The sequence below is a fragment of the Elephas maximus genome, chromosome 3 (genome assembly GCF_024166365.1).
Source record: "Elephas maximus indicus isolate mEleMax1 chromosome 3, mEleMax1 primary haplotype, whole genome shotgun sequence".
NCBI lineage: Eukaryota > Metazoa > Chordata > Mammalia > Proboscidea > Elephantidae > Elephas > Elephas maximus.
In genome coordinates this window covers 126722892-126794980 of record NC_064821.1, presented here as the reverse complement: position 1 = coordinate 126794980, position 72089 = coordinate 126722892, and the positions used below count along the sequence as shown (strand labels likewise).

Below are 72089 nucleotides of genomic sequence, written 5' to 3'. Positions count from 1 at the left end.
CCTGTTGTTGTTTTTTAACAGAATATTGGTACATATCTCAGGTTTTATTTTCAAATGAAAGTTAAAAACCATGATTTAAAAAAAAAAAAATACAGACTGAATGATTAAAAAACACGGAAGAAACTTTCTCCTGTTCTCCAGAGGCTTAACAATAGATTATTCTTAAAAAAAAAAAAAAAAATTTTTTTTTTTTTAAATAAGGAAGGAAATTGCACTGTATTCCTCAAACACTTCCAAAATGTAAGCATTTGACATGAAGAGTTTATATCAAAAACCAGAAAATATCAACTCTTGGGAATCATTGAGAAAAACCATTCTCCAACTCGGATGTTTTTAGTGACCTTTATTCTTTCTAGGTATCCAAAGTTTTGTTGTAAAACACAAGAACTCCTCACATTTTGGCACTAGCAGAAGGGCTGTCTGTGGGGCATTTTTATTAGGAGAGAAAGACATCTGCATAAGTCACTATATTTCAAACCAAAAATGCTGCAGCAAGAGAAGTAAAATCAAAGTGCTACAAAGTGCCATTGTAATATTTTATTTTAACTGGTAGTAAAATGAAAGTTAGATTGTGAACTAGCATTCATATTAAGTTTTGAACAATTTGTTGAATTATAACAGGAAAAACATAGATTTTGCATCTAAGCTGCCATGGTAGTATACAGAAAGTTTCAGAAGCATAAACGTTTATCTTGTGTTTGAGAATGGAAAAGTTCCTGGGTGTCACAGTTTGCACTTGCCTACTAACGAAAAGCTTGGTGGTTCAAAACCATCCAGGACTACCATGGTAGAAAGGCCTGGCAATCTACTTCCATAAAGATTACAGGCAAGAAAGTCCTAAGGAGGAGTTCTACTCTGTAACACATGGAGACATCATGAGTCAGAATCAACATGATGGCAACAGGTTTGAGTTTTTGTTTGTATTTCTTTCTTTTTTTCTTGGTTTTGGGAATGGAGAGACCAGAGTGGTTGGAAAGTAAGTTGTGGGTAAGAAAAGAGATTATAAAATGGCTAGCTGTACTTTTGACTCCAGATTCATTCCTCAGGCTTGTGTCCACTTCTAGCCAATTTCTTTTCTAAGCTCCCACCTCAACTGGTTTATTATTGTATTTGACCAATAGGAGATACTGGCAGATTGGAGGGCATGAGTAATGCAGATGTTAGGCTAGGTCTGCTCCTCTCTCACTCTCTCGGGCATGACCTCTAGCAGCAACTATGTCTTCTTCAGGGCTCCAGCTTCCATGGAGCAGACTCTTCCCTCTGTAGTCCTGGCCCTCACCAGCATACCCACTACAGTTATAATTTTCCTGAAAGAGTTTCCACTTCTTGGTTCTGGTAACACCACTTCATCACATTGATATTCTAGCCCTAAGGATGTAGCTGCTTCCTATTTTGGCTAACCTATTGGTTGCTTCTCACTCTTTCATGTGGCGTCTCCATTTTTGTAATGTAAACTTTCTGCATCAAATTGCATTGCTTAAAAGACCTAGAGCTGCTTCCAGTTTCTGTCTGGAATCTGATAAAGTCAGATGGTCATTAAGATTGACTAATGAAAGGCTCATGGCTTCAGCTCCAGCGCTCTTTGCCTTTTCCCTACACAAACCCTCTGCATTTAAAAATAGTCGTTTTTGTTGTTGTTCTCAATTGACTTTTAATGAAACAGATGCACATCCAATCAGCCTTCACATTTTTTCTGATCACTTCATTTAACCTCCCAAAACAATATTGAACATCTACTATTGTGCCAGAAGCTGTACTAATTGAACACCTGCCCCCTAAATGCAGTGTAGCCAAGTGAATGGCTGTGTAATGAAATAATTAACATGAAACGTGGTAGTGATTGAATGAGTATCTACAAAGAGTCAGCAGAATGCACATGACAAAGAAGTCAATTCTTGATTGGTACCTGGTGGAGGGGGTGGGGGGATATAACAGAATGAAGATCAGGGAAAGATAAATAATGGTAGTAAGCATTTATCCAGTGCTTACTGTTTTTCAGACTCTTTAAAAAGTATTTTTCATGTACTATCTCATTTAATCCTCAAAATGCTTTGAGGTAGGTACTATACCATTGCCATCGAGTCGATTCCAACTCCTAGACACCCTGTAGAACCGAGTAGAACTGCCCTATAGTGTTTCCAAGGCTGTAAATCTTAATGGAGGCAGACTCCACGTCTTTCTCCCCTGGAGCAAGTGGGTTCAAACACAAACTTTCAGTTAGCAGCCGAGCAATTAGCCACTGCACCTACTAGGACTCCCGTAGGTACTATAATTATCCTCATTTACAGATGAGAAAACAAAGCAAATAGAGAACAAGTAACTGCCCCAAACTGGAGCCAGACTTCAGATCATTCCGTAGTTTCATTCTAGCGTCCAAACTTTTAATGGTTTCTCTTTAATAACACAGACTTAACACACACATACACAGAGAGAGAGAGAGAGAAATTTAAATCTGGGCTTTGAAGTTGTGTGGAAGTTTAATAAACTGAATTGTGCATATCCAGATGACGAAAGCCTAGTATGACGTCCTAAGGAGTTTGAGCTTCATACTATGTAACGGAAAGGAGCCCATTATAAGTCTCTGTGGATAAAGTGTTCTCAAGGAAGTAGGGCATATTGTCATTCTTTTATGGCAACTTTCTATAATAATCAATTTCCAAACTCTTGGATCACATAGAATAATACTATATCAACTGTAAGTTAAAATTGAAGAAACGTGGCATAACGTTTCTCCTTTTCCATGTTCCTGTACAAATCGTTAAATCTGGGGATCATATACATGAAATGGAAACCCTGGTGCGTAGTGGTTAAGTGGTACGGATGCTAAAAAAGAGGTCGCCAGTTCGAATCTGCCAGGCGCTCCTTGGAAACTCTATCTGGCAGTTCTACTCTGTCCTATCGGGTCGAATCCACTCGACAGCAGTGGGTTTTGGTTTTTGGTTATATATGAAAAGCAAAAGGCAAAAGTACCCAGTTAATGTATTAGTTGAGCACCATAAACCTTGAGTATTATGCATTCAAATTTCTATTCTGCAGGTTGACAAACATGTTTAATGTTAGCTTAAAATGAAACTTTGCATAAATCATAGGTCTGGTACAAAGCCAGAAGTAGCAAATATATCACAGGCTGAAAAGCCATCACATAACACAAGGATCAAATTATTTTATATTTAAATATTATCTTTTTTTAAAAAAAATTTACAGATAAAAAAATCTGTTGTGTTAGCTTTCTGTAGAGAATTATAAGTCTTAGCAGGTTTTTGTTCAAGCTTCAGAATTCTATCTTCAGTATTCTTTTTTGTACAGCATTGGCCACTAGGGGGCAGACGTGACCAAGTCATTTAATAAGTTCTAATATTATTTTAAAATTTGAACTTATTTGTAATACAGTATACTCTTAAAGCCAAAGATTTGCTTACTTTAAAAGTACATACTCAGACAAGCAGGGGAAAAAAAAAATGCAACTCTCAGTCTCTGTCTTTTTTTTAAACTCCATTTATTATCTTTATTTCCTCTTCCAATAAAATTAAATGTACAATCAAGAGACAGTAAATACATGGTTTGTTACTATATACCAAACCAAAAACCAAACTGTTGCTGTCAAGTCGATTCGGACTTATAGCAACCACATAGTACAGAGTAAAACTGCCCCCTAGGGTTTCCAAGGAATAGCTGGTGGATTTGAACTGCTGACCATTTGGTTAGTAGCCTAGCTCTTAACCACTGTGCCATCTGGGCTATATGGGATTGGTAATTTCCATCAGCACCTAAATGTGTGCTTCTAACTGCAGACACTATGATAATACAATTATGTAACGTAATTCTTCCAACACACCTGTCAAGTAAGTACTATTATCATCCTCACCTTGTTGTTGCCATCGAGGTGGCTCTGACTCATGATGACCCCACGTAAACCAACCAAAAACCAAACTGGTTGCCAGTGAGTCGGTTCTGACTCATAGCACCCCAACATATAGCACAAAGTAGAACTGCCCTCATACGGTTTCCAAGGCTATAAATCTTTATGTAACAGACTGCCACATCTTCTTTTCCCAAGCAGCCTATCTCTTAACCACTGTGTCACCAGAGCTCCAAACTCATGTACAACAAAATGTTGCCATCTTCATGATCTCTGATATGCTTCAATCTATTTTTTTGGTCACTGTGTATTTTGCAATGTCTTCCTACCTAGGGAGCTCAGCTTACAACACTATATGAGATATTACTCTGTTGTGATCCATAGGTTTTTCACCAACTCATTTTTGGAAGTAGATCCCCAGGCCTTTCTTCCTAGTCTGTCTTAGTCTGGAATTTCTGCTGAAACCTGTCTATCATTGGCAACCCTGCTGCTACTTGAAATACCAGTGGCATAGCTTCCAACATCACAGCAACACACAAGCCACCCCAGTAGCACAAACTGACAGCGTCTGAAAAATCAGCCACCGAAAATCCTATTGAGGATAGTTCTACTCTGACACATATGGGGTCACCATGAGTTGGAGTCTACTGTACTGCAACCGGAACTGGTAAAACTATAAGATACACAGCGGAACTCCAGTAATTGCCAATGGTTTATAGCCGTGATTACTTAACTGGCTTTGAAACCTTGAAAGCCTACAGGAAGATTCCGAGTTTACTGTATTTAGGCTTGGAACAGGACTCTATTATGGGGCCAAACATGATATCTGATCAAAGAGAATTTGCTTATTGACTGCTGTTTTTCTGATCATTCCATTCGGAATGTGAATAGCCATAAAAGATAAGGCTGAATATCTGTGGATTACCTCAGTCCCATGGGGCCATCAACCCTGGGATATTTCTTTATACATAACTGGTCATGAAGCCCTTCAGTGTCTGAAGTAGCTGCATTTCATCAATACTGTCTCCTCATTATTCAGTAACATGGCCTTGATCTGCTTCAGAGTTCTTGAACAGGTTTTCATTTGTCTTGGGTCTTCGCAAAGAGCATTGACCATCTAGTTTCAGATGATCCTGAGACTAGAGAAAAGGCACAGTACTAGTTGTTAATCCTTCCCTTCCTGAATTTACTCAATATATCTTTGCTACATATTCCTAAGGTATTTTTCTTATAATTAAAAAACCAAACTCATTACCATTGAGTAAATTCTGACTAATATTAAAGCAACTTTAATGCTTAATCAACATACTTAATGAACAAAAACAGAAATATGAAAATGCTGGGGGCCACCAACATCTATATCATAAAATATGTATTTAAAATATTTACCATGAACATATATCTCACAAGTGTTTTGATATTACCTTACCAGGTGACTATTGTATGCCTCCTTTATTGCTTGCATATTTTTTTATTGGTATTGATAGTGGCATTCAATTTCTTCTATAACTTTTCCAAAGTAAAATTTACTTCTTCCTCAGGCCAATTAATTTCACAAGTAATTCATCAAATGGGGGTGATTTCATCCTGAAGGATCATTACCTGTGTCAGTTTTATTTTAATTTAGATCTATAAATGAACCTATATATCCTTTATTAACTATACAGCTGTGGTCACCAGATCAAACCAAACCCGTTGCCGTCAAGTCAATTCCAATACATAGAGACCGTATAGGACAGAGGTTACTACAGAACTGCCCCACAGGGTTTCCAAGGAACAGCTGGTGGATTCAAACTGTGGACCTTTTGGTTAGCAGCTGTAGGTCTTAACCACTGTACCATACAACTTAACCATGGCTCCATACAACTATGTTAGAGAGTTTTAAGTGATACTTAGCACTTCAATATCTGTGATGGTTAAGATTGTATGTCGCCTTGGCTGGGTCACGATTCTCAGTGTTTTGGCAGTTTTATAATGTGATTATTTCCCTTTTGAGATTTGATATGTGATCACCCCCATGGTAGGATCTGCTATGAGTAGCCAATCAATTGAAAGGGAGTTTCCTTGGACATGTGGCCTGTATCAAATATAAGCAGTCTTTCTGACAAGGCTCAGGGGCTTTTTGCTCACACTGGGTACTGCAGCTGGCTCCTGCTTGTCTGACCTTTGGTTCTTAGGACTTGAGCTAGCAGCTTACCTGTGGTCTTGCCTGTGGATCTTGGGATTCATTGATCTTCACAGCCTGTGAGCAAGAGCCCTGCTCTCTGATCTGCCGATCTTGGGTTTGCCAGCCCCTGCGGCTACGTGAATCTGGAGAAACCACTATCCTGACCCACAGACTTGGAATGTTCCAGCCTCTACAACCTTGTGAGCCATTTCCTGGATATAAATCTCTCTCTCTCTATCTCTCTCTCTATATATATTTATTTATACCCTTTACTGGTTTTGCTTCTTTAGAGAACCCAGCCTAAGATATTTGGATATCTAGAGTGGTTCTAGAGAAACAAAATTATAAGGATGAGTTTTCTAAATTGGTTCTGAAGTCTGATTAGTCTTAAAAATGTTGATGATTCTGCTTCCAGTAGTAAAGAGTGCATTACTAATCCATGGCATGAGATGGCAATACAAATATGCAAAATATCACCACCAGTAGATCAGGTACTGGTGAAAGGGGAGGCTCTGGATGACTGCATGTGTGATACCTTTCTACAATTTTGTCAGAATAAGAAGTATAAGGAAGCTGGTTGGTTGGTACTACTTTTGCTAGGCAAACTAATGAAAGAAAGAGATGCACTCAGGGCTTCAGAGTCAAAGCTCAAGTGCTGCATAAACGACCTCAAAATAGCCACTTGTGCTTTGAAAGAAAGCCTTATTTCTTGTAGTAACAGAGCCGATGTTGCCAAAAGCGACACCCACAGTCTTATTGTAAGGCGTGACCCAGGAGGAGGCACACTACACTCTAAAGAACTGCTTGACTTTTCTAACATGTACAGAAACCTGGGGAATATGTGTGGGAATGGCTATTAAGGATGTGGAATAATGGCGCGAAGAACATAAAGATGGATCAGTCTGAGTTTATTGGGATATGGACACACTAAGCACAGATTCTTCATTCAGTGTTTCAACTCGAGAAGTTAAGAAAGGATCTAATAGTTTATTCAGTTCAGTTGCTGAAGCATGGATTATGCTGTGGTCGACGTTAATCAAGGTGAAGTACTAGGCTTGCCTTGATATACTGTAGAAGAAGGTATCAAAAAGCTCAGGTAAATTGGCATGCTAGAGTGGATTTATCAGGCTAGGCCCGCAGACCCACACATGGGAGTGCCCAGAGAACACACCTTTTACTATAACAGTGAAGAACAAATTTGTGAAGGGAGCCCCAGCGTTCTTGAAGACTGCTGTGATTGCTATTTTATGTAAATCAGATCTGAGAGAGGGAACTGCCCTAACTGAATTAAAACACGTAACTAAAATGGGGTTGGCTGGACCTCGTGGTAGTAAGGGCCAAGTGGCTGCACTCAATCAACAAAGACAAGGTGTGCGTGGTTACAGTACTGGACAGTGGAGTCAAAGCAATAATCAGAATAGTCTGACTCATATGGACCTATGGCATTGGCTACTTAGTCATGCTGTCCCTAGGAGTAAAATAGGTAGGAAATCTACTAAATATTTATTTGATCTGTACAAGCGGATGAATTCTTGGTCAAGTGAACAGCAGTCTAACTCAAATTGCCAGAATAGAGAGCCATGGTCCCTCAATCAATTCCCAGACTTGAGCAAGTTTAAAGACCTACGACCCCTTGAATGAAGGAGAGGCCAGGTCCCCTTGAGGAAGAATTCCAATACACTGCCAAAAATGTGTACTGTTAATCTTTCTCCCAGCCTTCCCCAAAGGGATCTATGGCCTTTTACAGAGGTGACTTTCACTGGGGAAAAGGAAATAATCAGGCTTTTCAGGGATTACTTGATACTGGCTCTGAAATGACACTAATTCCAGGAGATCAAAACGTCATTGTAGCCCACCAGTCAGAGTGGGGGCATATGGAGATCAGATTATTAATGGAGCCTCAGCTCATGTCCATCTCACAGGAGGTCCGCTGGGTCTCCGAACCCATCCTGTAGTGATTTTCCCAGTTCCAGAATGCATAATCGGAATACATATAATCAGCAACTGGCAGAAGCCCCACATTGGATCCCTGACAAATGGAGTAAGGGCTATTACAGTAGGAAAAGCCAAGTGGAAACCTTAAGAACTGCCCTTACCTAGGAAAACAGTAAACCAAAAGCAATATCGCATTCCTGGAGGGATTGAGGAAATTACTGCCACCATCAAGGACTTGAAGAATGTAGAGGTGGTGATTCCCAACACATGCCCATTCAACTAGCTCATTTTGCCTGTGCAAAAAACAGGTGGATCTTGGAGAATGACAGTGGATCATCGAAAACTTAACCAGGTGGTGACTACAATTGCAGCTGCTGTTCCAGATGTAGTTTCACTGAGCAAATTAATACATCTCCTGGTACCTGGTATACAGTCATTGATCTGGCTAGTGCCTTTTTCTTCATACCTGTTTCGAAGGACAATCAGAAGCAATGTGCCTTCAGCTGGTAAGGCCAGCAATACAACTTCAGTTACCTATATCAGAGCTACATCAACTCTCCAGCCCTATGTCATAGTTAGTCTACCGGGACCTTGGTTGCCTTCCCCTTCTGAAAGATGTCACACTGGTCCATTACATTGATGACATTATGCTTACTGGACCTAGTAAGGAAGAAATGTCAATGTCTCTGGACTTACTGGTGAAACAATTGTCTGCTAGAGGGTGGGAAATTAATCCCACAGAAATTCAGGCACCTTTCACCTCAGTGAAATTTCTGAGGGTCTAATGGTGTGGGGCATGTCAAAATATTCCTTCTAAAGTGAAGGATACGTTATTCCATCTGGCTCCTCTGACAACTAAAAAGGAGGCAAAATGCCTACTAGGCATCTTTGGATTTTGGAGGCAACATATTCCTCATTTGGGTGTGCAACTCTGGACTATTTATCAAGTGACTCAAAAAGTTGCTAGTTTTGAGTGGGGCCCAGAACAAAAGAAGGCTCTACAACAGGTTCAGGCTGCTGTGCAAGCTGCTCTGCCACTTGGGCCATATGATCCAGCCGATCCAATTATGCTTGAAGTGTCCATGACAGATAGAGATGCTGTTTGGAGTTTTTGGCAGGCCCCATTGGTGAATCACAGTGCAGATCCTCAGGATTTTGGACTAAAGCCCTGCAATCCTCTGCAGATATCTATTCTCCTTTTGAGAAACAGCTTTTGACTTGTTACTGGATCTTAGTAGAGACTGAATGCTTAACCATGGGCCGCCAAGTCACCACGTGGCTGAGCTGCCCCTCATGAACTGGGTGTTGTCTGACCCACGAGTCATAAAGTTGGATGTGCACTCCATCATTAAATGGAAGTGGTATGCATGAGATCAGGCTGGAGCAGGACCGGAAGGCACAAGTAGGTTGCGTGACAAAGTGGCCTAAATGCCCATGGTCTCCCCTCCTGCCATATTACCTTCCATTTCTCAGATTGCACCTATGGCTTGATGGGTAGTTCCTTATGATCAGCTGACTGAAGAGGAGAAAACTCGTGCCTGGTTTACAGATGGTTCTGCATGATATACGGGCACCACTCAAAAGTGGGCAGCGGCAGCACTATGGCCCCTTTTTGGGACCACCCTGAGGGACAGCGGTAAAGGGAAATCCTACCAATGGGCAGAACTTTGAGCAGTGCACCTGGTTACTCACTTTACTTGGATGTAGAAATGCCCAGTTGTGTGATTGTATACTGATTCATGGGCTGTGACCAATGGTTTGGCTGTATGGTCAGGGACTTGAAAGGAACATGATTGGAAAATTGTAGACAATATTTATGGGGAAGAGGTATGTGGATAGACCTCTCTGAATAGGCCAAAGAAGTGAAGATATTTTGTCTCATATGAATGCTCACCAAAGGGTGACCTAAGCAGAGGAGAATTTTAACAATCAAGTGGATGGGATGATGCCTTCTGTGGAAACCAGTCATCATCTTTCCCCAGCTACTCCAGACATTGCTCAATGGGCTCACAAACAAAGTGGCCGTGGTGACAGGGAGGGAGGTTATGCATGGGCTCAGCAACATGGACTTCCACTTACCAAGGTTGACTTGGCAACAGTCACTGCTGAGTGCCTAATCTGCCAGCAGCAGAGACCAACACTGAGTCCCTGATATGCCACCATCCCTCGAGGTGATCAGCCAGCAATGTGGTGGCAAGTTGATACATTGGACCACTTCCATCATGAAAATGGCAGGGTTTTATTCTTACTGGAATAGACACTTACTCTGGGTATGGATTTGCCTTCCCTGCACACAATGCTTCTGCCAAAACTACCATCTGTGGACTTACAGAATGCCTTATCTTCCATCATGGTATCCCACACAGCATTACCTCAGATCAAGGGACTCACTTCACAGCAAATGAAGTGTGGAAATGGGCCCATTCTCATGGAATTCACTGGTCTTACCATGCTCCCCATCATCTTGAAGCAGTTGGCTTGATAGAATGATGGAATGGCCTTTTAAAGACATAACTATGGTGCCAGCTAGTTGGCAATACGTTGCAGGGTTGGGGCAATATTCTCCAGAGGGCTGTATATACTCTAAACCAGCATCCAATACATGGTGCTGTTTCTCCCATAGCAAGGATTCATGGGTCCAGGAATCAAGGGTGTAAATGGGAGTGGCACTGCTCATTATTACCCCTAGTGACTTACTTGCAAGATTTTTGCTTCCTGTCCCCACAACCTTATATTCTGCAGGTTTAGAGGTATTAGTTCCAAAGGGAGGAATGCTCCCACCTCGAGAGACATCACTGATTCCATTGAATTGGAAGCTAAGAATGCCACCTGACCACTTTGGCTCCTTATTCCTCTGAATCAACGGGCAAAGAAGGGAGTTACCATATTGGCTGGTGTGATTGATCCTGATTACCAAGAGGAAATCAAATTTATATTACATAATGGAGGCAAAGAAAAATATGTCTGGAATGCAGGAGATCCTATGGGGCTTCTCTTAGTGCTACCATGCCCTATGATTAGTCAATAGAAAACTGCAGCAAACCAATTCTGACACGACTACTAATGGTCCAGGCCCTTCAGGAATGAAAGTTTGGGTCATCCCACCACCAGAGAAACACAACCAGCTGAGGTGCTTTCTGAGGGCAAAGGGAACATGGAATGGGATGTGAAAGAAGGTAGTTTAAATACCAGTTACAACCACGTGACCAGTTGCAAAAATAAGGACTGTAACTGTGATGAGTATTTCTGCTTTGTATGTGTGAATCACTTATATTCTTCACTTATAAAATATAAGACACAAAGAGAGTTAGTGCATTTTCTATTGTATATGTGTTAGTTGTATCACGTTAGGTGCAAGTGTGACTTTATAATTGTCTTTATTCAGAGATTATGTATGGTTTGGGGAGATGTGTACAGATGCCAGATTGACAAGGGGCAAACTGTGATGGTTAAGATTGTATGTCAACTTGGCTGAGCCGTGATTCTCGGTGTTTTGTCAGTTGTATAATATTGTGATCACTTCCCTGTTGAGATTTGATATGTGATCACCCCCATGATAGGACCTTCTGTGAGTAGCCAATCAGCTGTAAAGGAGTTTCCTTGGGCGTGTGGGCTGCGTAGAATATAAGCAGACACTCTGGCAAGGCTCAGGGGCTTTTTGCTTGTGCTGGATCCTTCAGCTGAGTCCTGTTCATCCGACCTCTGATTCTTGGGACTTAAGCAACACCTTACCTGCAGTCTTAACTGTGGATCTTGGGATTCATTGATGTTCACAGCCTGTGAGAAGAACCCTGCTCTCTGACCTGCCAATCTTGGGTTCACCAGCCCCTGTGGCTACTTAAATCAGGAGAAGCCTCTATCCTGATCTATGCACTTGGGATGTTCCAGCCTTTAAAACTGTGTGAGCCATTCCCTGGATATAAATCTCTCTTTCTATATATATTTATATATTTATGTGCTTCACTGGCTTTGCTTCTTTAGAGAACCCAACCTAAGACAACATCCATGATACTACCGTGAAATTTTACTACTCTTCCCAGTAAAAATGCCATTACCCTGTATATCATATATTTTCCTTTAACCAGGCTAGCCACCAGAGGCCATTGCTAAATAAATTCTGGGCACCATCTGGTCTGGGGAGAAAACATACGATAGCTATCAAAGAATACATTTTTACTGTTAGAGGCTTCTAGGTAATGTCTGACTCTCATAAGGAAGAAATGGTCTTGATCCATAATCTGTCCAATCTCAGCCAATTTTATCATGGGGGAACATAACCTTCTCTTAAAATTATGATGCTCAGATTATGAGACACCAACAGTAAAGACTGCATTACCAGTGATGGCTTGCCATAAATAGGTCAGTCAGTTCTTCACTGCCCCTTCTTTCCTTTCTTCCCCTTCTTTTTTTCCCTCTAGCCTTCTCCTCCTCCTTCTCCTCCTCCTGTTTCTTCTTCTTCTCGCTCTCGCTATCTCCCTTCCTCACTCTCCCTCTCTTCTTTTTTAAATTTTAAATAGCTTCATCATCTTTCCAAGTGATCTACCTAGCACAGAAGATTTTCCTGAAAGTGAACTCCCTCTAGTATCCTTGTCTGAATTAAAATTTTATCCCAAAATGGTGACTAACCACCATTTAACAATACTGTTCGATAATTTCTGCATTTGGTTGGATCACCTTTATTTGGAATAGGTATAAATATAGATCTCTTCCAGTCGGTTGGCCAGGTAGTTGCCTTCCAAATTTCTTGGTATAGACAAGTGAGCACTTGCAGTGCTGCATCTGTTTATTGAAACATCTCAATTGGTGTTCTGTAAGCTCCTGGAGCCTTGCTTTTCGTCAGTGTCTTCAGTGAAACTTGGACTTCTTTCTTCAGTACCATTGGCTGTTAATCTTATGTTACCTGCTGGAATGACTGAACACCGACTGATTCTTTTTTGTACAGTGACTCTGTATATTCCTTCCATCTTCTTTTGATGCTTCCTTAATCGTTCAGTATTTTTCCTTAGAATCTCTTAGAATTCAAGCTTGAGGCTTGAATTTTTTTCTTCAGTACTTTCAGGCTGAGAAATATCCAGTGTCTTCTATAAACCTTTTGGTTTTATAACTCCAGATCTTTTCACCAAACCAAAATCCATTGTCGTTCAGTCTATTCTGACTCATAGTGACCCTATAGAACAGAGTAGAACTGCCCCACAGGGTTTCCAAGGACTGGCTGGTGAATTTGAACTACCTACCCTTTTTTGAATAGCAGACATAGCACACCATAGCTCTTAAGCACTGTGCCACCAGGGCTTTGGTCTTTGCACATGTCATTATAATACTTTGTCTTCTCAAGTCACCCTTCGAAATCTGCTGTTCAGCTTTTACTTCTTCATTTCTTCCATTTGCTTTAGAAATTCAACATTCAAAAAAAGTTTCAGAGTCTCTTCTGACATCCATTTTGGTCTTATCTTTCTTTCCTATCTTTTTAATCAACTCTTGCTTTCTTTATGTATGATGTCCTTGATGTCATTCCACAATTTGTCTGGTCTTCAGACATTAGTGTTCAATGCATCAAATCTGTTCCTGAGGTGGTCTCCAAATTCAGGTGGGATATTCTCAAGGTCGTACTTTGGCTCTCATGTACTTGTTCTCATATTCTTCAGCTTCAACTTGAGCTTACATATGAGCAATTGATGGTCTGTTCTGCAGTTGGCCCCTGGTCTTGTTCTGACTGATAATATTAAGCTTGTCCATTGTCTCTTTCCACAGATGTAGTCGATTTGATTCCTGTGTGTTCCATCTTCCTAGGTCCAAGTGTATAGTCACTGTTTATGTTGCTTTAAAAACATATTTGCAATGAAGAAATAGTTGGTCTTGCAAAATTCTATCATGCGATCTCTGACACTGCTTCTATCACCAAAGCCGTATTTTACAACTACCGATCCTTCTCCTTTGTTTCCAACTTTAGCATTCCAATCACCAGTGATTATCAATGCATCCTGATTGCATATTTGATCAATTTCAGACTGTAGAAGTTGGTAAAAAATTTCAATTTCTTCATCTTTGGCCTTAGTGGTTGGTGCATAAATTTGAATAATAGTCATATTTACCTGTGTTCCTTATAGGTGTATGTATATTATCCTATTACGGACACTGTTGTACTTCAGATTATATCTTGAAATGTTCTTTTTGATGATGAATGCAATGCCATTCCTCTTCAAGTTGTCATTCCTGGCATAGTAGATGATATGATTGTCTGATTCAAAAAAGGCCAATACCAGTCCATTTCAGCTCACTAATGCCTAGAATATTGATGGTGGTTTTTGACAGTTTCCAATTTTCCTATATTCGTACTTTGTACATTCCACTTTCTGATTATTAATGGATGTTTGCCACTGCTTCTTCTGATTTTGAGTCATGCCACATCAGTAAATGAAGGCCCTGAAAACTTGACTTCATCCATGTCATTAAGGTTGATTCTACTTTGAGGAGGCAGCTCTTACCTAGTCATCTTTTGAGTGCCTTCCAACCTGATGGGGTCAGCTTCTGGTGTTATATCAGACAGTGTTCTGCTGCTATTCATAAAGTTTTCACTGGCTAATTTTTTTTTCAGAAGTAGACCACCATGTCCTTCCTAGTCTATCTTAGTCTGGAAGCTCAGCTGAAACCTGTCTGACATGGGTTATACTGCTGGTATTTGAATAACAGTGGTATAGCTTCAAGCATCACAGCAACTCACAAGCCCTCACAGTACAACAAACTGACAACACATGGCGGACTACAAGTGTAGTTGCTAATAAGTGCTTGTGCTGTGAATGCTATTCAAGTATATAGTAGACATATAAAATATTGGTCCACCAGGAGATTTTCAGTTGAACATACTTGACTCCTAGATGCAGTTCCATTTAATATGCATAAGGTTTCTCACAATCATCCTTTTCAGTTTCGAAGGCAGATCTATCAGAGATATTTGATCATCATATTAGGCAACTATTCCCTCTCTTGGAAACTATTCTAATTTACTGAATGTCCTGTTCGTTTAAAATTCTTTCCACATTCTCATATCATTTAATAAAAAGAGCAAAGCAGACCTCAACCTAGTGGAAATGCAGTGGTGACAGATTTCCATTCATACCCATACCTGGCTGACAGTCACAATATATCCAGTCCAGTTCAAGAATATGATTTATATAAGGCAACAATAGAACCAGTATGACAAATGTAACCAACAAAATGTGACTTCAAATGAAAATTCCAACCAGCCAATATTGAGGTGAATCACCCAGTGGAATTGAATCACTTCTACAAATAACAAAACCAGAGTTCTTCAGTTGATCTTGTAATTTGACTTCAGTCCTATTCTCCTTCCCGGGGAGGGGGGCTTCAAAATATTCTCCCTAGTTGACCAATATATGACCCCATTTTGGGAAGAAACAGTTAGGAGTATTTTTCCTTTTAGCCTGAGACACTTTCTCAGAAAAAGAGTGATGCAATAATTCCCAACATCATCACACATTTTATGTGCTTTCTTCTCATCTGCCATCTCTTTGCTTTTCATTTTGTGCCTACTTATTATTATATATTAATTCCTGGGTTTGTTTCTGTCATGGGTTGAATTATGTCCCCCCAAAAATATGTGTCAACTTGGTTATGCTATGATTCTTAGTATTGTGTGGTTGTCCTCCAATTTGTGATTATAATTTTATGCTAAAGAGGATTAGGGTGAGATTGTAACACCACTCTTACTCAGGTCACCTCCTTGATCCAATGAAAAGGAGTTTCCCTGGGGTGTGGCCTGTACCACCTTTTATTTCTCAAGAGATAAAAGGAAAGAGAAGTAAGTGAAGAGCTGGGGACCTCATACCACCAAGAAAGCAGCACCAGAAGCACAGCACATCCTTTGGACATGGGGCCCCTGTGCCTGAGAAGCTCCTTGATCAGGGGAAGTTTGAAGACAAGGACCTTCCTCCAGAGCTGAAAGAGAGAGAAAGCCTTCCCCTGTAGCCAACACCCTGAATTTGGACTTGTAACCTACTAGACTGTGAGAAAATAAATTTCTCTTTGTTAAAGCCATCCACTTGTGGTATTTCAGTTATGGCAGCACTAGATGACTAAGACAGTCTCCATACTGCTCACCTGCAGGGCAGAGAGCAGAAATACCCAGACCAGAGCTTGCTCTTCTGTCCATTCCTGGGAAGAAGGAATAGAAATATAAGGGGTAATGGGATCACTCTACTTCTAGGCAGCAGAGCAGCACTTACAATCATCCGGTACTAGTTTTAGATCCTCAAGATGAGGTCACTATGAAGTCCATTGTTTCCTTATCAGTATGAAAGTTAAATTCAGAGGAATTTAAATAGTATCCCGACTGGCAATGGCTTCCTCTGCTGGAATATGCTATTATAGTCTCAGACCTGATAGAAATGTATCTGGCAATATAAAAGAAAATCTTTGTTGGAAAGATAGAGTTGTGTGATTCCATCACCACTCTCTCTCATTATTCCTACAACCATGTACAAGAAACCTTGCCAGTGGTTTTCTTCTATATACACCAACTCAAGCCCTTACCATGTCCACTTTTTATCAACAAATACCTTATTTTATTTACATATTTTTATTGTGCTTTAGTTGAAAGTTTACAGAGCAAACTAGTTTCTCGTTAAACAGTTAATACACAAATTGTTTTCTGACACTGGTTTCCAACCCCACAATGTTCCAATGCTCTCCTTTTCTCCACCCGTTTCCATGTTTCTATTAGTCCAGCTTTCCTGTCCCTTCCTGCCTCCTTGTCTTTGCTTTTGGACTGGTGTGTCTGTTAGTTTCATATATATAATTGAACTAAAAAGCATGTTCCTCACGTGTGTTATTGTTGACACTATAGACCTGTCTAATCTTTCGCTGAAAGGTGAACATCAGGAGTAACTTCAGTAATGAGTTAAAAGGGTGTCCCAGGGCCATAGTTTCAGGGTTTCGTCAGTCTCTATCAGACCAGTAAGCCTGATCTTTCTTTCTTTCTCTCTTTCTCTTTTGTATTTTGTGTGTGTGTGTGTGTGAATTTGAATTTTGTTCTACATTTTTCTTCGGCCCTATCTGGTCCCTCTATTATGATCCCTGCTAGAGCAGTCGGTGGTGGTAACAGGGCACCTTCTAGGTGTTCTGGGCTCAGCCTGGTGGAAATTGTAGTAGCTGTGGTGCATCAGTCCTTTGGACTAATCTTTCCCTTGTGTCTCATTCTCTTTTGCTCCAGCGGGATGGGACCAGTAGATGTATCTTAGATGGCCACTTGCAAGCTTTTTAGACCTCAGAGGCAACTCACCACAGTCAGATGTAGAACATCTTCTTTATAGACTATGTTATGTCAATTGAGCTAGCTGCCCCCCTAGACTGTGGTCACGAGCCCTCAGCTCAGTAGTGCAGTCCCTCATGGCATTCGGATGTCTCTGTGAAGCTTCTATGACTTTGTCCAAGTTGTGCTGACTTCCCCAGTATTCTGTACTGTCTTAACCTTCACCAAACTAAACACTTATCTACTGCCTAGTTAGTGCTTTACCCCTCCCTTCTCTCATAACCATCAAAGATTGTTTCTTTCTGTGTGGAAACATATGCGTGTGTTTTCATAATAACCGTCTCGTACAGTATTTGTCCTTTTGTGACTGACTTGTTTGACTCAGCGTAATGCCCTCCAGATTCATTCATGTTGTGAGATGTTTCCCAGATTCATCATCGTTCTTTATAGTTGAGCAATATTCCGTTGTGAGTATGTGCCATAACTTGTTTATCCATTCATCTGTTGATGGGCACTTACGTTTTTTCCATCTTTTTCGTATTGTGAATAATGCTGCAATGAACGTGGATGTGCATATATCTATCCTTGTGATGGCTTTTATATTCGTAGGATATATTCCTAGGAGCAGGATTGCTGGATCGTGTGGTATTTCTGTTTCTAGCTTTTTAAGGAAGTTCCATATGGTTTTCCAAAATGGTTGTACCATTTTGCATTCCAACCAGCAGTACTCTCGGCAAACTCTCCAACATTCTTTATTTTCTGTTTTTTTTTTTTTTTGATTCGTGCCAGTAATGTCAGGGTGAGATGGTATCTCACTGCAGTTTTGATTTGCATTTCTCTTAATGGCTAGTGATCATGAGTATTTCCTCACATGTCTGTTAACTGCCTGAATATCTTTGGTGAAATGTATGTTCAAATACTTTGTCCACTTTTTCATGGGGTTATTTGTCTTTTTATTGCAGAAGTGTTGGATTTTCCTATAGATTTTAGAGATTAGACCTTTGTTGGATACTACATAGCCAAATTTTTTTCCTAGTCTTTAGGTTCTCTTTTTACATTTTTTTGTGAAGTCTTTTGATGAGCATAATGTTTAGTTTTTAGAATACCCCATTTATCTGGCTTATCTTCTGGAGTTTGTGTACTGTTAATTATGGTTTGTATCCTGTTTATGCCATATATTAGCTCCCCTCGGGTTGACCTTATTTTTTTCTTTCATAGTCTTTATAGCTTTTGGTTTTTATATTAGGTCTTTGATCCATTTTGAATTAATTTCTATGTATGGTGTGAGGTACGAGGCCTGTTTCATTTTTTTGCAGATGGACATCCAGTTTTTCCGGCACCATTTGTTAAAAAGGCTATCTTAAACGGACTTTGAGCCTTTGTCAAAGTTAAAGTGGCTGTAGGTAGATGGATTTACATCTGAGTTCTCAATTGTGTTCCATGGTTCCATTGGTCAATGTGTCTGTAGTACCAGCACCAGGCTGTTTTGACTACTATAGCTGTATAGTAGGTTCTGAGGTCAGGTAGTGCAAGGCCTCCTACTTTGCTCTTCTTCTTCAATAATGCTTTACTTACCCAAGGCCTCTTTCCTTTCCATATAAAGTTAATGATTAGTTTTTCCATTTGGTTAAAGAATGTTCTTGGTATTTGGATCAGGATTGTATTGTATTTGGAGATTGCTTTGGGTAAAATTGACATTTCACAGTGTTGAGTCTACATATACATGAGCATGGTATATTTTTCCATTCATGTGGGTCTCTTTTGGTTTCTTGCAGCAGTGTTTTGTAGTTTTCTTTGTATAGGTCTTTTACATTTATTCCTAAGTTTTTTTTTTTTTTTTAGGGTTTATTATAAATGGTATTGTTTTCCTGATTTCCTTTTCATAGTTCTCTTTATTTGTGTATAAGAATCCAACTGATTTTTGTATGTTGGTCTTGTATCCTGCTGTTCAACTGGATCTTTCTATTAGTTCCAGCAGTTTTCTTGTGGAGCCTTTAGGGTTTTCTATGTACAGTATCCCCATGGTTTTGAAGGAATGAGTCCAAACTGCACTGAAGGCATTGATAAAAAACAAGGCTGCAGGAACTGATGAAATACCAATTGAGATGTTTCAACAAATGGATGCAGCAGTGGAAGTGCTCACTGGCCTATGCCAAGAAATTTGGAAGACGGCTACCTGGCCAACTGACTAGAAGAGATCCATATTTGTGCCTATTCCCAGGAGAGGTGATCCAACTGAATGCAGAAATTATCAAACAATATATCATTAATATCACACACAAGCAAAATTTTGATGAAGATCATGAAAAATCAGCTGCAGCAGTATATCTGCAGGGAACTGCCAGAAATTCAAGATGGGTTTAGAAGAGGACGTGGAACCAGGGATATTATTGCTAATGTCAGATGGATCCTGTCTGAAAGCAGAGAATACCAGAAAGATGTTTACCTGTATTTTATTGACTATGCAAAGGCATTCCACTGTGTGGATCGTAACAAATTATGGATAACATTGCAAAGAATGCAAATTCCAGAACACTTAATTGTGCTCATGAGGAATGTGTTCATGGATCTGGAAGCTGTTGATCGAACAGAAAAAGGGGATACTGCATAGTTTAAAGTCAGGAATGTGTGTGTCAGAATTGTATTTGTTCACCATACCCATTCAATCTGTATGCTGAGCAAATAATTCAAGAAGCTGGATTATATGAAGAAGAATGGGGCATCACGATTAGAGCAAGACTCATTAACAACCTGCAATATGCAGATGACACAACCTTGCTTGCTGAAAGTGAAGAGGATTTGAAGCACTTACTGATGAAGAACAAAGATCACAGTGTTCAGTATGGATTATACCTCAACATAAAGATAACCAAAATCCTCACAATTAGACCAATAAGCAACATCATGATAAACAGAGAAAAGACAGAAGTTATCAAAGATTTCATTTTACTTAGACCCACAATCAACGCCCATGGAAGCAGTAGTCAAGAAATCAAAAGATGCATTGCATTGGGCCAATCAGCTGCAAAAGACCTCTTTAAAGTGTTGAAAAGCAAAGATTGACCTTGAGGACTAAGGTGCGCCTGACCCAAGCCATGGTGTTTTCAATAACCTCATATGCATGCAAAAGCAGGACAATTAATAAAGAAGACCGAAAAAGAATTGCCGCCTTTGAATTGTGTTGGCAAAGGATATTGACTATATCGTGGACTGCCAAAAGAAAGAAAAAATCTGTCTTGGAAGAACTACAACCAGAATGTTCCTTAGAAGCAAGGATGGAGAGACTAGGTCTCACGTACTTTGGACATGTTATCAGGGAGGGATCAGCCCCTGGAGAAGGACATCATGCTTGGTAAAGCAGAGGGTCAACAAAAAAGAGGAAGACCCTCAACAAGATGGATTGACACAGTGGCTGCAACGATGGACTCAAGCATAGCAACAATTATGAGGATGGCATAGGACCGGAGAGTGTTTCGTTCTGTTGTGCATAGGATCACTATGAGTCAGAGCCAACTGATTGGGACTTAACAAGAACAAAAACATGTGTAGTATCATATCATCTGCAAATAGGGGCAGTTTTATTTCTTCCTTATCAATTTGGATGCTCTTTATTTCTTTTTCTTGCGTTATTGTTCTAGCTAGGACTCCCAGCACAGTGTTAAATAGGAGTGGTGATAAAGGGCATACTATTCTTGTTCCTGTTCTCAGGGGGAATGTTTTCAGCCTCTCTCCACTGAGAATGATGTTGGCTGTTGGTTTTGTATAGATGCCCTTTATTATGTTGAGGAATTTCTCTTCTTTTTCTATTTTATTGAGATTTCTTATCAGAAATGGGTGTTGGACTTTATCAAATGCCTTTTTTGCATTGATTGAGAGATCATGTGATTCTTTTGTTTTATTTATGTTTTGGATTATGTTGATTGGTTTTCTAATGTTGAATCATCCTTGCATACCTGGAAAGAATCCCACTTGGTCATGCTGTATTTTTTTTTTTTAATGTTGTTGAATTCTATTGGCCAGAATTTTGTTGAAAATTTTTATATCTGTATTCATGAGAGGTATTAGTCTGTAATTTCCTTTTTTGTGGTGTCTTTGCCTGGTTTTGGTATTAGGGTTATGACTTCCTAAAATGAATTCAGAAGTATCCCTTCCTTTTGTGTATTCTGAAATAGTACTAACTGGTGGGAGCTTTTCTCTGAATGTTTAGTAGAATTCTCCAGTGATGCCTTCTGGGACAGGACTCTTTTTTTGGTTTGGAGTTTTTTTTTTTTTTTTTTTTTTTACCTTTCAATCTCTTCTCTTGGTATAAGCTTGTTCAGATTTTCAAACTCAATTTGTTAGTTTAGGTAGTTAGTGTGTTCCTAGAAATTATTCCATTTCCTCTAGATTTTCTAATTTGTTGGAGTATAGTTTTTCATAGTATTCTATTATGATCCTTTTTATTTCAGATGGGTCTGTTGTGTCCCCCATTTCATTTCTCATTTTGGTTATTTGCATCCTCTCCTGTTTTTCTTCTGTCAATTTGACCAGTGGTTGTTTTTTTGTTGATTTTGTTGACCTTTTCAAAGAACCAACTTTTGATTTTGTTGATTCTATTGTTTTCTATTCTCTACTTCCTTTGTTTATGTTCCGATCTTTATTACTTCCTTTCTTCTGGTGGCTGTGGACTTCTTTTGCTGTTCTCTATTTGTTCAAGTTGTGTAGCTAATGTTTTGATTTGGCCCTTTCTTCTTTTTTGATGTGTACATCTATTGCTGTAAATTGACCTCTGAGCACTGCCTTTGCTATGTCTCAAAGGGTTTGATATGATGTGTTTTCATTTTAATTCTCATTTGATTCTAGGAATTTTTTTTTATTATTCCATCTTTGATTTCTTCTATTACCTAGTGGTTTTTAAGCAAAGTGTTGTTCAGGTTCTGTATTTTTTGTTTGTTTGTTTTCCCCCTTACTCTTCCTGTTATTAATTTCTACTCTTATGGCACTGTGATCAGAGAAGATTCTTTGTATTATCCCAGTGTTTTGAATTTTGTTGAAGGCTGCTTTGTGGCCTAAGATGTGGTCTATTCTGGAGAATATTCCATGTGTGTTGGAAAAGAATGTATATTTTGCTGCTGTTGGGTAGAGTATTCTATATACGTCTATGAGTTTGAGATGGTTAATGTGATCTTTAGACCTTCTATATCTTTGCTGAATTTCTTTCTAGATGCTCTGTCCTTTACTGAGAGGGATGTGTTGAAGTCTCTTACTATTACTGTGGAACTGTCAATATCTCTTTTCAGTGCTGTTAGAGTCTGTTTTATGTATTTTGGAACTCTCTCGTTGGGTGCATAGATACTTATCATGGTTATGTCACCACGGTGGATTGTCACCATAATGATTATGTAAATGTCCTCGTCTTTTATGGTGAATTTTGCCTTGAATTCTATTTTATCCGAGATTAGTTTGGCCACTCCTGCTCTTTTTTGGTTACTGTTTGCTCGATATATTTTTTTCCATCCTCTGATTTTTAATATAGTTATGCCTTTGTTTCTAAAGTGTGTCTTTTGTAGACAGCATATTTAAGGATCATTTTTCTTATCCATTCTGTCATTCTTTGTCTAAGGGTGCATTTAAGCCATTTACATCAAGCATGATTATCGATAGGTGTGAGTTTATTGATGTCATTTTGTAGTGTTTTGTGTGTGTGTGTGTGTTTGTGTGTTGCTGACATTTTCTTTGTTCCTCTTATTCTACTGTGCTGAGTTTTTTTGCTTGTGAAATTTCATTTCTTTTGTTATTGTAGATTTGTGTTTACTGAGAATTTATGTTTTTCTTCCTGATTTTGATGAATAGGTTTGTTAACTTTCTTTGCAGTTACCTTGAAATTTAACCTTATCTTCCTAAGCTTAAATCAGCCTTTTATTACTTGATATCACCTTAACTTTCTCTCCATTTGAAAGTTCTATACTTACACCATGTAGTCCCCCTTTTATTGTTCTTATGTTATCATCATTTACAGATTGACATCTCTTGTTCCCTGTTTTGAATCTTTTAGTTTTTTTGTTTTGTTTTGCTTTTAATCATTGAGAATACATTACCCTGGTCAGCATTTGGTTTATATTGACCTGTGTCCTAGATTCAGTTTGTTGTCTGATGTTGGTTCTCTAACTGAAGGGCTTCCTTCAATAATTCTTGTAAGTTTAATTTGGCTTTTACATATCCCCTTAATTTCTATTTATCTTGAAATGTGCTAATTTCATCATCATTTTTGGGAGGAAGTTTTGTAGGATATATTACTCTTGGTCAGCAATTTTTTTCTTTCTAGGTTTTATATGTATCAGCCCATTGCCTTCTTGTCTGCATGGTTTCTTCCTGAGTAATCAGAGCTTAGTCTTATTGTTTCCCATTTGTATGTGACTTTTTGTTTTTCTCCAGCTGCTCTCAGGATTTTTGACTTTGGTTTCTGGCAAGTGTGATTATGATATGTCTTGGTGATTTTCTTTTGGGGTCTATCCTATATGTGGCTCATCGAGCTTCTTGGATGGTCAGCTTTTCATCTTTTACAATATTAGAGAAGTTCTCTGTCAGAAAATCTTCAATGATCCTCTCTGTGCTTTCTGTTTTCTCCCCCAGTTCTGGAACCTGATCACGTGCAGATTTTTGCTCTTGATTTTATCCCACATTGTTCTCAGGCTTTCTTTATTTTTCTTCGTTCTTTTCTCTTATTTTTCCTTAAAGTGGTATCCAAGGATTTTTCTTCAGTTTCTCTGATCTTGTCTTCTGTTGTTTCAAATTTGCTCCTAAAACCTCCTATTACATTGTCCATTTCTGATATCCTGTTGTTTATCTTTTGGATTACTAATTGGTGTTTTTATATGAATTCTTGTTATTTATTTTGATATTTTGTTCCTGTGTTATTTTCCAGAATTCTTCCATTGCTTTAACTGTGTTTTCCCTAATTTTGTTTGTATTTTCCATGTTTTTGTCTATTTTTTCCTTATTTTTGTCTGTGTTTTCCTTCATCTCTATCCTAATTCCTTGGAGAGTCCTGAATATTAGACTTTTTAATTCCTTATTAGGTAGTTCCAGTGCTTTTTCTTCTGTCAGAATGTCAGCTGGTGCTTTACTCTGGTTGCTTACTGGAGCCATCTTTGCCCTGTTTTTTGTTTTGCTTTTTTTTTTTTTTTTAATGTTTTGATATTATCTGCTGTCTCCTAGACATTCAGGTATTATTTTCTTTATTTATTGATTGTAGGTTTGTTTGTTTTGTCCTGCTTTTTTGTTTTGTTTGGTTATGTCTGGGAGCGCTTGTTGGTTGCTCATCTATGGGCACAATTGTTCTCACCACCTTTTCCAAGTGTGCAGGGCCAGCTACTCAACTATGGAACAGGAAGGCAGGTCCAATGGGGGGAAGGGGCAGAGAAGGCCCATTTGTATGCAGCATGGTCTGGGCTGGGGACTGGAACAGGACCACAGCAGAAGGCAGGGGGTCACAAGTTGGGGGTGATGGGCTTGGGGTCTGGGCTGGGTCCCTTCAGGGCCATGCCATGTAGCAGTAGGAGTCAGAGACAGCAGGGAAAGGCCCAGGGTCCAGGCTGCTGTCCTCAGGCCACGGCAGATGGCAGGAGGTATTAGAAGCCAGTGGGGAGGGACTTGGGTTCTGGGCTGGGACCCCTCAGGGCCATGGTGGGAGAGGTCTAGAGCCGACAAGGAAGAGCCTTGGGTTGGGGCTATGGCCCCTCGGGGCTGTGGCAAGCAGTGGGAAGAATCCAGAGCCAATGGGGAGGGGCCAGTGGTCCAGGCCAGGCCCCCCTGGGCCATGGTTCGTGGGTCAGAGGAGAGAGGTAGGAGGGGGAATGAGGGCAGGGCAGAGGTGGCTAGATGGAGGAGGGCAATTGACTGGGTTAGTACTGTGGTTTCCAGCAATCAGTTTTGCTGGAATGGGCTAGTTATAACCACTATTCACCAGAGAGGTGAGGACTGTAAAAATGTGCTTCTGTGGCTACTGGGTGAGAGAGTCTTGGGGTCCTCCTTGAGTTGCAGCCAGCAAATGTGCCCTGGGTGTGTCCACAACCTACCTCTATCTCCTACTGGGCATTGCAGGGAGGTGACTTTCTCCATGAAGGGTTGTTGATTTTATTCCATGATGACCACCCTGAGTCATGCCATTTGGCCAGAAACCTCCGCTCCCTATCTCTATTCCTTTCCTGTTTTCTTCTTCTCCTCAGTGACTTCTGATCTAATACTTTATCCCTTCATTTAAAGTTCAGGGTTCCAGGATTGAAGTCTGTATCTGTTTTACTTGTTTTTTTTTTTTTTTTTGCCGGGGGGGCCTTTGTCGCAGCAGGATGGCTTTGTGTGTCTGACTAGTCCTAGTCCACCACCTTGGCTCTGCCCTTATCAATAAATATTTTAATCACCCATACCAGTTCTTAATCAAACTACTACTATATGACTAGTATGGAATTTTATAAGTCCATGTAAAGTCAGGCCTCTTAGCTGGTGTTTGTACATTGGCAACAGTGAAATAGATACCTTGGTCTGATGAAATATAAGCTAGGAGAGTGAGTTGACTCAGGCTGTCCCAAATCTTTGATACTGTCCTTAGCCATTTCTATGGACAAAGGACAAGTAAAATCAAAGACTAGTATGTATTTATCATACTCAATCAGGACTCAGTTGAAGCCACCTGGGGCTATCATTAAAGGTCTTGTGTAGTATACCTGGTGGCATAGTGGTTAAGTGCTATGGCAGCTAACCAAGAGGTCAGCAGCTCGAATCCACCAGGTACTCCTTGGAAATTCTATGGTGCAGTTCTACTCTGTCCTATATGGTCACTATGAGTCGGAATCGACTCAACGGCAGTGGGTTTGGTTCTGTTGGTTTTGTAGTATACCTGCCATTTCTTGCCCTTGAAGAATTTTTCCCAAAGCCATCATTAGGAGACTTTTTCCCTGTTACCATTCTGGATAGTGTGTTACCACATTATCAGTTTCAGTGAAGTAATATGTCATTGTTCCACCCAATGCTGTATAGCTTGAATAACACATGCCAGTTTATTTCATGTATCCAAATGGATACATTCAGGGAATAGACCAGTACATCAGCCTTTGTATACTAACCCCTTATGAGCCAGCAACCAGTTTTTTCTGGTGGTCATTTACATAGCCCATTTTTATTCTTCCACAGAATTCCCACAGCCATTTCCATAATTTCATTCTCTACACATGGATAGTCTTAATTGTACAATCATGTAGATTCCATTTGTACTAATTGCAAGGTCGTTGACCACAACATTAATCTCTAAATGTACAAACATTATTCAGGTGAGAATCTGAATTTTTTTGCCCTGTCAGATATGTTGTCCTTTTGTGTGGATTTACCATCTCCAGGAAGACAGAGACTAAAATCTGAACAAGCATCACATCCCTCAATTAGGAGACTTCCATCAGTAAACCAGGAAACTTACATTGTTTTAGTAGGAGGAAAATTATGTGGACAGACTTTTAAGAAATAGTTACTAGAAATTCTTCTAGTGCGTTGTCATCTGTCCCAAAGGCAAGGACACAAGTGGATACAATGTGTACTCCTAGAGCCACTACCAGTTACTGTTTCATTTCCATTTTATTAGTAAGCTTTACTGAGATAATCCATCATTATTGGAACATCTCCCTGATATTATCCATAACATAATAGGTATCCTGGGTCTCACATTTATTATACCCTTCAGTGAAAGGAGTTGTCTGCACCAAAGCCCAGTTTCAGGGCAACAATTTTCTCCTAGAACAACTATATCTAGCTGCTGCCATCAAGTGGTTTGTAAGTCCAAAAATCCCAATAGTCATCAAGTGCAGACTTCACCCAGAGTCTTCAGTCTGCATGTATCTGCATAATGGATATTTCCAAAATAATTTGTGCATCGTATTGCCTTAATTGTGCTACTCGAGCTATAGACCTTTTTTTGCAAATATCTCAAAGTCTATTTTGTTCCCAGTCCCATTCAAATTCAGATTTCCTTTTGGTCACTTTAGGTACAAAGGCTAACAATGTCTTGGGTACAATATATGCACCCTCCAAAATTAGAATAGCCTTACTAGTGTCTCTTACTAGTAGGGCCTGGAAAAGATACTAGCTTATTCTGTACTATCTGTGGAAAGTCTCTTATGACCTCAGCCCAAATTATTCCCCAAAATTGAGCTGAATGAGTTATTACAGTTCTAATTTCTCCACTGGGTACTTCTTCTGATAGGAAAACAATCATGAAGTATAATTGTAATGAATCAATATGCTGTTGACAATGATCAAGTATAAATCTTGTCTTACTAGGTTATGACAGTGTATTAGAGAATTCAGGTACCTTTATGGAAGGAAGGAAAATGCATACTGTTGTCCTTTACATGAAAAAGTAAATTAAGCCTGGCTTTCTTTTGATATTGGAATGGAAAAGAAAGTATAAGCCAACTCTATCACAAATTATCAGTAACCTTTAGTCTAAAAAAAAAAAAAGTTTGTTTTTTTTTTTTTTTTTTAGTCTATTGTACTTCCTAATCAAATTTTACCATGTCTGGCACAGTGAAGTCTTTCAACAGAAGTGCTTTAATTTAGCTGTGATCATTAGTAATTAGTCTGTAGGAGCCAGCTGATTGCTTCAAAGTCCAGTTGTAAAGTGAAATAAATTTGTAAGACAATCACCACTGCCTTAGTGACTTCTTAAATTAAAACCAAACTTTCTTTTTGTCCACTTGGGATTTCCTCCTGCCTAATTAAAAAAAAAAAAAAAAAATTTTTTTTTTTTTTAATATTTATTATGGAGGAGGATTTTTGCAATTCTAAAGATTCTTATTTGAAGCAACCTCTTTAAAGATGTGAAAGGTAGACTCGCCCAATATTCAAACATAGGCTGGCATGGAAAAGCTCTCTATTCACACATCACATTTATTCAATTACCCATTCTAGTATAGGTGATGCCACCAAATGATATCTTTTACTATGTTGTTTTCCAATCTATAGTTTCACCAAAACCCTAATGTTTCACATTCTCAACATACCCTCTGAGTTTCACTTTTGTCTCTTTAACATTGCCCTCTCATTCTCTAGAAACTATCAAAGCACATTATAACCCAAATGTCTAGTAAGTCCCCAAATTTTTGTTCAACATCCTCAAACCGTTGACTTTTAACAAAATTGATAGTTTTTTTTTTTTTTCAAAAAATGCACACAAATTCTTTGACACTTCTGCCACTCAAAGTTGCGGTTTATGTCCCCTCCCTTTGAATCTGGATCATCTTATCATTGCTTCGACCAATAGACCAATAGACAGTGGCGTAAGTGATACTATACAACGTGCAAGTGTAGGTAGAAAAAAACATGCAATTTTCACCAAGTTCTTTTGGGAAGTTCACCGTGGAGGAAACCAGCCACCATGTCAAAACCAGACTTCTCTGAGGCGGTCATGGTAGAGAGACCACATATAGTCCTTTCAGTTGACTGTCTCAACCAATCCCAATCTTCATGGGGTGGCGATGGAGGGCTTTGTTTCCCCACCATGGGTCAGGCAAAGAGATCACAGTCCTCCAATCAATCATATATTTTTTTCTCATCACCTTAAAGGACAGGGAAACTTTAAAACACTGTTCAAACATATTTGGAAACCCTGGTAGCATAGTGGTTAAGTGCTATGGCTGCTAACCAAATGGTCGGCAGTTTGAATCCTCCAGGCGCTCCTTGGAAACTCTATGGGGGCAGTTCTACTCTGTACTATAGGGTCACTATGAGTTGGAATCAACTCAACGGCACTGGGTTTGGTTTTGGTTTGGTCAAACATATTCTTTTCTTCAATCTTCTTCTGTCTCGTTGCATTTAAATTAATCAAAGCTAACAGGTACTTTTTTTTTTTTTTAACAGGGATTTGCAGACCTCTTTAGTTTTTTTTTTTTAAGTTTAGGTTTTTTTTTTTTTTTTAGCCAAGGTGGTCAAACCCACCCAGAGGCACCTCAGAAAAAAAGTCATAGCCTTGAAAACTCTATGGAGTGCAGTTTTCCTCAGTACATATGGGGTCACCATGAGTAGGAGCCACCTCAGTGGCACCTAACAACAACATGTCAAATTTCTTACATCTTTAATTTAAAATATCTAATTGAACAATAAATTTGAGTCACATATGGGAAATTTAAAAAAACTTTAGGTTTATTGTGTTTTTAAGTTCAAGATATTGGATCTGCAAGAATCATTTAGTACTCAAAAAAGGTTAAGTCAAACATTTGAATCACTAAAACAGGAACTTAACTATATTAAATTTTCAGATGTAGTTAAAATATTCAATTAAAGTAATTGAATAGCCTTAATTCATTAAATTTGTAAATGGAATGAAATATTTTTCAAAGGCCCTTGTCTTAGCTAGTGTTGCTGTAACAAATATACGAGTGGGTGACTTTAAAGAACAGAAATTTATTTTCTCACAGTTCTAGAGGCTAAAGGTCCAAATCAGGGTCTCAGCAGGGTTAATAACATCCTTGTACGTAGCCCTGGGCATTCCTTGGCTCTGTGGCTTGTAAAGGATCCTCATATGGTATCTGCCTTCCCAATTTGTGCTCGCTCTATGTCTAATCAGGTTTGTTTTTTCTATGTCTAATCTACTCTTTTTATAATCTAGAAGTGATAAAATTTGGAACCCACCTTGCTAGGGTATGATCTAATTAACATAACAAAGGCCCCTATTTCCAAACATAATTACACCCACAGGTACAGGGGTTAGAATTCCAACACACATTTTGGGGGGACACAATTCAATCCATAATAGCCCTTCAAAAGGAACTAACAGCGTCTATTACAGCCATATGTGTGTGTTTATTTCCTAGGACTTCCACAAGAAATGACTACAAACTTGGTGACTTAAAACAACAGAAATTTACTCTCTCAAATTTCTGGAGGCCAAATGTCTGAAATCAAGGTATCAGCAGGGTCATACCCCCTCCAAAGGCTCTACAGAAATCCTTCCTTGCCTCTTCCAGCTTCTGGTGGCTCCTGGCATGCCTTTGTTTGTGGCAGCACAACTCCAAACTTCACCTCTATGGTCATGTGACCTTCTTCCCTGTGTCTCTATGTGTCTTCTGTCTCTTATAAGGCACTTGTCATTAGACTTAGGGCCCATCCTAATCCAGGATGATCTCATCTTGAGATTCTTACTTTAATTGTATCTGCAAAGATTCTTATTCCAAAAAAGATCACATTCTGAAGTTCTGGGTGAATGTAATCTTTTGAAGGGCCACTATTCAACCCATTACATTGTACTGTGTGTAAGCTCTTGGACTCAGTCAATCCAATTTTAGCCATGTCCCTGATTAACTCTCTTCTCTGATAATAAATCACCCCTCACCCTGGCTAAATATGAGAGAAAGAGAGAGAGACATGGAAACATAATAGTTTTCAGTTCCTAGATTCAATAATCTCTGAGGTCAACTCAGTCCCAGCCCTTTCTATTGTTTATTTGATCCAATACAGTAGCCTTCTTTTTTATTCCTGTAATTAAGGCTGAGTTTTGTTGCTGGTAACTTAAATCCTCTTAACTGATAGAGCAATCAGGTTATAGTCCCTTTCAGCTTTAGTCTCACAGAAGTTTAATTAATATTAGTTGTCACATCCTGGAAGGGGGGTTGAGATATTCCACAAAAATGGCTCTAGGTTTAAGACTAAAGACTACCACATTAGGGGGGGACCCAAACAAACTAAAATAAAATACTTTCAAAACAAATTAAGAAGGCAAAATTAAGATAAAGTGGGTGCAGATCAGAGATACTGACAAGCCATATTAAAAAAAAAAAAATTCAAAATCTCACACACACAATACATAATCTCTCTCTTTCTCTCTTTTTCTGTCTCTCTCTTTCTCTCTCTCTCTCTCACACACACACACACACACCCCTTCAGAATAAGGCTAAAATGAATTGGGGTTCAAAAATGAAAGTTAACCTTGGGTTTTATAAGAAGAAACTTAATTTTTTCACAGATACAGGGTATAAATCCAAAAGAAATGATGGTTGTGTCTTATACTAAATGACTAAATTGTGTTGTTTAGTTATTACAGGTGCTATGATTTTATGTGTATCTTCATCTTAGACATAAATAAAATGCGCCGTTTCAGTTGCAAATACTTTTGTTTTTCCTGTGTTTTCTCATTTCTCAATTTCACTATTTGATGATGAGATAAAAATTATTCATGTAACCCAAGCTAACATATTTTTCTTCTTCTTTTTTTCCCCCTTCTTCTGATCTCTGAGAAATATTTTGTACATTTGATTATTTTCTCCTTCTGGTCACTGACAAAAGAGAAACAAAATGTTCTTTGTGGTTTATTTGGGCTAATACAACCAGAGGAAAGAAGGAGACTGGGCCTCTGGAGGCCTGAAGAAATCCTGACCTCAGGAGTAACATGCACCATGAAGAAAGGAGGAAACAGAGAAACCAAGATGGCAGTCAGTGCAGAAAAGCTAGAACTCTGAGAGTTTCTTAGTAATTTGAGAGTATGAGACAACTGGAGAGGATAAGATATTTTAATCTGATTTCTCCAAAGCTAAGTTACCATGAATATTTGTGTAAGATATGAATACAGATTGGAACTTCTACCTGATCTTTAATCAAAACAGTGCAACACGTACTGTATGCAGATTGATAACAGAGAGTGTACATATTGCTAAATTCTTAGGCCATGAATATGAAAAGTACACCTCTCTACCTAGCACTGACCATACTGCATGAAGAGCGACTAAGATGAGGGAGACGAGTCTAAAAAGTCAAGTCAAAAAAGCCAGAAGCATAAGGTCCCAAGGAAGAAGCAAGTAACTAAATACCACATCTGATCAGGAGTAGCCCTGAGCCAATCCAGTTCTAGGTGCCAAGCAAAGAAGCACATCCTGATACAAAAGTATAGGGCTACCGCTTGCGATGTTCAAACATTAGGAATGACGGAGGTGGGCCTTTTTAAAATTCCATCTGAAAACAAGACAAAAGGGGAAAGAATTAGAACTCTAGAGTATATTCTAGGGAAAAATCAGGAAAATAAAAACCTCAATATATCAATAGGTTGACAGGTAGGACAACACAGAACAACGACCCACAGAGACAGAACTGCCAGGCACCCAACAGATTCAGACAGGAAGTAACCAAGTAGCTGACACCTTCAAGCATCTACACCACCAAGTATACCTACCTGTTCCCTCAGGAGGCAAATCCTCTAAGAAGTCATCTGCAGCCCACAGCATCTGCTTCAGTGAAGAGAGGATCAGAACATCCTTCATAAGGCACAGCTCCCACTCTGAGGTGTAATTGCTAACCACCAAGATGTCAGAAAGGGGAAATCCAAATTCTCTGTGGACAGCCTCTACCTGAAATACAGAGATTAAGCACATATTTTATAAAACAGTGAAAAATATTATTTTGTGCAAATATAAATTATGAAAGCAATAACAAAAAGTAAGAGCTTGGCAATAAACTTCCTGAAGGGAAAACAAAAATAAGGACCTGGCCCCATAAAGTTCTTTCTTGGAGAACATTACAAGTCAAGCTCTAATATCACTGTTAATTTTCATTTGGAATATGTGTAATAGATCCAATATGAATTAAAAACAAAGGTAACTAATTGCTCTATGGAGGCTACTATGAAATTGAAGCATTTTTAGTACACTTGCACTAGAGTTCAAAGTTTTCCTCGGTTTTCTTTTAAAAGTTATTCTCGGGAGGCGGAGCCAAGATGGCGGACTAGGCAGACGCTACCTCGGATCCCTCTTACAACAAAGACACGGAAAAACAAGTGAATCGATCACATACATAACAATCTACGAACCCTGAACAACAAACACAGATTTAGAGACGGAGAACGAACTAATACGGGGAAGCAGCGATTGTTTCCAGAGCCTGGAGCCAGCATACCAGTCAGGTACGGCACAAGCACAGAGACCTGCTCCACCCCCCTGAACTAACCCCGGGAGGGGGACTAGCCGGTTCCACGGGCGGCGTGGGACGCAGCCGTTAGGAGAAGTCCCCGGGAGGCAGTGACTGATCTTGGAGCAGAAAGAGCAGCACCCGAGCCGGGGAACCGTCCCACAGGGATTTGGACTGCACGCAGGTACGCCATAAACACGGAGAGTTGCTCCACCCCCTGAACTAACCCCGGGAAGGTGACCATCCGGGTCGCGCGGGCGGCGTGGGACGCAGGCGGTAGGAGAAGTCCCCGGGAGGCAGCGACTGGTATTGGAGCGGGGAGAACAGCGTTCCAGCCGGGACACTCGGTCGCGGCACAAGCACGGGGAGCTACTCCACCCATCTGAACTAACCCCGGGAGGGGGCCCACCTGGTTCACGGGGGCGGCACGGCCACGCGGCTGGAGGGACGAGAAGTCCCCGGGAGGCAGCAACTGATTTTGGAGTCGAGAGTGCACCGTCCCAGTAGGGGAGCCTTGACGCTGGGCGTGGGGCTGGAAGCGGAGGATCTGACCGTGACTCCAGCGGGCCAGACCCCCTGGGGGCAATCTCCACACAGACAGCACACATAGGCGACGCGCCCGCGGGAATCTCAGATATAATAGTCTTTCCAAGCAAGACAAGCAACTCTGGCTATATTCTGAGGTGCTACTCTCCTATCTCTCTGTTCCCTCCCCCACCCTCCCCAGGCGGCTTCATTAACATCTGAATAGCCTGAGCCAGAGGGAGAACTCTGATAGGGATCTGACTGCAGTTTTTTTTTAGCGGATTTTCTGGAAAAACTAGTTTCCCAGTGATGGCTCGGAGACAACAATCCATATCAAACCACTTAAAGAAGCAGACCGTGACAGCTTCTCCAACTCCCCAAACAAAAGAATCAAAATCTTTCCCAAATGAAGATACAATTTTGGAATTATCAGATACAGAATATAAAAAACTAATTTACAGAATGCTTAATGATATCACAAATGAAATTAGGATATCTGCAGAAAAAGCCAAGGAACACACTGATAAAACTGTTGAAGAACTCAAAAAGATTATTCAAGAACATACTGGAAAAATTAATAAGTTGCAAGAATCCATAGAGAGACAACATGTAGAAATCCAAAAGATTAACAATAAAATAACAGAATTAGACAACACACTAGGAAGTCAGAGGAGCAGACTCGAGCAATTAGAATGCAGACTGGGACATCTGGAGGACCAGGGAATCAACACCAACATAGCTGAAAAAAAATCAGATAAAAGAATTAAAAAAAATGAAGAAACCCTAAGAATTATGTGGGACTCTATCAAGAAGGATAACCTGCGGGTGATTGGAGTCCCAGAACAGGGAGGGGGGACAGAAAACACAGAGAAAATAGTTGAAGAACTTCTGACAGAAAACTTCCCTGACATCATGAAAGACGAAAGGATATCTATCCAAGATGCTCATCGAACCCCATTTAAGATTGATCCAAAAAGAAAAACACCAAGACATATTATCATCAAACTCACCAAAACCAAAGATAAACAGAAAATTTTAAAAGCAGCCAGGGAGAAAAGAAAGGTTTCCTTCAAGGGAGAATCAATAAGAATATGTTCTGACTACTCAGCAGAAACCATGCAGGCAAGAAGGGAATGGGACGACATATACAGAACACTGAAGGAGAAGAACTGCCAACCAAGGATCATATATCCAGCAAAACTCTCTCTGAAATATGAAGGCGAAATTAAGATATTTACAGACAAACACAAGTTTAGAGAATTTGCAAAAACCAAACCAAAGCTACAAGAAATACTAAAGGATATTGTTTGGTCAGAGAACCAATAATATCAGATATCAGCACAACACAAGGTCACAAAACAGAACGTCCTGATATCAACTCAAATAGGGAAATCACAAAAACAAACAAATTAAGATTAATTAAAAAAAAATACACATAACAGGGAATCATGGAAGTCAATAGGTAAAAGATCACAATAATCAAAAAGAGGGACTAAATACAGGAGGCATTGAACTGCCATATGGAGAGTGATACAAGGCGATATAGAACAATACAAGTTAGGTTTTTACTTAGAAAAATAGGGGTATATAATGAGGTAACCACAAAAAGGTATAACAACTCTATAACTCAAGACAAAAACCAAGAAAAACGTAACGACTCAACTAACATAAAGTCAAACACTATGAAAGTGAGGATCTCACAATTTACTAAGAAAAACGCCTCAGCACAAAAAAGTATGTGGAAAAATGAAATTGTCAACAACACACATAAAAAGGCATCAAAATGACAGCACTAAAAACTTATTTATCTATAATTACCCTGAATGTAAATGGACTAAATGCACCAATAAAGAGACAGAGAGTCACAGACTGGATAAAGAAACACGATCCATCTATATGCTGCCTACAAGAGACACACCTTAGACTTAGAGACACAAACAAACTAAAACTCAAAGGATGGAAAAAAGTATATCAAGCAAACAATAAGCAAAAAAGAAGAGGAGTAGCAATATTAATTTCTGACAAAATAGACTTTAGACTTAAATCCACCACAAAGGATAAAGAAGGACACTATATAATGATAAAAGGGACAATTGATCAGGAAGACATAACCATATTAAATATTTACGCACCCAATGACAGGGCTGCAAGATATATAAATCAAATTTTAACAGAACTGAAAAGCGAGATAGATACCTCCACAATTATAGTAGGAGACTTCAACACACCCCTTTCGGAGAAGGACAGGACATCCAGTAAGAAGCTCAACAGAGACACGGAAGATCTAATTACAACAATCAACCAACTTGACCTCATTGACTTATACAGAACTCTCCACCCAACTGCTGCAAAATATACTTTTTTTTCTAGCGCACATGGAACATTCTCTAGAATAGACCACATATTAGGTCATAAAACAAACCTTTGCAGAGTCCAAAACATCGAAATATTACAAAGCATCTTCTCAGACCACAAGGCAATAAAACTAGAGATCAATAACAGAAGAACGAGGGAAAAGAAATCAAATACTTGGAAAATGAACAATACCCTCCTGAAAAAAGACTGGGTTATAGAAGACATCAAGGAGGGAATAAGGAAATTCAGAGACAGCAACGAGAATGAAAATACTTCCTATCAAAACCTCTGGGACACAGCAAAAGCAGTGCTCAGAGGTCAATTTATATCAATAAATGCACACATACAAAAAGAAGAAAGAGCCAAAATCAGAGAACTGTCCCTACAACTTGAACAAATAGAAAGTGAGCAACAAAAGAATCCATCAGGCACCAGAAGAAAACAAATAATAAAAATTAGAGCTGAACTAAATGAATTAGAGAACAGAAAAACAATTGAAAGAATTAACAAAGCCAAAAGCTGGTTCTTTGAAAAAATTAACAAAATTGATAAACCATTGGCTAGACTGACTAAAGAAATACAGGAAAGGAAACAAATAACCCGAATAAGAAATGAGAAGGACCACATCACAACAGAACCAAATGAAATTAAAAGAATCATTTCAGATTATTATGAAAAATTGTACTCTAACAAATTTGAAAACCTAGAAGAAATGGATGAATTCCTTGAAAAACACTACCTACCTAAACTAACACATTCAGAAGCAGAACAACTAAATAGACCCATAACAAAAAAAGAGATTGAAACGGTAATCAAAAAACTCCCAACAAAAAAAAGTCCTGGCCCGGACGGCTTCACTGCAGAGTTCTACCAAATTTTCAGAGAAGAGTTAACACCACTACTACTAAAGGTATTCCAAAGCATAGAAAATGACGGAATACTACCCAACTCATTCTATGAAGCCACCATCTCCCTGATACCAAAACCAGGTAAAGACATTACAAAAAAAGAAAATTATAGACCTATATCCCTCATGAACATTGATGCAAAAATCCTCAACAAAATTCTAGCCAATAGAATCCAACAACACATCAAAAAAATAATTCACCCTGATCAAGTGGGATTTATACCAGGTATGCAAGGCTGGTTTAATATCAGAAAAACCATTAATGTAATCCATCACATAAATAAAACAAAAGACAAAAACCACATGATCTTATCAATTGATGCAGAAAAGGCATTTGACAAAGTCCAACACCCATTTATGATAAAAACTCTTACCAAAATAGGAATTGAAGGAAAATTCCTCAACATAATAAAGGGCATCTATGCAAAGCCAACAGCCAATATCACTCTAAATGGAGAGAACCTGAAAGCATTTCCCTTGAGAACGGGAACCAGACAAGGATGCCCTTTATCACCGCTCTTATTCAACATCGTGCTGGAAGTCCTAGCCAGGGCAATTAGGCTAGACAAAGAAATAAAAGGTATCCGGATTGGCAAGGAAGAAGTAAAGTTATCACTATTTGCAGATGACATGATTATATACACAGAAAACCCTAAGGAATCCTGCAGAAAACTACTGAAACTAATAGAAGAGTTTGGCAGAGTCTCAGGTTATAAAATAAACATACAAAAATCACTTGGATTCCTCTACATCAACAAAAAGAACACCGAAGAGGAAATAACCAAATCAATACCATTCACAGTAGCCCCCAAGAAGATAAGATACTTAGGAATAAATCTTACCAAGGATGTAAAAGACCTATACAAAGAAAACTACAAAGCTCTACTACAAGAAATTCAAAAGGACATACTTAAGTGGAAAAACATACCCTGCTCATGGATAGGAAGACTTAACATAGTAAAAATGTCTATTCTACCAAAAGCCATCTATACATTTAACGCACTTCCGATCCAAATTCCAATGTCATATTTTAAGGGGATAGAGAAACAAATCACCAATTTCATATGGAAGGGAAAAAAGCCCCGGATAAGCAAAGCACTACTGAAAAAGAAGAAGAAAGTGGGAGGCCTCACCTTACCTGACTTCAGAACCTATTATACAGCCACAGTAGTCAAAACAGCCTGGTATTGGTACAACAACAGACACATAGACCAATGGAACAGAATTGAGAACCCAGACATAGATCCATCCACGTATGAGCAGCTGATATTTGACAAAGGACCAGTGTCAATTAACTGGGGAAAAGACAGCCTTTTTAACAAATGGTGCTGGCATAACTGGATATCCATTTGCAAAAAAATGAAACAGGACCCATACCTCACACCATGCACAAAAACTAACTCCAAGTGGATCAAAGACCTAAACATAAAGACTAAAACGATAAAGATCATGGAAGAAAAAATTGGGACAACCCTAGGAGCCCTAATACAAGGTATAAACAGAATACAAAACATTACCAAAAATGATGAAGAGAAACCCGATAACTGGGAGCTCCTAAAAATCAAACACCTATGCTCATCTAAAGACTTCACCAAAAGAGTAAAAAGACCACCTACAGATTGGGAAAGAATTTTCAGCTATGACATCTCCGACCAGCGCCTGATCTCTAAAATCTACATGATTCTGTCAAAAGTCAACCACAAAAAGACAAACAACCCAATCAAGAAGTGGGCAAAGGATATGAACACACATTTCTCTAAAGAAGATATTCAGGCAGCCAACAGATACATGAGAAAATGCTCTCGATCATTAGCCATTAGAGAAATGCAAATTAAAACTACGATGAGATTCCATCTCACACCAGCAAGGCTGGCATTAATCCAAAAAACACAAAATAATAAATGTTGGAGAGGCTGCGGAGAGATTGGAACTCTCATACACTGCTGGTGGGAATGTAAAATGGTACAACCACTTTGGAAATCTATCTGGCGTTATCTTAAACAGTTAGAAATAGAACTACCATACAACCCAGAAATCCCACTCCTCGGAATATACCCTAGAGATACAAGAGCCTTCATACAAACAGATATATGCACACCCATGTTTATTGCAGCTCTGTTTACAATAGCAAAAAGTTGGAAGCAACCAAGGTGTCCATCAACGGATGAATGGGTAAATAAATTGTGGTATATTCACACAATGGAATACTACGCATCGATAAAGAACAGTGACGAATCTCTGAAACATTTCATAACATGGAGGAACCTGGAAGGCATTATGCTGAGCGAAATGAGTCAGAGGCAAAAGGACAAATACTGTATAAGACCACTATTATAAGATCTTGAGAAATAGTAAACCTGAGAAGAACACATACTTTTGTGGTTACGAGGGGGGGAGGGAGGGAGGGTGGGAGAGGGTTTTTTTATTGATTAATCAGTAGATAAGAACTGCTTTAGGTGAAGGGAAAGACAACACTCAATACATGGAAGGTCAGCTCAATTGGACTGGACCAAAAGCAAAGAAGTTTCCGGGATAAAATGAATGCTTCAAAGCTCAGCGGAGCAAGCGCGGGGGTCTGGGGAACATGGTTTGCGGGGACTTCTAAGTCAATTGGCAAAATAATTCTATTATGAAATCATTCTGCATCCCACTTTGAAATGTGGCGTCTGGGGTCTTAAAGGCTAACAAGCAGCCATCTAAGATGCAGCAATTGGTCTCAACCCACCTGGAGCAAAGGAAAATGAAGAACACCAAGCCCACATGACAACTAAGAGCCCAAGAGACAGAAAGGGCCACATGAACCAGAGACCTACATCATCCTGAGACCAGAAGAACTAGTTGGTGCCCGGCCACAATCGATGACTGCCCTGACAGGGAGCTCAGCAGAGGACCCCTGAGGGAGCAGGAGAGCAGTGGGATGCAGACCCCAAATTCTCATAAGAAGACCAAACTTAATGGTCTGACTGAGACTGGAGGAATCCCGGCGGTCATGCTCTCCAGACCTTCTGTTGACACAGGACAGGAACCATCCCTGAAGACAACTCATCAGACATGAAAGGGCCTGGTCAGCGGGTGGGAGAGAGACGCTGATGAAGAGTGAGCTAATTATATCAGGTGTACACTTGAGATTGTGTTGGCAACTCTTGTCTGGAGGGGGGATGGGAGGATAGAGAGAGAGGGAAGCCGGCAAAATTGTCAAGAAAGGAGAGACTGAAAGGGCTGACTCAAGACGGGGAGAGTAAGTGGGAGTAGGGAGTGAGATGTATGTAAACTTATATGTGACAGACTGATTGGATTTGTAAACGTTCACTTGAAGCTTAATAAAAGTTATTATAAAAAAAAAAAAAAAAAAAGTTATTCTCAGGATAAGTCAATTGTACTTGATAGTTAAAGGTTTTAAAAAAAAGAAGAAATAGTTGTGGTCAAGCTGATTTCAACTACTGGTGACCTCATGTGTGTCAGAGTCGAACTGTGCTCCATAGAGTCTTCGATAACTGTTTTTTGGAGGTAAATTGCCCATCCTCCCTTCTGAGGCACCTCTGGGTAGACTTGAACCTCCAACATTTTGATTAGCAGTTGAGCTTGTTAATAGTTTACACAACCCAGAGATTCCATCCTTACTTAAAGCAATTTATCTCTGGGAAACATGGCTGGGGTTCAAAACATTTGCTCTGTCACTTTTTATCTCTGCGTTGTGCCGTCTAGTCAGTTCCAACTCATAGTGGAACAACAGAACAAAACCCTGCACAGTCCTGCGCCATCCTCAAAACCCTTGCTATGTTTGAGCCCATTGTTGTAGCCACTGTGTCAATCCATCTCATTAAGGGTCTCCCTCTTTTTTGCAGATGCTTTACTTTACCAAGCATGATGTCCCTTCTCCAGGAACTGGTCCCTTTTGAAAACATGTCTAAAGTAGTTGAGACAGAGTCTCAACATCCTCACTTCTAAGGAGCATTCTGGCTGTATTTATTTCAAGACAGATTTGTTCGTTTTTCTGGCAATCATGGTATATTCAATATTCTTCACCAGCATAATAATTCAAAAGCATCAATTATTCCTCCGTCATCCTTATTCCTTGTCCACCTTTCACAAGCATATGAGGTGATTGAAAATACCACAGCTTAGGTCAGGTGCACCTTAGTCCTTAAACTGACATCTTTGCTTTTTAACACTTTAAAGAGGTCTTTTGCAGCAGATCTTCCCAATGCAATACATCTTGATTTCTTGACTGCTGCTTCCATGGGCATTGATTGTGGATCCAAGTAAAATGAAATCCTTGACAACTTCAATCTTTTCTCCATTTATCGTGATATCTTATTGGTCCAGTTGTGGGGATTTTTGTTTTGTTTATGTTGAGGTGTAATCTATGCTGAAGGAATGTTTGACCCTCATCAGTAAGTGCTTCAAGTCCTCTTCACTTTCCAAAAGAAAGATTGTGTCATCTGCATATCATAGATTGTTAATGAGTCTTCCTGCAATCCTAATATCCTGTTCTTCTTCATATAGTATAAGTTTTCAGACTATTTGCTCAGCATACAGATTGAATAAGTATGGTGAAAGGATACAACCCTGACGCACACATTTCCTGACTTTAAACCAGGCATTATCCCCTTGTTCTGTTCAGAAGACTGCTTCTTGACCTAGGTACAAGTTCCTCATGAGCATGATTAAGTGTTCTAGGATGCCTATACTTTGCAATGTTATCCATAATTTGTTATGATCCACACAGTCGAATGCCTTTGCATACAGATAAACATCTTTCTGCTGTTCTCTGCTTTCAGCCAAGATCCATCTGACATCAGCAATGATATCTCTTGTGCCACGTCCTCTCCTGAATCTGGCTTGATTGTCTGACAGTCCTCTATCGATGTATTGCTACAACAGTTTTTGAATCATCTTAAGCAAAATTTTACTTGTGTGTGATATAAATGATATAGTTCAATAATGTCTGCACTCAGTTGAATTACCTGTCTTTAGAATGGACACAAATATGGACCTCTTCCAGTCAGTTGGCCAGGTAGCTGTCTTCCAATTTTCTTGGCATAGAAGAGTGAGTGCTTCTAGCATTGCATTCATTTGTTGGAGTGTTTCAATTGGTATTCCATCAATTCCTAGAGCCTTGTTTTTCACCAATGCCTTCAGTGCAGCATGAACTTCTTCCTTCAATGATATCAGTTGTTGATCATATCCTACCTCCCGAAATGGCTGAATGTCAATCAATTTTTTTTTGATGCTTCCATGTCATTCAATATTTTCCTCCGTAGTATCCTTCAGTATTGCAACTTGAGGCTTGAATATTTCTTCAGTCCTTTCAGCTTCAGAAATGCTGAGCATGTTCCTCTCTTTTGGTTTTCTATCTCCAGGTCTTTACACATTTCATTATAATATTTTACTTTGTCTTCTTGAGCCTCCCTTTGTAATCTTTTGTTCAGCTCTTTGACTTCATTATTTCTTCCTTTCAATTTAGAAAAAAAAAAAATTTTTTTTTTTTTAATTCAAGAGCAAGGCTCAGAGTCTCTTCTGACATCCATTTTGGTCTTTTCTTTCTTTCCTGTCTTTTTAATGACTTCTTGCTTTCTTTATGTATGATGTCCTTGATATCATTCCACAACTCATTTGGTCTTTGGTCATTAGCGTTCAATGAGTCAAATCTGAGATGGTCTCTAAATTCAGGTGGGATATTCTCAAGGTCGTACTTTTGGTCTTGTTTTAATTTTCTTCAGCTTCAACTTGAACTTGCATAGGAGCAATTGATGGTCTGTCATAACGGTCAGCCCCTGTCTCTTTCCATGGATGTAGTCGATTTTATTCCTGTGTATTCCACCCAGCAATGTTCATGTGTATAGATGCCCTTCATGTTGATGAAAAAAAGTATTTGCAATGAATAAGTCATTGGTCTTGCAAAATTCTATCATTTGATCTCCAGTGTTGTTTTATCACTAAAGCCACATTTTCCAACTACTAATTCTTCTTCTTTGTTTTCAACTTTCATATTCCAGTCACTAGTAATTATCAATGCATCCTGATTTCATGTTTGATCAGTATCAAACTGCAGAAGCTGGTAAGTCTGTCAGCTTGTCATACTGTGGTGGCTTGCATGTTGCTGTGATGCTGGAAGCTATTCCACTACTGTATCAAATACCAGCAGGGTCACCCATGGTAAACAGGTTTCAGCTGAGCTTCAAGACTAAGACAGAGTAGGAAGAAGGACCTGGAAATCTACTTCTAAAAACACTAGCCAGTGAAAACCTTATGAATAACAGCAGAACATTGCCTGGTATAGTGCTGGAAGATGAGCTCCTTAGATTAGAAGGCACTCAAAAGACAACTGGGGAAGAGTGGCTTCCTCAAAGTAGAGTTGACCTTAATGACGTGGGTGGAGTGAAGCTTTTGGGACCTACATTTGCTGATGTGGCATGATTCAAACTGAAAAGAAACAGCTGCAAACATCTATTAATAATAGGAACTTAGAATGTATGAAGTATTAATCTAGGAAAATTGGAAATTACCAAAAATGAAAGGGGTTGCATAAAAATCGCTATCCTAAGCATTAGTGAGCTGAAAAGGACTGCTGTTGGCCATTTTGAATCAGACAATTATATGGTCTACTATGCCAGGAATGACATATTGAAGAGGAATGGCATCATATTCATCATCAAAAAGAGCATTTCAAGATCTATCCTGAAGTACAATGTTATCAGTGATAGGATAATATCCATATGCCTACAAGGAAGACCAGTTAATAGGACTATTATTCAAACTTAGGCACCAACCACTAATGCCACAGATGAAGAAATAGAAGACTTTTTCAAAATTACACAGTCTGAATTTACCTCCGTAAACATTGGCAAAGTTCTTAAACTCTGCGTGGTATCGTTTTCTCATTTGTAAAATGTACCAATGGTAGTACCCATCTTATAGAGTTGTTCGATGATTGAATAAGATAATATATTACATATTCAGTGACCAAGAAACATTAGTTATCATTTCATTCTCCCAACTGTTGTGCCTCCCTCCAGATTTCTTTCAATTTCATTCTGTCTGCACACCATTGGCAGATTAATCTTTCTGAAGCTTAACTTTGATCACATCTCTGCTCTTCCAAAAAAATTCCTATGATTCCCATAATACACCTAAGTAAGTAAAATGTCCTCATGAAAACATTGCTTTCTCACTTCGTCTCTCCCTACAAGGACTCAGCCCTCCATTAAGCTGAACAGCTCTCTACTTCCCAAACACGCTGCCTTTTCCTGCATTGGTGTATTGACTTATGCTGTCCCCTGGCCTTTTTCTTCTTTTCTTCACTTCCTAAAATACTTCTTCTAAAATGTCATTTCTTAGTGCCACTACAGTAATGAAATCTTCTCTCAGCCCCTCTAACACAATGTTTTCCTCCTCTAAACTTTTAAAGCACTTTATTTTTGGCCATTTCATGATATTTATCATATTCAATCATATCATATTTATTTATCAACTTTTTCTTATCCCACTCTTCCATCGCCTCATTCTCACCTATAAAATTGAAAGCTTTTTAGTGAAGGGGAATTATTTTAATTATCTGCATATCTGATTAGACTATCACACTGCCTCCATTGTTGAAGGTAATAAATACGTTTTGAATTGAACTGAATTGAATAAATTTTAATGAATGGAGCTATCTGTGTTAGTAGAAAATAAATATATGTTCACTTTTTTAATTTGGGAATGAACTTGAATTACCCAGGTAATTGAGTTTATTCTTCTTAAACTCTGTAGGTGTTTATTTTTTATTTTAATACACAGTAAGATAATATGACATGGTGACAGTGGTTAAGCGCTATGGCTGCTAACCCAAAAGGCTGCCAGTTTGAATCTACCACATGCTCCTTGGAAACCCTATGGGACACTTCTGCTCTGTCATATAGGGTCATTATGAGTCAGAATTGACTCAATGGCTATGCATTTGGGCTTTTTTGGTTTTATGGTGATATATTGCAAAGAAATATGTTTACAACGAGCATCATTCATTACCTTGAACTTCACAGGCATGCATTTGTATGGGTCTATAAGGTCTGCTTTTGTAATCAGATGCAGATCCTCCACATGAGTGAGCAAAGCCACTTGTACCACACCTATGCCAAACAGATACATACGGTTTTTAGCATTACAGACATCATCAGTATTCTTCAGTTAATTAACCAGCAAATATGAAGTAAGCAATCTCACATAGCCAGTCAACATTTTTTTCTTTTATATATAATCACCATGAGTTGTAGCTAACTCGATGGCAACTAACCACAACAACAATGCAATAGGTTACCTATGGAGTAATTTCAAGCATTTGGGAAGGCCCCCTTTACCCCATACCACTCACCAAAAAAAAAAAAAAAAAACCAGAACCTGAACTACTCAATTAGTTCCTGGAATTCCTCTGACATGGGAAGTCCCTTCGTTGCCCTCCATTTGAGAAATGAAGCTTCAAATGAAAGCACCTCTTGGAAGAGGTAACTAAAATTTTTGTACACTATTGCTGATTGTTTTCACATCCTATCCAAACAGTTGTGTTTTGATGGAGACGGGAAAAAAGACCAAAGGGCTCTAATAAAAAGATGAAGGAAAAGAGGTCTCAAGAAGGACAGAATGTGTCAAGCACCACAAATAACCTGTTCCTATTTACAGTGCTAACAAGTGCCTCACCTTTGCGAGACTGTAGATTTCAGTGAGCAGGTAAGTCAACGATTCCCTGTTTCTCACTCTACTCAAAATTATGATAAACTGGCTCTTTCGCAAACAAAATGTGTAATAAGGCGAAGAAAAGCTAGAATGGGATACCGTATAACTTCTGGTCCCACTTAACCTCTCTAAAGCCTATAACCTACCTCTCTCTACCAAACTTCTCATTTTCTTTCTTCCTTTTCCTTAGTGAAATGTTCTTTTCCACTGTCTAGTCTTTTAAGGCCCAAGGGAAATTCTAGGACTCTTGATCAATAATTGCATGCTATGATGGAGGGGTGGCAGGTAGCTGGGGATGAGTGGACTATTCTAAGCTTTTCAGATCTATTGATTTGTTCAATCCATACAATAAATCTCTGGGGTAGGTGTTATTATTATACTAATTATGCAAACTAGGCACTGAGGCATAGAGAGTTTAAGTCACCTGCACAAGGTCGTACAGCTCAGGAGTGCTCAAATTCATTGAACTATGCTGGTGGGCCAGGAAAGATTCAGAGAAGCAGTTCTCTAAGTTCCTTGTCCTGTCCAAAAATCATTCTACAGCATAGGTTAACCAAACTTTAGTAGCAAAGTGGAATGAGACTCACCACACTTTATCACTTCCCTTCGAATTCTTTTGATATTTGCCACCATCTCATAAGAGAGGTTTCCAACAGTGTTGGCGTTCAACACAAATGCCACACAATGAATTCTGTCCTTCAGCAGCGGGGAGTCAATGTAATTAAGATGGCTTGGTGTGATTGGTTTTACAGAATTAAACTGTAAGGTAAACATAAGGCAACATGTTAACATGTTAACAAATATTTATGAGCATGTACTATGTACCAGGTATTCTGTAAGTCAACAAAATAGTGAAAAAAATAGGTCTCTTATGAAATACATATGTCAGATAAAGGTTTAATATCATTAATCTCTAAATACTGCTCAAATCCACAACAAAAAAATAATAAATTGAAGTTGAGTAAAGGACACGAATAGGTAATTTTCAGAAGATACAAATGGCCAATAAATATGCAAAAGGGTACTAAATCTCACTAATAACCAAAGAATGTAAAATATCATGACAAAAATGCTTTTCACCTACTATATTAAAAATATACCAAGTATTCTTTTTATGCACAGTTGGAGAGGGAGTGGGAAAAAAGGGCACTCTTATTTTTTCTTCCACTTTGTGTGGAATTCCAAACTGATATAATTCCTTTGGAAATTTGGCTACCCCTCCCCGTATTTATTATGGGCTACCAATGCTTAAAATGCACTTACTATTTGGCCCAGGAATTTATTCCTCAGAACTGCTCCCACAAGCATCCAAATATATTTCCACAAGAACGTTCATTACAGCATTATTTTGAGGAATGAAAACTGAAAGCAACTGAACTATTTATGAATAATACTCGGCTCATTTTAAAAAACCACATCTATTCTATATGTACTGATATGGAACGATATTCACAATACATTGTAAAAAGAAATTATAAAAAGTTGTTTAAAATATGTGCTGCATTATTACATTTTGGTTAAGAGTAGTTCCCTCTGGTAGGGCCCGTGGTGGGGCAGCGGCCCAGTGAACAGGCTGGAGCACTAGGTGCTGGTCAGTGTGGAATGGTGGTTGGCATTGTGCGTGTATACTGCTTCTCTCTTCTAACCAGGAGGCTGGTTTTGGCATCTCTGTCTCGTTCCCTGAGATCTGGTGGGAGATACAAGCCCAGGGTTGGGGGAACAAGGAAGGGTTAAGGACCTCAAGATCCTCTGGGTCTGAACCTATAGGCCTAGGACACTCAGGCCCTCACTGGGGAAGCCAGAGGTGTCCAGAACTCATGTGGATAGTGTGGAATCAGGTCTGGAAATTTAAAATAAGAGCATGAGACTGAGGCTAGCCTGCGGAAGAGTGTCCCAGCTGGGCCCGGTCTTGGGGGGCTGCAGTGTTGGGAAATCCTGGGAATTGTATTGACATGAAGAGTCGTATTGCACTTGTATTTTTCGTGTTAAAGTTTGTATGGTTTCTAATAAAGAGTTAAAATGTAAAAAAAAAAAAAAAAAAGAGTAGTTCCCTCTGAATTGTGGGATTTAACAGAGTGAGGAAGAGATAACTGAAAGATTGGTGGTTCAAACCCCCACAGCTGCACTGCAGAAGAAAAGGCCTGGCTATCTGTTTCCATTAACAATTATAGCCAAGAAAACCCTATGGAGCAGTTTTACTATGTAACACATGAGGTCATCATGAGTTGGAATTAATTCGATAGCACAAGATGACAACTTATTCTATATACACCTAAAGCACCCTGTTCTTACCCATATTGTAGGATGTGTTTTACTGTAGAAGTATTTATTCCTTACAGAAGACTGCAAGCTTCTTAAGGGAAAAAAAAAAAATCTGTCTGAGTGCCACTGTAACCTCAAAGCCTGGCAAGTAGTAAGTTTTAATTTACAAATATTATATATTTAAACTTCATAAAAATCCTACAGAGTTTGTGGCAAACATTGCTTAGATGCCTACCCACCATCTTAGCAATAAAGACTAAATTATGTTTAGGAACAAAACGTACCCAATAAAAAATGTTTACCTCCCAAAACTCCTTTGCAGCTGGGGTAGGTGTGTGACCTAGCCTGGACCGTTGGGAAATAATCAATGGGCCTTCTTAGAATCTTAGAAAGTTGGTTTTTCTCTGAATTAAAAAAAAGTTAAAAAGACTAATGTGTCTCTCTGATCTCCCCCTTCCTCCTTCCTGGAAAACTGACAGTGCTCAGGGTAAACATCTTGAAAGCATAAGGCTGAAAACTACAGGCTGAAGATCTCAGAAGAGAAAGTCAGGAGGACCCCTGCCACACCAGAGAGCTGCCACACCAGCCTTGGGCTGCCTGCCTCTGAACTTCCTGTTACATGAGAAAAATTACCTATGTGGTTAAATTGATGTGGTTGTTTTTCTGTTTCACATAGCCAAAAACAATCGACCTGGTGTTCTGTGCGACAGTACTCACAGCTGTTATGCCAGCTATGAGGAGACCCTGGGTAGTGCAAACAGTTAAGCAAGCAGCTACTGTCTGAAACATTGTGATTGAAACCCACAGATACCTTGAAAGACAGGCTTAAAGATCTGCTTCTGAAAGATCACAGCCTTGAAAACCCTATGGAGCAGTTCTACTCTGCACACATGGGGTCGCCATAAGTCCAAAACCACTTGACTGCAACTAACAACAATGACAGAAGATTCCCTCAGATATTTTGGGTCTTTATAAGGTCTTTATAAAGTAAACTATCAAAAAGGAACAAAGGACCTTGTACAAGTGTAAACAAAACCCAGTGCCATCGAGTCGATTCCGACTCATAGCAACCCTATAGACAGAGTACAACTGCCCCACAGAGTTCCCAAGGAGCACCTGGCGGATTCAAACTGCAAACCGTTTGATTAACAGCTGTAGCACTTAACCACTACGCCACCAGTACAAGTGTAGTCTAAGAAAATAAATGCTGCGGCATGTTAGCTATACTAGAACCTGATGTGTGGGTAGTAGACAAATATAACCATTTTTTAAAGTCAATTATAATTTCTTAATGCTTAGCCAGATCCTACCTGGTATCTGTCAGGAATGTGGCCTTTTAAAATGTAGACTATGTCTTGCATGCACAGGCCCTGCTGTTTTTCACCCAGCCCCATTGAATCACACAGAGTAAATGGTAAGGGGTTTCCATCTTTCCCATCCTTAATGGAATATGTCCTGAACTGCAGAAGGAAAAAAGGCAATTTTAACAATTCATTAAAGAAAAAAAAATTGTAAATTGGTATGAAGTCTACATGTAATGAATTTGATCAGCAAAAGGTTTTGCGAATCTAATTGAACAAGGGAGCAAAGGCTTGATCACCCAGGAAGTACTCACCTGCTTTGTATCAAAGCCCATCACAGACTGGTTAGTTACATGGCCTCGGAAAACAGACTTCACTGAGTTAATAAAACTAGACTTTCCAGCTCCAAGTGGACCCAGGAGCAGAATTCGTATTTGGTGAACCAGACCTCCACGAGGGTTGTAAGTTCTCACGTCAGACAATAAGCTCTCCCTGAGCCTGTTTAGACACAAATTTTAACAATAGACTGAGATTGGTCACAAAGATCTTAACATAAATTTTCCTGGAATTCACCCTATTTTCTTGTATACTATTATTTATTTTCGATTAGTAACTTGCCTTCCTGTATAAAAAGACATGAAGTAGTTCTGAGCCTACCCTACCTCAGATGATAGGTAAAAGAAGGTAAAGCAAAGATAACAATGTTAACTAAATCCAATCATGCATAAAACCTTTCAGACTTAAGCTAATAGACCATATAAACTAGGAATAAATATCACATAAATGTGAAGGTGAATTATTAATAAAGAACTTTAAAAACCACAGTATCATTTGTGATTTTTGCAGTTTACAGAAGTAGAAGGCTTCTAACATGTTATTAAAGTTCACAATAGATATTCCCCACTTGCCACCCACCCACTTCCATGCAATTTCCCAGTTTAGTTGAGACTGGAACCGCAGAACCTTGAAGCAAAAATGTAGGTAAGTGGCCAAAGAGTTTTTTTCTTTTAAATGCATAAAAAAATAATAGAAATGTCAATGTTCTTTTTGTTTTAGCATTGCAATTAGCAAATAGTTTTATGATTGTAGATATAGTTTGTTCTTGATTTGATTGACCAAAACTATCAAAGAATAAGACTAAGGCAATAAACAGTAATAGAATATCAAAAACATTGACTTACGCAGTGACCATATTTATCTTTCTTTCGTTCAATAAATCTAGGAAAATAATAATAAAAAAAAATGAGCATTAGAGGTTGCTGAATGACTAGCTACCTGAATGAGTGTGTATGAATTCATTAGGGGACATTCATAAATAACTTTCCATGAGAACAGTGCCATATGGTGAAAAGTGGAGGAAATTCTGGCAAATTCCTGTAACATCACCTGAATTGAGTAGGCTAGAGCTAGAGGCGAGATGGGTCACTGCAAGGCTACAGTGTCTCTACACTAGTCTCTATTGTGGTCCAACATTAGTTAGAGGCTGACGGGGCTGGAGAAAATTTCCAGCAGAAACACAGGAAACAGCACATCTTTCTTTGATTCATTTACTCAGCAGTAATGTGTGGCTCCCAATCCAACAAGGGTATCAGGGGCAGAGTAGGAGTGGAGGGCACTTTCTGTATTGGGGAGGCAAGGCCTTGAGGGACAGGTAGGCCAGAGAAAGGCATTTTCCTCACCGTAAGCCAACAGGTCTGAGAGGGGTAATGTGCAGAAGCACACAGAAAAATCACTGGCATTAGGTTTTCTCCAAAACCTAACCATCCACAGTAGGGCTTCCAGGAACTTCCAGCTGAACTGATTTTATTCCTGGCTCCAAGAAGGAGTGTAGGACTCAGAGGTGGACAACCAGAATATAATGAGTCTTCAGGGGTGGGCTAAGAACTTCATTTGAACAAATGAGACTCAGGCCCAGAACTGCTTTTTATTTATTTTTTTATTTTTTGGGGAAATGAGATACTCTGTTCTGGTGGATTTTAAAACTGAAAGGATTAGGTATAAGGGCACTGGCAGTTCTCGAAGCTCCAAAAGAAGAATATTATGCGGAATATTTATAAATGTGGCCATAAGTACAATAAGAAAGAGAACCTCATTAAATTATCAAAAGCAGAAGTAGTGAGGACGATATTCTACGACTGCAATATAATAAAGCCAAAAAAAGAACAAGTAAGCTCTTGGAGTTTGAAAAACACTTTCCCAAATAACTATGAGAGACATATGGAGAAAAAAAAAATGTAAATATATAGAAAATAACAACAATATAAACACTTTATATCAATTTTGCAATGAGAGCACATTTCAGAAAGAAATTTTTGAAAATAGAAAAGAATGAAGGAACCATAGGAATATAAGCAGAAGCAAATAATAAAATTATAAAGATGAATTTAAAATTTTTTTAAATGACAAATTAACATAGTGATTATTTTAAAATGTAAAATAAATAAATTCCTAACTAGTCTAATCAAAGAAAGCCAAACTCACACACCATAATTGGTACATTCTTTAAAACTGACAATACCAAGCGTAGGAGAAGATTTGGAGTGAGGAAGCTCACACACACGCTTGTGGTAGAGGAAATTGGAACCACTACGTTGGGAAATTTTGTCAGTATCTACTGAAGTTGAACCTACACATATCCTATAACCCAGCAATTTCACTTTTATGTTTAATCTTCAAAAAATGCATATATATGTGAATCAAAAGACACTTACAAGAATGTTTGTAGCAACATTATTTGTAATAATCCCAAACTGGAAAACCCAAATATCCATCAACAGTGCTGAATAAAAGAATGTGTGATATATTCATATAATAGAATACTATGTGAAAATGAAAAAGAAAAAAATTACAGCTACATGCAATAATACAGATAAATCACTAGGGAGGAAGGAGTTGAAGCAGCTGACTTGTGATCCATTAGCTCTCTTTACTGGGGTACACTCTTAGAGAAAGAAAGAAGACTAATGACCCTGTCTAACTTCCTTATAACTATGCTAATTACTGTACCTCCTAATAAATCGACTAATGGTATTTGCTACAAGGAAGAATACTTATCTCTGGAATGTCCTTAACAGGGTATCCTTGGTTAAGAATTCTTACAGTAATAAATCCAGATTCTATGAATTTATAAGACATGGCTTCCTGAAAATTTCATAGAAGTTGAATATAAAATAAAGATGTTCCATAACCAAACAGCTCTCCAGTATGTAAGGTGACCCATAAGCATCACCTAAAATCCCCATTGATTCAGGGCCAGAGATCGTATTTCCAAAATGGGAAAGAATGATCTTGGGAGTCACACAGAATATACCAGGCTTTCTGCTGTCTCTGAAAGTTTGATTGCCTTTATTCTTGAAAGTATTAGTAAAGTTTGATACTAGGTAAGATTACTGATTTGTAGGGGTACGATTTCACAATCCAATCCAGTGTATTAGCTCAATCTCACAAATATAAAAGGTCACATATTTTTGTATGACTCCATTTACATAAAGTTCAAAAATAGGGAAAATTAATTAATGGTGATAAAAGAGAAAATGCTAGTTATCTTCAGTTGGTCATAACTAGAAAGAGTCATAGACCAGTCTTCTGAAGTAATGGTACTAATTTATTTCTTCAGCTGAGTAGTGGTTACATGAGTATGTTCAATTTGTAAGTCTGTCAATTACTACACTTACCAATTGTGCACTTCCCTGTTTATGTTATACTTTAATAAAAAATTTACTTCAAAAAGAATGAGAGAGAAAATGGGAGCTGTGGAAGGTGATAATGAATACTCAACAAACACATGATTAAGTCCCATAAACAATGAAATGCACAGCAAAATGAACAAAAATATTTAAAGATAGGAAAAAAGATAAAGAAACCTGAAATAAAAGATGTTTAAATCTACATATTAAAAGACACACTCTTTCCCAGAGAAAACTGGTCAGTATTTTCCACATCATGATATATCGTTATATATTTGCCATTTGCCAGAAGTCAACTATAAATCTAAAAAAGAAATGTTTTGGGCAGACAAGAAGTAAGATCAAATCACTCACAAGGGAAAAAATTTAAAAAATAAAAATTGTTTTAATCTGGTCTTAGGTTCTCCGCAGCAATATAAATGCTGTGGAAACTTCAGAAAGTCCTCAAAGAAATAAAAGGCAATCCGAGGATCCTGTGCTCTGACAGCCATTCAAGTATGACAACCACTGACAAATAGTTTGAACCATGCATACACTATGGGAATAAACAAGTATTTCATAGAAGAAATAAACAAGTATTTCATAGAAGAAGAAATGCAAATGACCAATATACAGAGACTTGTTAGTTATCCGGGACAAGGAAAAAAGAAAAACGAGAAACCATCTTTTGATCATCAGTTAAAGCTTGATAATATCAAAGATTGGCAAGGTTGCAGGGAAATAAGCATTTCTGTAACACTATTGGGGACTGTATGGACAACTGAAGCTTTTGTAAAACCCACTGAAAACCTGTTGCCATCCAGTCCCTTCTGACTTATAGCTACCGGATAGCACAGAGTAGAACTGCCCCGTAGAGTTTCCAAGGAGCTGCTGGTGGATACAAACTGCCAACCTTTTAACAGCACTGGATCTTTGTAAAGTGTCTATCAAAATGCAAACATACAAAATCTTTAAACAGCAATTGCATTCTCAGGAAGTTACGCTAAAGAAGTATTTTTGTGTAAAAAAAAAAAGTAAGCATAAAATATTACAGGAACACTGTTTGTAATGGTGAAAACTGGAAACAAATGTCTTTTAGTAGAAAAGCAAGTAAATTAATTGTGGTCTTTTGATAAAATGGGAAACTGCAGCAAGAGGTATCCAGTACTATCAAGACAAGTTCAACCTCTGATTTCTTTCCAAGAGAGTCTCGAGAATCTTAAAATTTTCAAGTTTCTCTCTCTCTCTCCTTTCTCTCCTCTCTCTCTCCCCCTCCCTCCCACCTTTTTTCTCTCCCTCACACAAACACACTCCAGAAAATGTTGTACAGTCTATTTCTTTCATGGTTACCTAGCAAACCATTTATGACCTGGTTTTAGTCTGGGCCATCTGGAGATAAGGACAACTGAAAAGGCCAAGAAAAACTGAAAGAAGGTTATATTTTAAATAATTTTTTCTTAAAGAGATCGGTCAGCTCAAACCCACCAAACACGCAGGTAAAACTCTGCATAGGGTTATCTGAGTAAACGTACCTTCACAACGAAAAACCTCACATTCTTGAAAACTGATACGACCAGGAGGTAGTCCAATTTTTTTCGTTGTACTGTGCTTCATCTCTATATACTGCGCATATATATATAAATATAAATCATCATTGCCATAGTATAATGTATTTTTGCAGTCACGAACCGTACTTTGTCCATTTGTACATGTCTTAAATAGTCTTATCTCAAATTCTGAATTTTGTGTCCTTTCAAATGCAAAAAAACTGACAGAACCTTTGTTTCTTTTCTCGTAACTGTCTTTCACATATGCCCCAATAATATACTTTTCACTATAAATCACTGTTATGGTAGGTCCTTGATTAGAGCATCTCTGAAGCAAATATTGATCCAAGAATCCGTGGACACTAGCCTTATAGAGAAGGCTGAACTGCTTTCCTCCCAAACAGTTTTGCAGACTCTTTTCTTGCATCCATGTTAACTGAGTTGTCACTGCCATACTTCCCAATCTAGTGGAAAACAAAATGTACTTTCTGTTAAACATTGAAAACAGACAACATGTGCTGTCACGAAGCTTGAATTTACACCTCTTATTTATTCTACATTACACATGAAATGAGCAGAGTTAACAAGAAAAAAAAATCATTAGCTTGTTTTTTATTCTAAACTGTTACCTCTAATTTAAAAAAAAAAAAAATGATTATTTTCAAGGATTCAGTGGAAAGCAGCAAGTCATTTACCTGTTTGTAGAACCTGTACAAGGGCTGGAGCTGAGAGTAGCTGCTTTGTCTGATAGCTAGGCAGGCACAAAATGGAAGCAGAAAAGTCTTCAGCAGTTTGGAGCTTCAGGAACACAGAGAAAGGAAACTGAAACTCAATGTGGCCTGCCCAATTGGCAACAGGCCAACTTCTCTCAGTGACATAGTATGAACAGATCCAGCTAATTTTAGATGGTAAACTCATTAAAAATAATATTAAGAGAATCAAGAAATTGCAGTCAGAGAAAAGAAAAAAGCTCATTACATTGTTGTGTGTGACTTTTTTTTTTTTTTTTTTAAGAAAATTCAAGCAGTTTCTTTTATAAGGACAAAGGGGCCATCTATTCTACCTCCAGAGTACAGGTCTCTTTTCATCTCTGCTCTCAATTTATTCCAAGCCAACATATTTTCTTATGTTACCTTAGCCTTCTAACTGGTACCCCTCTCCAACTGATTCTCTTCACAGAAAACAGAATCAACTTCATTTGTAAGGTGTAAGTCAAATCATTAATTAGTAAAATCACTTCTCTGGCTTCACCTTGCTAAGATCCCAACTTGTGCCCTACAGGTTGAATGGAACCTGCAGATTTGTTTCATGGGTTCAACCCAATTCTTTTTTCTTCTTTAATTTTGAATTCGAATGCTTGTACACGGGGCCTCCACTCTTCAGTTGCCTATAGTCCTCACAGTTCCCCTAGTGCCTTATCCCTGACTGGTTCTCATAAATCTAAACTACCTACCTGGTCCACAATGGAATTAAAGTTTTTGACCCTATTAAAAACAATGTTGCTGTTAGGTGCCATTGAGCCCACTCTGAATCACAGCGACCCTATGTACAACGGAAGGAAACATTGTCCTGTCCTTTACCATCCTCACAATTGTTGTGCTTGAGCCCATTGTTGCAGCCACTATGTCAATTCATTTCATTAAGGGTCTTCCTCTTTTTCTCTGACCTACTTTACCAAGCAAGATGTCCTTCTCCAGGGACTGATCCTCCCTGAAAACATGTCCAAAGTATGTGATAGAAGCCTTGTATCCTCACTTCTAAGGAGCATTCTGGCTATACTTCTTCCAAGACAGATTTGTTCGTTCTTCTGGCACTCCATGGTATATTCAATATTCTTCACCAATACCAAATTCAAAGGCATCAATTATTCTTCAGTCTTCCTTGTTCATTGTGCAGCTTTCACATGCGTATGAGGTGATTGAAAGCACCATGGCTTGAGTCAGGTGTACCTTACTCCTTAAAATGACATCTTTGCTTTTTAACACTTTGAAGAGGTCTTTTGCACAGATTTGCCCAGTGCAATGATTCCTTTGTTTTCTTGACTACACTCCTTCCACGGGTGTTGATGTGTATCCAAGTAAAATGAAATTCTTGACGATTGTAGTCTTTTCTCCTTTTATCATGATGTTGCTTATTAGTCCAGTTGTGAGGATTTTTGTTTTCTTTGTTAAGCTGTAATCCATACTACAGGCTGTAACCTTTGATCTTCATCAGAAAGTGCTTCAAGTCCTGTTCATTTTCAGCATGGAAGGTTGTGTCATCTGCATATCTCAGGTTGTTAATGAGTTTCCCTCCAATTCTGACACCATGTTCTTTTTCTTAGAGTCAGGCTTCTTGCATCATTTGCTCAGCATGCAGATTGAATGAGCATGGTGAAAGAATAGGACCCTGACATACATCTTTCCTGGTTTTAAACCACACAGTATTCCCTTGCTCTGTTTGAATGACTGCCTCTTGGTCTATGTATAGGTTCCTCATGAACACAAATTAAGTGTTCTGGAATTCCCATTCTTCACAATGTTACCCATAATTTGTTATAATCCACAATCAATAAAACACAGACAAATATCTTTTTTGTATTCTCTGCTTTCAGCCAGGGTCCATCTGACATCAGCAATGATATCCCTTGTTCCATGTCCTCTTCTGAATCCAGCTTGAATTTCTGGCAGTTCCCTTCTGATGTACCCCTGCAACTGGTTTTGAATGACCTTCAGCAAAATTTTACTTGCACGTGATATTAATGATCCAAAAAGCCCCATTGTCGTTAAGTAGATTCTGACTGATAGCAACCCTATAGGACAGAGTAGAACTGCCCCATAGTGTTAGCAAGGAGAGCCTGATGGATTTGAACTGCCGACTTTTTGGTTAGCAGCCGGACTCTTAACCTCTAAGCCACCACGTTTTCCGATATTAATGATACTGTTCTATAATTTCCACATTCTGTTGGATCACCTTTCTTTGGAATGGGCACAAATATGGATATCTTCCAGTCAGTTGACCAGGAAGCTGTCTTCCAAATTTCTTGGCATAGGCAAGTAAACACCTTCAGCGCTACATCTGTTTGTTGAAACATCTCAATTTGTATTCCATCAGTTCCCAGAGCCTTTTTATTTGCCAATGCCTTCAGTGAAGTTTGGACTCTTTCCTTCAGTACCATTGGTTCTTGATCATATGCTACTTCCTGAAATAGTTGAACTTCAATTAATTCTTTTCAGTATAGCATTCCTTCCATCTTCTTTTGATGCTTCCTGTGTTGTTTAGTATTTTCCCTGTAGAACCCGTCAATATTTTACCTCAAGGCTTGAATTTTCTCTTCAGTTCTCTTAGCCTGAGAAATGCAGAGTGTGTTCTTCCCTTTTGATTTTCTAACTCGAGGTCTTTGCATATTTCATTATAATACTTTACTTTGTCTTCTTGAGCAGCCCTTTATAATCTTCTGTTCAGCTCTTTTATTTCATCATGTCTTTCTTTCACTTTAGCTGCTCTAAGTTCAAGAGCAAGGCTCAGAGTCTCTTCTGACACCCATTTTGCTCTTTTCTTTCTTTCCTGTCTTTTTAATGACCTCTTGCTTTCTTCACATATGATGTCCTTGATGTCATTCCACAACTCATCTGATGTTCAGTCATTAATGTTCAATGAATCAAATCTGTTCTTCAGATGGTCTCTAAATTCAGGTGGAATGTATTCAAGGTCATATACTTTGGCTCTCATAGATTATTAAAAACAACAATAACATCAAGTAAAAATATTTTTAGCAGCTTCGAGACACTATTTAGCTAAAAAATACTAAAAGTTATTACATGCTTACTACTTGTCAGGCACTTTACAGGAACCTCTTTTATTCATCTTAATAATCTTATGAGGAATATGCCAATTTTATCTCCAAAGGTCAGATGAATAAACTGAGAATTTTGGAATTAAATGATTTTCCAGAGGTCATTCTGCTGCTGGATTACAGAGCCAAGATTTGAGCTATAACCTAAGTGAAAACAGACTGGTATCATAGGTACGTAAACCAAACAAAAATCACTGCCGTGGAGTTGATTCCCACACATGATGACCTCATAGAGTTTCCAAGGCTGTACATCTTTACAGAAGCAGACTGACACATCTTTCCTCTATGGAATCCTTGGTCATTTCTAAACGGCTAGCTTTTGGTTAGCAATGGAGAATTTTAACCCATGTGGCACTAGGGCTCCTCTTCATAGGTATAAACATTTGTCAAAATTGATCAAATCGTACGCTTTTTTTGTTGTTAGGTGCTATCAAATCAGTTCCGACTCATAGCGGCCCTATGTGCAACAGAACGAAACACTGACCAGTCCTATACCATCCTCACAATTGTAATGCTTGATCCGACCTTTGCAGCCACTGTACCAATCCATCTTCCTGAGGGTTTCCACTTTTTCACTGGCCTCCTACTTTACCAAGCATGATATCCTTCTCCAGGGACTGATCCCTCCTGATAACATGTCCAAAGTATGTGAGATAAAGTCTCACCATCCTTGTTTCTAATGAGCATTCTGGCTGTACTTCTTCCGAGACAGATTTGTTCATTCTTCTGGCAGGCCATGGTATATTCAATATTCTTCACCAGCACCAAATTCAAAGGCATCAATTCTTCTTTTATCTTCCTTGTTCATTGTCCAGATTTTTCATGCATATGAGGTGATTGAAAACATCATGGCTTGAATCAGGTGCACCTTAGTCCTTAAAGTGACATTTTTGCCTTTTAACACTTTAAAGAGGCCTTTTGCAGCAGATTTGCCCAATGCAATGATTCCTTTGTTTTCTTGACTACTCTTTCCATGGGCATTGATTGTGTATCCAAGTAAAATGAAATTCTTGACAATTTCAATCTTTTCTTCATTGATCATGATGTTGCTTATTGGTCCGGTTGTGAGGATTTTTGTTTACTTTATGTTGAGATATAATCCATACCGAAAGCTGTGGTCTTTGATCTTTATCAGGAAGTGCTTCAAGTCCTGTTCACTTTCAGCAAGGAAGGTTGTGTCATCTGCATATTGCAGGTTGTTAATGAGTCTTCCTCTAATCCTGATGCTGTGTTCTTCTTCATACAGTCCAGCTTCTCAGATTATTTGCTCAGCATACAGATCGGATAAGTAAGGTAAAGGGCTACAACCCTGAAGCACACTTTTCTTGATTTTAAACCATACAGCATCCCCTTGTTCTGTTCAACTGACTGCCTCTTGATCTATATACAAGATCCTCATGAGCACAACTAAAAGTTCTGGAATTCCCATTCTTCAAAATGTTATCCATAATTTGTTATGATCCACACAGTCGAATGCTTTTGCATAGTCAATAAAACACAGGTTAACATCTTTCTTGTATTCTCTGCCTCAGCCATGATCTATCTGACAACAGCAATGATATCCCTCATTCCACGTCCTCTTCTGAATTCAGCTTGAATTTTTGGCAGCTCCCTGTTGAGGTACTGCTGCAACTGCTTTTGAATGATCTTCATAAAAATTTTACTTGTGTGTGATATTAATGATACCGTTCTATAATATCCCCATTCTGTTGGACATAAATATGGATCTCTTCTAGTCAGTTGGCCAGGTAGCAGTCTTCCAAATTTCTTGGCATAGACCAGCTCTGCATCCCTCTGTTAAAACATCTCAACTGGTATTCTGTAAATTCCTAGAACCTTGTTTTTCACCAATGCCTTCAGTGCAGCTTGGAACTCTTCCTTTAGTACCATTGGTTCTTGATCATATGCTACCTCCCGAAATGGTTGAATATCAACCACTTCTTTTGGTACTGTGATTCTGTGTATTCCTTCCATCTTCTTTTGATGCTTCCAGCATCATTCAATATTTTCCTCCATAAAATCCTTCAATATTGCAACTTGAGACTTGAACAGTTCTTCAATTCTTTCAGCTTGAGAAATGCTGAGCATGTTCCTCCCTTTTGGTTTTCTATCTCCAGGTCTTTACACATTTCATTATAATATTTTACTTTGTGTTCTCAAGCCACTCTTTGTAATCTTTTGTTCAGCTCATTGACTTCATTATTTCTTTCTTTAACTTTAGCTACTATAAGTTCAAGAACAAGGTTCAGAGTCTCTTCTGACACCCATTTTGGTCTTTTCTTTCTTTCCTGTCTTTTTAATGACTTCTTGCTTTCTTCATGTATGATGTCATTCCACAACTCGTCTGGTCTTTGGTCACGAGCATTCAATGAGTCAAATCAAATCTATTCTTGAGATGGTCTCTAAATTCAGATGGGATATACTCAAGGTTGTACTTTGGCTCTTATGAACTTGTTCTAATTTTCTGCATCTTCAACTTGAAGTTCCATATAAGCAATTGTTAGCTAGTCATCCCCTGGCCTTATTCTGATCAACGATATTGAACTTTTCCATCATCTCTTTCCACAGATGTAGTCAATTTTATTCCTGTGTATTCCGTCTGGTGACACCCATGTGTATAGCCACATTTATGTTATTGAAAAAAGCTATTTGCAATGAAAAAGACGTTGGTGTTGTGAAATTCTTTCATGCAATCTCTGGCGTCATTTCTATCACCAAAGCCATATTTTCCAACTACCAGTCCTTCTTTTTTGTTTCCAACTTTCACATTCCAATCAGCAGTAATTATCAGTGCATCTTGATTACATGTTTGATCAATTTCAGACTGCAGAATATCTTTAAAATCTTCAATTTCTTCGTCTTTGGCCTTAGTGATTTGTGCATAAGTTTGAGTAATAGTAGTATCAACTCGTCTTCCTTGTATATTATAGGTGTATGTATATTATCCTATCACTGACAGAATTGTACTTCAGAATAGATCTTGAAATGTTCTTTTTGACAATGCATGTGATACCATTCCTCTTCAATTTGTTATTCCTGCTATAGTAGACCATATGTTTTTCTGGTTCAAAATGGCCAATACCAGTCCATTTCTGCTCACTAATGCCCAGGATATCCATGTTTATGTGTTCCTTTTCATTTCTGATGACTTTCAATTTTTCTAGATTCACACTACATACATTCCACATTCTGATTATTAATAGATGTTTCCAGCTGTTTCTTCTCGTTTTGAGTCCTGCCACATCAGCAAATGAAGGTCCTGAAAACTTGTCTCCATCCACGTCATTAAGGTCAGCTTTACTTTGAGGAGGCAGCTCTTCCCTAGTAGTGTTTTGGTCTTCCAACCTAAGGGGCTCATCTTTCAGCACTATATCAGACAATGTTCCATTGCTATTCATAAGATTTTCCCTGGTCAGTTTTTTCAGAAGTAGACTGCTGGATCCTTCTTCCTAGTCTATCTTAGTCTGAAAGTTACACTGTAACCTATCTACCAAAGGGTGACTGATGATATTTTAAATACTGGTGGCAAAGCTTCCAGTATCACAGTAACACAAAAGCCCCCACAGACGACAAACTGGCAGATATGTGGTTGTTGTTGTTAGGTGCCATTGAGTCAGTTCCAACTCATACCGATCGCATGTACAACAGAATGAAATACTGCCTGGTCCTGTGCCATCCTCACAATTGTTGCTATGCTTGAGCCCATTGTTGCAGCCACTGTGTCAGTCCATCTCATTGAGGGTCTTCCTCTTTTTCACTGCCCCTTTACTTTACCAAGAATGATGTCCTTCTCCAAGGACTGATCCCTCCTGACAATATGTCCAAAGTATGTGAGATGCAGTCTCACCATCCTTGCTTCCAAGGAGCACTCTGATTGTACTTCTTCCAATCAGGTTGTACTTCTTCCAGGCAGGTTTGGTCTTTCTTTTGGCAGTTCATGGTATATTCAATATTCTTCGACAACAGCACAGTTCAAAGGCATTAATTCTTCTTCTGTCTTCCTTATTCATTGTCCAGTTTTCAAATGCACAAGAGGCAATTGAAAACACTGTGGCTTGGGTCAGGCGCACCTTAGTCTTCAAGGTAACATTTTTGCTTTTTAACATTTTAAAGAGATCTCTTGCAGCCGATTTGCCCAAAGCAACGTGCCTTTTGATTTCTTTTTATTATTATTATTTTTATTGAGTTTTAAGTGAAAGTTTAAAAATCTACCAGTCTCTCACACAAAAATTCATATACACCTTGCTATATACTCCTAGTTGCTCTCACCCTAATGAGAAAACACTCCTTCTCACCACCCTCTATTTTTGTGTCCATTCAACCAACTTCTGTTCCCCTCTGCCTTCTCATCTCCCCTCCAGACAGGAACTGCCCACATACTCTCATGTGTCTACTTGATCCAAGAAGCTCACTCCTCACCAGTGTCATTTTCTATCCTGTAGTCCAGTCCAACCCTGCCTAAAGAGTTGGCTTTGGGAATGGTTCTTGTCTTAGGCTAACAGAAGGTCTGGGGACCATGACCTCCAGGGTCCTTCTAGTCTCGGTCAGACCATTAAGTCTGTTCTTTTTACAAGAATTTGAGGTCTGCATCCCACTGCTCTCCTGCTCCGTCAGGGGTTCTCTGTTGTGTTCCCTGTCAGGGCAGACATCGGTTGTCGCCGGGTACCACCTAGTTCCTCTGGTTTCAGACTTATGTAGTCTCTGGTTTATGTGGCTCTTTCTGTCTCATGGGCTCATAGTCACGTTGTGTCTTTGGTGTTCTTCATTCTCCTTTGTTCCAGGTGGTTTGAGACCAATTGATGCATCTTAAATGGCCACTTGCTAGCATTTAAGACCCCAGACGCCACTCTCCAAAGTGGGATCCAGAATGTTTCCTAATAGGTTTTATTATGCCAGTTGACCTAGATGTCCCCTGAAACCATGGTCCCCAAACCCTTGCCCCTGCTACACTGGCCTTTGAAGCATTCGGTTTATTCAGGAAACTTCTTTACTTTTGGTTTAGTCCAGTTGTGCTGACCTCTCCGGTATTGTCTTTTGATTTCTTGACTGCTGTTTCCATGGGTGTTGATTATAGATCAAAGTAAAATGAAATCCTTGAGAACCTCAATCTTTTCTCCCTTTGTCATGGCATTGCTTATTAGTCCAGTTGTGAGGATTTTTCTTTTCCTTATGTTGAGGTATAATCCATACTGAAAGCTGTGGTGGACACTTTAAATATGTGCAATTTATTTTATGCTAAATATGCCTTACTGTGTTAGTAAGAGTTCTCTAGAGAAAAAAAAAAAAAACAGTAGGACACAAGCACACACAATTATATATATACATATATATAGATAGGTAGAGAAAGAGAGAGGGAAAGGAGTCCTTGGGTAGTCTAAATGGTTAATATATTCAGCTATTGACTAAAAGGTTAGAGGTTCAAACCCCTCCAGAGACGTCTTAGAAGAAAGTCCCAGTAATCTACTTCTGAAATATCAGCCATTGAAAACCTTGTAGAGTACAATTCTACTCTGACACACATGGGGTCACCACAAGTTGAAATAAACTTGACAGCAGATTGCCAGGCCATTCTTCCAAGGTGCCTTTGGGTGGGTTTGAACCACCAATCTTTCATTTGGTAGCAGAATGCTTGTTTCCCCCAAGCAGAGACTTCTTACTATAACCAAAACCAAACCAAACCCAGTGCAGTTGAGTCGATTCCAACTCATAGCGACCCTATAGGACAGAGTAGAACTGCCCCATAGAGTTTTCACGGAGCGCCTGGTGGATTTGAACTGCCGACCTGTTGGTTAGCAGCTGTAGTAGTTACCCACTACGCCACCAGGGTTTCCACTCCTTACTACAGCCATTTAAAATAAACAAAGTCCACACTTTCCAAACAATGTATTGTCCCGTTTCTTTGTATTGTAAGGAATATGGTAATACCATCAAACTGTGCCTGGCCACAGTTTAAGGATAATGTCATACATAAATGTACTTAAATAATGTATTTCATAATATGAAAATAAAAATAAGGAAATAACATTTAAGAGATCACTGACCAGCCATTTGAATAGATAAAACCCTTTTCAAAATTCATTACCTGTTAACTCAATTGTCTTTACTATGCAAATTATACTTCCTATATGTGTTGCAAACCAAGATTCATTCATTCATTCATTCTTTTGACAATATTTATTGAATGCCTACTATGTTCCTATTCTGGAGGATAGGGATGTAGCAGTCAACAAAACAGACAAAGTCCTGCTCTCATGAAGCCATATTCTTCTCAGTGGAGAAAGGCAATAAACAAATGCTACTTAGAGAAACATACTGTGAAGAAAATAAAAGGGAGTAAGAGCAAAAGGGGTGATGAGGGAAGAAGTGTGCTGTTTTAGATTCTATGATCAGGGAAAGTCTATATGATGAGGTGAACACTGGAAAAGAGACCTGAATAGAGTGAGGAAGAATGTCATAAAAATATGTAGGGGAATTTCATTCTAGGTAGAGAGAAGGGCAAGCACAAAACCCTTGGATGGAAGTTTATTGCAATAAGGAAGATAATATGGATGGAGCAGAGTAAGTTTGGAGAAGAGTGATGGCAGTGATCACTCTGGCTGCTGTGTGGAGAACAGTATACGGGAAAAAGTATACCACAGCTAAGGCGTCATGGTGGCACAAACAGTTAAGCACTGTGTTGCTAACCAAAAGTTGGCAGCCCAAACCCACGCAGTGACTCCACAGAAGAAAGACTTGGCCATCTGTTTCCATCAAGTCTACAGCCAAGAAAACCCTATGGGGCAGTTCTACTCTGTCATATGGGGTAGCTACAAGTCAGAATCAATTCGATGGCACCTAACAACAACAAAATAAGACAGCTAGAAGGATGTTGCAATATCAGTTGAGATATAGTGGTAATTTAGACTAGACCGATAGAGGTAGCGATAGGGTAGTAAAATAGTCAGATTCAGGATATCTTTAAGGACAAAAAAAAAAAAAGAGAGAATTCACTGCTGGACTGGATATGGAGTGGGGAAGAAAAGAGAGAATGAAGATAATTTAGTATTATTCCAAGGATTTTTAGCTTGAGGACTGGTTAAATAGTGGGGCTATTTATTGAGATGAGTGTACTCAAATAAGATTTGTTGGTGGGAAAACAAATGTTCTGCTTTCTACTAAATATAAAGTGGGTAGATAATGTAGGTAGTTCGGTATATGAGATCAAAGATCAGGGAAGGTGTCAGAACTGGTGATTAAATTTGAGAGTCATCAGCATATATTATTTTAGATATACTTATATTGAATTTGTATATTTATATTTAAATTGAAGAATGAGTTTTAATTAATAAGAAGATGCTTATAAACCAAGCCCTACCTGCTCCCCCACCTCAGAACTTTTAGAAGTCATAATTATGAAAAAAGGTGTATCCATGAAGACTAAGAAAGCGTGGCCAGAAAAGTAGAGAAAAAACAGAAGTGTGAGTCATCCCAGAAGCCAAGTGAAGGAGGGAGTGATCAACTGCATTGACAGCCCTTTTTCTTTCAAAGCCTCCTCCATCTATATATCCAGAAAGACTCACTGTCTCTTAGGGGAGGTGGGAATTTGGAGGATGGTCTTATCTTCCTGTGGGGAGGGAACATTTGGGTGGTGGTTCTACCTCCCTGCAATGCAAATGCCGGGAAGTGCTAGATGTGGAGAAGGCAGCTCAACTTCAACAAAAGAATAATGCTGCAAAGAAGCTGTCTCCACAACGCTGAGTTACACACTGTGGCTGCTGCTCACAAACATGCTGAGCGTAGCCTTCTGCCCTGACCGTAATCAATCTTCCAGGGTGTGCAGTTCCATACACCTATTTTCTTGTCCAGTGGAGAGAATCCTTTGTCCATTTGGTCAGTCCTCTGAGGGTTTTACAGGTTTCCTTTAGAGTTCTCTCACCAGGGCTACAGGCGGTAAGGAAGACTTTGAAGTTGACCCAGTAGAGAAACATGGGAAGTTTTGGGAAAGCTGTGGCAGAGAACATTGAGCTTTTGGAGACCAGCAAATGTTAAGCACAGGATAGCTACTGTTTGAACACTTTCTTATGGTCAGGTCACACTGCTCTCTGACAAGCTCAAAAAGCAGGAGATCCTCTCTTTTTCATTTTGAAGACTCCCTAAAGGATTCTGATTTAAGTAGGAGAGTCTAACATAAGCCCGAAAAACACATGCCAGTTCAATAAGAACCTTGGGAATTTTAGAGTAATATTTGACAAATCCCCTGTAACATCCATTGAACCAAAATAAAGGAGCCTTAGCTCCTTAATGGCAATGGAAAAAGATTTAGACATGGGAAGAGAGATCATTTTGCAGTTTCTCCTTGCCTCATGTTCTTTCAAGAGATGATATAGAACTGGCATTTATCAAGATGAAGTTTCAAATCTACCTTCTTACAAATGATCCAATAACTTAGGTGTGGCCTGCTCATGATAGTGCAGAGTATTCCCAAATAAAATTATATAATTTAAATTAACTGGCATCTTCAAAAAATTGATCTTCCCAGAGCTTCAGTTCTTGGGCCTCTGAACACCATAAATGCTCCATATTAGCTCTCAGGTGTGATAAGTCCAACCAAAATACCTGTGTTGGGGCTCCCCTGACGTTCATTCATTGATATTTCAAGGTCAAGATTCCCACACTACATGTTGGGAGTATTCTGAGTGTCCTAGGTCAGTGTAAAGGGGTCTGATCCCACTGTTCAGACAGGGCTCAGCTAACTCTCAAGATAGAGGTAGGTCCTTCTGCTGGATATTTTACATATGACAATCAGGCCAGTGTTAACGTAAGGCCCATAGGCCACACTAAGACTGACAACTAACACCTCTTTTGCACCAGGTGAGTTGTAAGGCTTCCTCGAATGGGGGTGAAGGCTTTGGACAAGTTGCCTGACTTTCATGTAATGTCTTGGCCTTGGCCCTACCTCATATTACTCAGAAGTCTCCCCAGGCTGACCACTCTTTTCCTTTTGCACCTCGCCCCACCCAGTTCTGCTCTTCTCTCTTACTTCTATCATTTATGTCCAATTTCTCTTTCCTCCCCCTTCCCTTGATAAGTGAGTGTCTTGTAGGTAATCCAGAAATGTGGAAGATGGATGGATCTCCCTCTATTATCTTTTTAATCCATAGTAATTCTATAAATTGTATGTTCAGATTCCTTCATGACCATGATTCCCAAGGATTGACGGGAGTTAAGAAGTCTGAACATTGTTCCTGTTTTCTTTTCCCACTCTCTGATTCAAACAGTCAGAATTCTAAGGAAGAGAGTGTGAATGACTCTGTGAAATGAAGGGAAGAAACATATACAAACAAGTGCAGAAAAAAAAAAGCACAAAAACCGATTTTTATGAGATTGTCTAGCAACCTGTGGTATCCATGTGAAAATTCTGGAGTCCAACCATGCAGCAGAATTAGTTGCCCCCCCACTCTGTGCCCCGCCCCATCCTCTTCAGTCAAATCTAACACTGAGAATTGAACTACTGCTTATCTACCAATCACTCTAGAGTCTCATACACTTACCATAAATTCACTTATCTGCGTATGCTTTTTAAATTATAGTAGTTCATTCACATTTGAATTACTTCAACACCATACCACCAAAATGGAAGGCAAATGAGCTCAGAGACTTAGATATATGTTTCCTTACATTTTAAGAAATCTCAGGCAGGCATTATCATGGAAAGTGCAAAAGAAATCAGTTGTTTAAAACCCAAAATAATTATAGGTATTTACACACCACTATTTAGCAGAGCTTGTCAGTCTTCCCCACATCCCCACACCCACTCTTGCAATCTCTACTTGGAGTTTTGATTACACTGCTCTTCTTGTCCTGTAGCCTGAGACAGATTGAGTCTACTTGTGACAGCTGTGTTGAGGGAGGTAGATTGCAGTTGGATAGTGGTTGTAATCCTAACTCAAGTGTCTGCCTAGCCCTATTGGCCTGCATTTTCTCCAACACCAGACAAAGATTTTGCAAAGGTTTGCAACTGGCATGTCAGTTTCCATCTTACTTAGACTGATGGCAAAAATCAGATCTACATAATCTAATGTCCTTCACAAATAGACCCAGTGCCTATCACATTCGGGATGCCCAGTGCCTATCACATTTGGGACGGGACTTGGAGGCTTCTAAATGATTATGGCTTTAAGGCCACTGAGAAAACTTTAATGGATCTTGCCATCATGTGGTTACTTTACCATGGGAGTGAAATTTATCCCTAATATTTGATTATTCATCATCCTTCTGGTCTCTGGAATATCTGGAATATTGCTTGGGTTCCCTAAACAATTTTTTTTATATTAATTATGGATCTACCTTCTTTCTGAGGGGTTGCCTGGGTGGCACAAATGGTTAAGCACTCAACTACTAGCCTAGAAGTTTGCAGTTTGAACCCACCCAAAGGCACCTTGGAAGACAGACCTGGCAATCTGCTTCCAAAAGGCCACAGACTTGAAAATTTTATGGGATAGTTTTACTCTGCACATACGGGGTTATGATGAGTCAGGATTCACTCAACAGCAATCACCATCTTTCTGAAGAAGCAACGTAGTAATCTTTAAAATTATGTTTCTAAACAAGACACAGGCTTAATATCACCCACCCAAACTACCATCTCTTGGTATTTTTTAAGGAGGATGCTGGGTGAGTTTGCACAATGATACAAATGTCTATCAGAAAAATAGTCACTTTCTAAAGCAGAAACCTCCCCTCCAAAGGCTCTACCATCAATGTTTGAACTGTCTCCACAACATCCTTTTCACTTTAGGGTATTCTATCTCCCATTAAAATCATGCTTCTTCCTCTATATCCCTTAGCACTATTTTGCTAAAAGTTTAGTGACTTTGGCTGGGTTATATACCTAGCTCAATTGTAAATTATGTAAAATTTCAAAGATCCTGGATGTCCTTTAAAATATAACCCATATGGCAAATTGATAAATTCCACTAACCCTCAATGTGTGGTAGAGAAAGATCAAAGGAATCCACAGTCTGGGATGGTGCTGTCCCAGATAGGCCCCTCCCTTCCACCTTTTTGAGGCTCCCTTCACCAGTCTTTCCAACGTGAATTCCAAACATACATTTACCCCCAGTAAATATTTAAGAGTTCTGAAAGTAGTATAGTGCTAGAGGATCAGGAGATGTAATATCATTTAGGGAACATTGTCCTTTTTAGCACAAAAAAAGGAGCATGACCTCAACGTTCATACTTTCGAAGGATGTTAGTTCACACGGACATTCCCTTGTTGCATATTTCTCTCGATCTCCTCATTTTCCCTCTTCTGTTTAGGGTATCCATCTCCTTCATGAGGGCACTCCATGCCATCCCTCCAAAGAGAATAAACAACTCCCGCCTTGAATATAATTTTTCATCCAGCAAAACCTTCCTCTGCCCAGATTTTTGCTGGCTTTACTATGGGAACAGATGAGTTATGGCATTATAGTTGATAAGGGAAATGATGAGTCTTCAATCACCTTCAGTCTCTCTCCACCAACAATGGCTGTGACTTATTTTTCCCCTGGATTACATGCAGACTACCACACCTTACTTTTGTGACTTGCTTCTTCCTGCATGAATATTATAGCCACTCTATTACCACTCTACTTTGGTTCCTAATGTGTAATTCTGACTCTACTTCTCAATTTCCATGACCATCCCATTCCTAGATCTTTTTAAAGACCCCATCTCTTTGGTTGAATTGTAATTCCTTGAATAGTCAGTCACTTGATCACAGATTTACTTGCAGCTGTACTTGAAGAAATATTCCAACACCAAACCTAAGGAGTTTTCTTAGTGGTGAAAATGTTTTGTGCTTGACTACTAGCCTAAAAGTTGGTGGTTCAAACCCACCCAGTGGTACAAGGCCTGGCAATTTGCTTCTGTAAAGATTACAGCCAGCAAAACCCTATGGAACAGTTCTGCACTGTAATACATGGAGTAACCATGAGTAAGAACCGACAAAATGAAAATGGGTTTTGTTATTTCTTTTAATACATGGGTCTTCTCAAAAGAACAGAACAAGTCTGATTAAAAGTAAATTAGATTCATTGCAGCACTATTCTCAATACCCAAAAGGAGGAAACAACCTAAATGTTCGTCAGTGGATGAATGTATAAACAAGCTGTGGTGCATACATACAATAGAATACTAACCAGCCATAAAGTGAAATGAAGTCCTGCTACATACTACAACTTGGATGAAACTTGAACATATTAAGCTGAGTGAAATAAGTCAATTACAAAAGGACAAATATTGTATGATCTCACTTACATGTAATAACAAAAATAGGCAAATGTAGAGAGACCAAAGTTTATCAGTAGTTACTAATAAACAGGGGTAGGATGGAGGCATAAGGGGAGAATCACTGTTAGGAAGCAGTGCGTTTCTGTTCACAGTGATGGGAAATTTGGCAATGGTTATGGGTGATGGTTGCACAACATGATTAATATAATTGATATCATTAAATCCTACACCTGAAAAATATTGAATTGACAAATGTTGTGTTATGTATATTTTTTACAATTTAAAAAAGTAAATTAGAATGTTAGACTATAAATAACTGCAACATAAACTTTTTTCTTTTTTAAACAGACAAGAAATTTAGAGAAGGCAGTTAAAAATGTTTTAGGCAAAAAAAAAAAAAAAAAAAACTCTCTTCTGGGATTTCTTTTCTTACTAATAGTATTGACTTCTACAACTGCTCAGAGGATCAGAATTCTCTGGGGGCACTTGTATAAGACAACCTTCTTCTGGACATGTACTAGTATAAAATGATGTTATTTGGTCACTCCACTTTGGAATCATGACTAAGAATTCAATTAATGAAAATCAGACATGGGTTTATTAGAGGAAAAAAACTTTATTTTTTTTCACAGAAATAAAATATAAGTTCATAAAAAATTTTTTGCTCATTTAACTTCAATTCATATTTTCAACCAGAGGTAAGTGAAAAACTCTCTCTTCTTTAGTTCCATTTCTCCTCTTCTGCATTTCATCTCTTCACAGTCTTCACTTCTAAAAGGAGAAAAAGTTAAAAGTACATGTTGCCACTCTGAGGAGACAGGGAGAGAAGTAATGGGAGGGTATTCTTCCTCCCTGCCAGTCACTGTGTATTCACTCTATGAATACAAAGATAAGTAAAATCCAAACCCTGTTTCTCAAAGAACTCATATTTCAGAAAAAAACTTGCTGCCGTCAAGTCGATTCTGACTCATAGCGACCCTATAGGACAGAGTCGAACTACCTTATAGGGTTTCCAAGGAGTGCCTGGTCGATTCAAACTGCCAGCCTTTTGGTTAGCAATCGAGCTCTTAACCACTGTACCACCAGGTTTTCCTATCTAGGAAAACAAGTATTTGTATAAACATAGTATAATCATTAGTCAGCATGACTTGCATTCCCTAGAGTTTTACGTAAAGTGCTGTAGAAGAATAAGTAAGGAAACAATTAATTTTGCCTGGGTAGGTTTAGAAAGGTGTCACATAAACTAAGTTGTAAATGGTGAAAAAATGTGGAGAGAAGTTTGTGGTAGGGTATATTTTGACCCACCACTTCTCAGGGCTGGCCTTTGGGCTTGAGGTATGGCTGATCTTAGAAGAAGACATCAGTCAGATACTGTCAGGGACAGAAGGCAAAAGTACGGTCTGAGAGAAGAGCCTGCGGGAGGCTATTAGCAGAGACTGATTCTAACTGGGGCATGCCAGTACAGGGTTGGGCCAAGTGTCAAGGTCAGGCAGCTAATGTTACATGCAGAGCTGTAACATTCCAAAAATGTCATCTGAAAACAAAAGAAATGCGAGTAGAAACCAAGCATGTATCCTAACATGG

General features: G+C 38.9%; 2 protein-coding genes across 2 annotated transcripts in view; both read right to left on the bottom strand.

Annotated features, from left to right (window-relative positions):
- Positions 1-31543: 31543 nt before the first annotated feature.
- Positions 31544-55210, bottom strand: IFI44 (interferon induced protein 44). Its single transcript, XM_049879594.1, has 9 exons — positions 55114-55210; positions 54404-54882; positions 50388-50424; positions 49521-49704; positions 49216-49365; positions 46231-46402; positions 44942-45042; positions 32414-32588; positions 31544-32196 (listed from the first exon to the last, which is right to left on the bottom strand). The coding sequence occupies exons 2-9, from the start codon at positions 54870-54872 to the stop codon at positions 32153-32155; spliced, it is 1332 nt and encodes a 443-aa protein (XP_049735551.1). The 5' UTR covers positions 54873-54882; positions 55114-55210; the 3' UTR covers positions 31544-32152.
- A 15898-nt stretch (positions 55211-71108) lies between these two features.
- IFI44L (interferon induced protein 44 like) overlaps positions 71109-72089 on the bottom strand; it is a 24437-nt gene continuing 23456 nt past the window's right edge. The window contains exon 9 of the mRNA XM_049879592.1: positions 71109-71276. The gene's annotated coding sequence lies outside the window, so the exon portion shown is untranslated. The remainder of the gene's footprint in view (positions 71277-72089) is intronic.

Excerpts from the sequence above, each read along its gene's own strand:
- IFI44 (XM_049879594.1), bottom strand. The coding sequence starts at position 54,872 with ATGGCAGTGACAACTCAGTTAACATGGATGCAAGAAAAGAGTCTGCAA. Across the intron at positions 49,705-50,387 it reads AAGATAAATATGGTCACTGC|GCTCAGGGAGAGCTTATTGT; the intron begins GTAAGTCAATGT and ends GTGTCTAAACAG. Across the intron at positions 32,197-32,413 it reads TTTGCCTCCTGAGGGAACAG|ATGGAATTTTAAAAAGGCCC; the intron begins GTAGGTATACTT and ends TCTTGTTTTCAG.